A 72,089-nucleotide genomic window follows, 5' to 3' on the forward strand; every position below is an offset into this window, starting at 1 on the left:
GTCGCGGTTGCGCAACCGCGACTAATGGCAGTTGCGAACCGCGACCAAAGGCCCTTTTTCCACCAGTGAGTAACAATTTCAGCACCAGCGAATTACACATTACTAAGCAAGCTTCGGATATAGTAATAATTACTTTCTCCGTGTTAGCGTTGTGGATTTTCTTTTTAAGAAGATCCATATTACTTTCTCTATTCTAAAATTAAGGTTCCTCATGATAAGTTAAAAGTTAACGTTAAATATTTACAATACCAACTCAATATCAATAGATTCATAATAAAGTATATTTCTTAATGTGTTCATTTAATATTGCAGATGTAAATATAATTTTCCTAAATTAAAACAGCCTTTAAGAAAATGGAGGAAGTATTTATCGGTGGATCCTCCGAAAAGTGTATTTGGCACATGAGCACCAGTGCTCCTGATTTTTAAAAATCATATTTTTTGGATTTAAAAACAAATATGAAATTAAATACCCACATACATATAAACATTCTGAAGGTACGTTAGAAATTTTGAAGAAAAATATGTTATATTTTAAGCTATACAAAAAAGACAAATTTCTGAAAATATATACCTCTATACGTAGCCACAAATTTGTTTTTTTTTTCCTGGAGCTCAAAATACAATACAATTTCTACTAAAATTTTGCATGAATATTCAGAATATGTGTATGTATTCATAAAATAAATGTGTTGATTTTTTGAAATGCAAAAATTCAGTTTTTAAATATTTTAAAAACTGAGAGATTTGCTTTACATTGTGTTCTTGGATCGGTATGTGCCGCGCGAATTACGGGTGTGGTGACGAGCGAGTCGTACGTGGAAGTTAGCAAACGGCATCTGGCGTGCATGTTACCATAACATCACACACCCCAAGATAAAATGAGTCTACAAACTAATAAATGAGGCTTTGCATGATACCATCTCTAAGTCACTTTCCACTATGAAGGTAGTAACATCAACTAGTAACTTATGCATGACACCACCTTATGTTACTCCCCACTATGATCAGCCTAAGACTGCTCATAGTGGGAGTAACATAGCTAGTAACATCACACATCTCAATGCATTTTGGTGACATGGCATGCGAATAAATGAAGAAAGAGAGTGAGGTGGTAACTAGCTATGTTACCATAACATCACACATTCTAAGGCAAAATGAGTCTACAACATAATAAATGAGATAATGCATGACATCACATATAAGTTACTACCCACTATGAAGGTAGTAACCTAGACTAGTAACATGACATATGTTACTAGTCTAACTTACTCCCCACTATGAGCAGCCTAAACGGCATCAAGCGTACGTGTAACATGTGGGAAAGCAAAGCAAGCGTGTCGTCCCTCCGAACCGTCTCACGCGCTCCAACAAACACTTTGATTCCTGCTAGCAGCAGCAGCGTCAGTTCCAAGTTCCAACAACATCCATGGCCTGCCACATGATTCCTGCTCTAGAAAAAGACACGGCAACGAGCCACTGTCACACTCGCACGCCCAGATATTCTTATACTTCATTAATCAGCAGCAGTGGAAACAGCCTAAACTACACGACGAGACGCTGCCTGAATTAACAAGGAAACACGGTTGATGATCGCCGGTCTCGTTTTCCTTTTCTTTACTCTCTAGTACGTTTCCCCTCCGCGGTCGGGTCCAAGGTTCAGTCCGCACCGCGCTCGAGCTCGAGCTCAGAAACTCACTCGGTGGTCTGGTCTACTGGTCTCGCTCGTCCTCGTCAAGGTCTTGCCGGTCCGCAGCTCGGTTCACATGACCAGCTCTTCCCAATATTTCTCCGTCGTTTTCGCCGTGTGTACCGAGTAATAGACAAGTATTTTCTTTCGCCGTTCGTCTTTCTTTCTACTAGGTTTCAAGGAATAAAGCGCACGTGTATTTCGAGATGAACTTTGATCATAAAAATTAAACAACAAAATCTTGATTATATTATATGTAATTAGTATCGTTGGATTCGTATTGAAAAGCACTTTTTAATGATACTAATTTAATGCAAATAATACTTATCTATTTAAAGTAATTCTTGATCAAATAAAAAGCTCGTAAAATGAGGATGCCTTATTCCTTAAAATGGAGGTAGTAGCGAACAGCAGGAGCAATAGCTTCTTCGGATTCGATATATGGAAGGTTTCCATACTAATTGCCCTGCCCCAAGATTTGTTTGTGCACGAGCTTATTAGTACAGTTCCGTAATTTTACTACTGTGGCCCAACAGTTTATAACCATTTCAGAAAATATAGATGGTTCCAGCTACAACCTATCGTGTCTCTACTCTGATTTCTTTTGCCCAAAAAATACTTCAATACTTTTAAATATGTTTTCGCGATGTCAAGTTTTTATTTGACCTTTCTAAATGTGCAGAAAAGCATCAGACCGTATGTATCTTTCCAAGGTTTTTTTTTGAAAGGTATATATCTTTCCAAGGTTACCAGTATTCGTAAGTATCATGTAGTAGTATCATGTATATGATACTTGTGTATGATACTATCTCTATAGTGGTTAGTATCATGAAGTACTCCCTCCATACCTGTTTACTGGGCTTCTAGTGAAATTAGAAAAATACTAGGAAATTAGGCCAGTTTTGCTAATTAATAGGAGATTCAATTGCTTTGATTTCCTGGGAACCAGCAATCTCCACTCTCCTCTTAAATGTTTCAGCGTGGTAGAAACTGATTAATGCATGCAAACCGACTGAACATCGCCTGCATGCCGTGTGAACAGCTTTTGCATGACAAACGGATTAGCTATCCCCGGGCCTCTCCTTGATCTTTCGCCTTCGTACTTAATTAGCGCCGGAAACATGAGACAATCAATGAAATAAATAACGTCGATGAAGATTACCCTGACTCAATTGATGGCCACCTTGGTCGCAGCGCATCTCAAAATGGGACTAATAAACCGGTATAGAGGGAGTAGTATCATGGCCATGCTATATTTATTGCTTTTTAAAATCTCAATGCAAATTTGTGCACAAGATTTGTTTGCCATTAACTTTTCTCGTGACATGCGCTATGATACAGTATCTACCTATTCTGCATACAGTCCTCCTCTGGTTCGCAACAGCTTCACTTGCGCCATCATAATTGTTTCAGAGACGGTATATTCCATCTCCTTATTAATTCAATAGTAATATACCTGTTTTTCTACGAAAAGTGATTTTGGCTCCCGAGGATCTGGTCTTGCTGCTAAGGGAGAATGAGACCTTTGCCGGAGCAAGCTAAAGATCCCACTTTATATCGTCGATTTCAGGTAAGTCACTCGATCAAGCCTATACATCCGGGAATGTCGCTCCAAACCAAAGACGACTTGCTTTGCTGCATTTCTTGGGCCGGGGCTTTACTTGATTTTGGCGAAAGAAAAGCCATATGATCTACATTCTAGTGCCAGTCCCTTCACAAAGATAGCCCCTCTCATTATTTCAATAAAATTAAAATGTACTTTTACAAGTTATCAAAAATATGAAAATAATTTTGGAGATTGTCAGTGATACATCCCACAATCATGCAAAATCTCAACCTGAAACTCTTTTTATTTTGTACTAGACAAAAATGACAAAATCTGATATATTTTGAAGATTTAAAAATAACTACTCAGATTTACACTTTTGTCATTTTTGTATAGCTCAGAATATAAAGTATTTGAAATTAACTTTTTACACGTTTGAGAGATACATCATTGACTATATACGGTTTTTTCAGAATTTTTTGAAACTCAACAATATGATTTTTCATTTTTTTAAACGAGATCACTTGTGCCCACCGTGAGTCCTAGGGAAGTTTCTCCATGTGAAAACGGGGTTCTTAATGTTGTGTGGCCCTAGGGCCCCAAAATCTATGGACCGACCCTAGCTGCACCAAAACTTCCCTTTAGCTACCATTTGTTCCAGTTTAGCTTTTCAAAATTCCGTCTACATATTTGAGTATTTCTATTTTTTGTTCACATTATTTAATCATTTGTTTGGATCTAAATCAGCATATTTTTTCGTCTTTCTAATTGTTTTTCTTATAAGCTTTTTGCCATTTTTCATTTTTTTCCTGATTTTTTTCATCGATCATTAATGTGCACCACTCCATGTCTCTTTTCCTTCTTTGTTCCTTCATATCCATTACATGATATTGCGGCCTAAATCACCTGCCTTCATTGCATAAGAGTTTGTATATTGTAAGTATCAAACCTAGATAATATATCTAAAATTGTTGTTGAGGTGAATTGGTTCTGGTTGGCACTACATCAATTATGTCAAATTTGAGAGTATATCTTTTCTAGAGACAAAGATTTAACATAAAATTATTATTCACCAAATTAGGAATTTCAATCTTAAATTTGAATACAAACATATTTAAAATTTATGAAAATTTGAAATTATTGTACTTATGGATAAATAATTAAATTATGAACGTAAGCAAGAAAAATTAATTCGTCTAGAGCTGTAGATCTAGATATATATTCTTGCATAGTTTTAGGGTTTTAGGGACAAAAGATCTTATGTGGACAATTCCGGTGCACGTGAGATAGATGTAACGATACAACACACAGGCAGAAAATTCAGGAAATGACACATGTCACGTCCTAAGTGGTCAGACCGCTCGGGTTGTCCCCCTCCAAGGCGACTCGGGGCGGAACCCTAGCCCCCACATCCGCCGCCTTCCCCTCCCCCTCCCCCTCCTCGTCGTCCCTGGAGGCCGCCGCCGGCGAAGCCTGGCGTGGCCGGTGATGGGGGCGGCGGGGATCCTCGCGTGGTCCTCTGGTGCGGCGGTAGGAGGCACGCCTCCGCGCCGGGGGATGGTCCCTGTTCTGTTCGATGGCGGCGCGGGCGGGTGGTGTTGGGGGCAGCGGCGCGGCCCTGGCCATGGCGACGCCGCCCTCTCCTCCGTTCCTCGCCGTGGCCTCGCCGGGAGGGCGGTGATGGAGGTGGCGGCGCGGCCCCGGATCCTGGCGGTGCGGTCCTCTCCTCCTTCCTCGCCTTGGCATTGCCAGGCGGGTGGGCATGGGGGCGGATCTCGTGATGCTCCTCCCCAAGATCTGGGACCATGGCACCAAGGGCGGTGGCCCTGGATGGCGATGGCGGTGACAGCGTCGACCTGGTGGCAGGTGGCGGGCGTCAGGTGCCGCTGACCGTGGCACCGCGGTGGTGGTATTCTCTCTCGCCGGAGGAGATCGGCTAGTGGTGTGGCTAGCCGTGGCGGATCTTGCGATCCGTCGCCTAGCTCCCGATGGCGAGGCGCAGCTGCCGGTGAAAGCCGGCCCGGACTTCGGTCATGGCGGATGATGGCGGCGCGTTTCGTCGTTACCTTGTTGAAGGCATTGTCTCTGCAGTATGCGTTCTTCGCCTGGGCTGCTCCAGGGGAAACCCTAGACCCGGGTCTCCCGGATCAGACGATGGCGGCGCGCAACGCCGTTCTCCCTGTTGGGGTATCGTTTTTGGAGCAGACAACAGATGGCGGTGGTGCTGAGGTGGAGCGGTGTGCTTTTGCTGTGTCGGTGTCGTCGAGTCGCCGCAGCATGGTGCAGTGGTGTCTTGGGACGGATGCAGTGTGATGGACATGCGCAGGATGGTGGAGTCGTCTGGCGCTGTGGCGGCATCGATGTCAGGCCTGACATGGTCAATGTGATGATCTCTCTTGAAGATGGAGTCGAGGAAGACGGTGGTAGCAACTTCTATGGCGTGTGCGTTGGCGTATGCTGAGAGTCTGCTTGACTGGATGTGCTTCTCATCTGCTATTGGACGGCCTGGGAAGGCATTTGGTTTTTGGATGATAAGTTGGTGAATTGTCACCCCCTTCATCCCTCTGTATGTTTAGCGAGGTGGTTTCGAGTTTGATCTTTTGTATTGGTTAAGGTGTTGTGAATAATCTAATAAAAAAAAGCCGTGTGCATCCTTTGGATGCAGAAGCTGAGGCGATATTTCCTCTCTTTCAAAAAAAAAATATGTCAAAACCATTAAGTGATCTGCAAGGATATTTTAACAATTATACTTTTGTGAAAAGAAATATTTCCCAACATGCTACAAACTACCAAAACTACTCGGGGGTACGAAACTGCTCCGGTCGTGCCACTAGATGTCGTTGCTTTTAGAGTGTTTGGTTAGCGTTCTCAAATGCATGAGTCTCATGTTCTCTGGCAGACAAGCCGTCAACTAGTAGAATCCACCGAGTCGGGCACATTAATAGGGCAACCAAATAACAAGAGAAGGAAAGAATGTTTACATGGATCAGTGGAAATGCATGGGCGGGTGTTTATTCCTGTTGCGCACGCGCATGCATCTCTATCTCTATCTCTACTACTTATAAAGGCACGAAGTGCCGTTGGAAAATTGAATCTCCACCGTTCATTCACGTGCATCACACGGTCCACGTTTCGCTGTTCTCCCACATCCCCCAACCATCAACCACGCCCACAATTAGATCCTAAAATCACGTTGCAAATTAACTGCCACATATGCATGTCAACCACTCCAAAAATCCCGCAGCATAATTTGCTCCCCAAAACTACCTCTTGCTAATTTATCTTTTAGACGACAACAACAGATAATCAGATGACGGGAGCTGGAGATTAATTGCCGGCTCGCCCGACTCGCCCTGCCGTCGGCTTGGACGCGGAGTTCTCTATGGAGTGCGCGACGCCTAAGGCTTCTAGGGTGAAACCATCCATGGCTTGCGTGACGGCGCCTTCAACAACGTTTGTGGCGGCGCCCTGGATGCCGTGTGTGGCCTCGAACCTTCGATCGCATGCGCGGCAAGGTATTCCCTGCCGGTAGTGTACGAGGACGCCCTGTATGGCGCTTCAATGCCCTCGACGACGTGCGTGGAGATCGAGGTCTTCCCGGTATTCTGAGCGTGCACAACACCGTCCTCCAAGGTAAGTATATCCTTTTTCTGATTCACATTTTTCTTCTAGGGCGTCCTGGGAGTGCACAACGGTGCCCTCTGATTCCTTATCCCAAGGAATTGCCAGCATATAACTAATTAATGGTGAGTGTTTTTGGGTCAAGTTTCTCACATCTCGATGCAATGGTCTCAGAAAAAAAACGCACGAGCTTGAACTTCTACAGTTATGTTTGCAATGTAAAGTTTGTTTGTATGAGTTTGAGTTCCCATGTTTAGTTCTACAAAGAATAGAAAAACTATGCCCACATTTTCTTGCGGTGCTGAATTGGTTTTTTTTCCTATCCATTTTCCATAAGTTTATCAATGAATATATATAGTTTTTGAGCGTTTGATTGAGAAGATACTCGAACATCAACTTCATAATTGTTGCTATAAAAATAGCAGCAATCAGCTAATATAAGCCATATGTCTGCCCTACAGGCCCGTGAAATTTCAATTAGTCAAGCAAGATGCATTTGATGCGATTCGTAGAAATTGGAACTTTTCGAGGTATGCACGTCACGTAACGATCCTATGAATTATGGTTGCCTGCAGTTTGTCTGGTTGTCTCATATCTTGAATATTACAATTGTGCTACAATGCCATGTTGCTCGTGTGTCTGGTGGGGAACACAACACCGTTCTTGAAAGTGGAGGCCAATGCACATTATATTGCAGTGTAATCAAGGTATGTCCGCAACCACCAATACACATCGTTATACCATTCATTTTGAGAAGCAAGGTCTCGGACTATAAAATTGCAACATGACCAGTTGTCAAGTGAATAGGCCACATTCCATCTTCATGCACATTTTAGGTGGAGGTATGTATTCACTGCCAAAGCTACGACATTGGGTAAGTCGTCTTAATGAAAAACATGACAACGGGGAAGGAAACTAGAGCCATATTTTCATAGGTAGAAGAGTGAGGCACCAAGAACATGACTGCAAGTTTCGAACCTCGGAGAGTTGCTTGCACAACCACGCTGCTTACCGCTCGAGCTAGCATTTGAGGCATGCAGATTGCTTCTTCACTGTTAGCTTGATCAGAGCATTTGAAGTATCATGTTTTCTTTGATTCAGCAACCATATATATAGTGCATGCAATTTAAGTATAATGATAGTTCATGCACATAAAATCATATGTGCCATTAGCTGATTACCGGAATGCAGAGAGCTATTGTTTTAGTAAGAGAATGGGGCATAGTCTGCTAGCTGCGTATGTTGTTCCCATATATTTAGCAGAATGATGGTGTGCTTGATGTATATTTAAGAGGTAATGAAGCTTCAATTTGTACGAGAAGTAATTGTGCTATCTTGTTCGGATCATGTACACATATGAGATGGAATTGTTTAGTAATCTACTTGATTCTATTCGCGAGGACTTTGTTTGACGTGATAGGATAGATTTAGAGATCTTAATTGAACGCATATGCCAATTCGTGCAGGTTAAGAGGATTTGAACGAATTATATGCCAATAGAATATAGAAGAAGCTTCACTATTAGAGCAACAAGGAGGTGTCACATTCTTATCATCCTTGGCTAGAAGAGATTTGGGCAAAAGTAATTTATTTTTAGTACTATTTGTGAGTGAGATGAGCAACACTAGCGAGGTAGATAACAATGTGAAGAGTATCTTTTGTTTAGTTTATTTCTTTTTCTTTGTGTGGTAGATACGGCACTCTATTTTGGTACTTCTGGTTTCCATCAAGTTTAAGAGCTCAATCGATCATCCAGGTCAGGTGGATCGACTCATCTTTTTTAGCTTAGTGATTATATTTGTTTTGGAAATTATATCTTAATTAAGCATTGAACATTTTGTGGCAGAACATTGTAAACATAGATGGTGAAATGACTAATATAATTTTGAGCTCTTTTATTTGGCTTCATTCGTATTTGTTGAGAACTTCCTTGCATGTATAGTGGTGTTGGGACTTCCAGAGATGTGAACCATCTACGGAAGTGTTGTGGGAATTTTCATGAGTTAGAAACTCAAGATTGGAGGTGACGTTGTATTGTTGTTAGGACAAACGCGACAATCACTACCTAAAAAAAACATTGTGAAGTGATTGTTAAGAAATTTTATTAATGATAATCAAGACGTGCATTGCACGTGCCCGCTTACTAGTCAGTGGAAATGGCCGATTCGACCATTCTAGGGCATGGTTGAGCACTACTACTTTAAGGAGAGGGCAAGCCTGAAGGGGATGTAACCAAACAACTGAAAAGTGAAAGGTCCTATCTACCAATTTCCATGCAAGTATACCAATTATCATCCCTACAAAACATGTACATAATGTCGTCAAAGGTTAATTAACACATCCAACTCAATTTTTAAGTGAAATAAGTGTAAAAAAGAGTCAACGGTTTCCCTCCTTCCTCACGTTCCACAAGGCGTAACAACCTGCCCTCAAAAAAGATGCAACAACTTCTTTGGTTATGTCTCAAGTCATCTGAAACCGGTCCGACCAAAGTATGCCACAAATCATTGAGCCCTTGAAAAGAATTTAGCATTAATCTTCCTCAAGAGGGATGGAGGATGCCAATATATATGGGCACATCAACAAAGCTAGCAGATCATGTTGGAAATATGCCAAAGGTATTCATGTGATGATGATATTTCCTAGTCTATTTGTAAATTATTTGTACTAGTGCTCCTTAGATTCATAGGAATGGAAATGTACAGGAATAGGAAAATCATAGGATAGAGATGTCATTGCTAATTAATCCTATCGAAAGATGAAGTGTATTTGATTGTAGCAAATGATTTTTTTTATGAGTTATCACCAAATCGACGTCAAGTTTCAAGAATGTGATCTTCTCGAGATGCTCATCTTGAACTTTCCCTTCTCAACCTTGATGACATCCAAATTTGATGCCATCCTCTCATGGCCTATATGAGATCATACTTTTGATGCATACCCACGGAAAGATAACTAACTCATATAAACAACACAAATGCACATATATAATGGGTTAGCTCATGAAGCATAATTGATAAGGATTACCGTCCACAAGATCACATGATTCAAAGTGGCATAATCTTTATGCTTCATGTGTTGATCAACTTGAATTCAATCTTCACTCTTAATCCTGGTCAACTTTGCATCTCTTCTTGCTCTATCATAATATGTTGATCATTCATCACATAAGGTAGAGCATGGCTAAATTTAGTTCCACACAAGAACTCCATCTTTATTTTTTTCTTGATCATATCATATTTTTCTCTTGAAATCGATGACCTTGATGCCAATACCCAAGGTACATATTTATCTTCATGGCATCCATACTTGAATCCAACACATGGAATACAAGAAATATATATGGAATATTATTTTAAATAAAAGTCAACGAATACATTAGTCCATAAGAATTATCATTAATTACCAAAAACACACTTAGGGACAATGCATCCTTACAAAGTCCTTCGAGGCTTCTCCATTCGTTCAAATTACTTGTCGTAGATTCAATAAACTTAGATTTTAGGCAATAATTTTGCCAAATCCACGACAAGTAATTTGGATCACGAGGGTAATATCAAAATTGTATTGCTTGTGTGCTTCCCGGTGTAGCTGACGATCTCAACTTTTTGCAGTTGTTTTTTAGGTAAGTCAACTAATCATTTCACTTGCATTCATTTGATTATATATTTTCAATGTTTATATATTTTTACATTAGTGATATTTGCTGATGGTCGGGAATTGCATTTCACTTCAGGAATTCCACAACGGTGCCTCACATATAAGGAAGTCGATAACTGATTCTAAAGGGGGCAAAGACGCAACCAAGAAAATTATGAATTACTTTTTTATATTTGTTATATAGATAGCAATGATTCCATGTCCAAATGCAGGTATCTGTGGTGGATGAACTATGCAATCAAATATAATTGATATCTTACTACTATGTGTTAATGGTGCATTTGGGTATAAATCTGCTTGCATCATGGTTCTACGGGTAAAAACACATGCTATATAAGCAATCATCATACTGCCATTTTAAACAAAAAAAAATGTGCGCAAAGAAATGAACACATACAACGAAACAATACAACTTGTTTGCGATCAGAAAAAACACAGGCACTAGGCTATGAAATAAATTTTGTGATGAGTCTTCATATCGCAAACAATTCCAACCAAAACATGTGCGACAGAAAATCCCATGGCATCTTTGCATTCACGGTACGGTTTGCCGTCTATGGTAGACCATTTCAGTCATGCGTAAAAGTTTATTCTATACTAGCAAGAAAATAACTGAATTTTTACTCGAAAGAGCCTAATAACAACTGTATGGATCTACCCGTTCCATTGATTATTAGAATACAAAGAAGTCATACCGTGCCCCATGTGTCTATTTCAATTTTCATGTGTACTTTGCATGTGTTGCCCATCCAAATATAAGCAATATTCGTACAAGCCTTTTCGACAAGTTGACAATCCTTGGTGTTTTGTTTGTCTGAGCGACCTCGCCGCGGGTGCAGGTACAGTGAACTAGGAGTATGAGCCAGTGACGAGCGAGTTCTTTTTAGAACTAGCCACGATCAAGTCATGTACGCGGAAGTTTTTTTTTCCTTTGAACTGATGTACGCGGAAGTTAGCAAAACGGCATCTCACCTGTAGGCTAAACGGTATCAGGGTGTAGGCTAGCTATTTTTTTTTCTGCGAAACATAGTACAAATATAGACGTTTACATATACACACATACACTCATCCCAATAAACGCACGCTGACCCTACTCTTATGAGCATCTTCGAGATACCGCGTCTAAGAAATTTCATCTGACAGGCCTTGAGATTGACGAAGTCACCACAAACGCCTCGCTGTCAACGGAAACATCGCCTCCCACTGAAATATATTCCGCCTTTTATGAAACACCAAAGTGTCAAACCTAAGACTTAAATTCTGGTAGGCTGAAGGTGCCACTGCCTACCCAAGCCAACTCGGTATCGTACGTCTGCGTTGGAACGCAGAAGCATACTAGACTTGGAAACCAATATTCCTCTTTTTTGATTCAATTTGATTTTTGTTGATTGTGTAAACCATGTTTAAATTTATTTAATTGTGAATTACGATGTTTAATTATTGTATGAACCAACTTGTATAATTGTTTGATATTGTAAAGAAATCTGATTATGACGAGTTCCACTTCCACGTGAACCAAATGGATCTTAGCGTCGGGTGCACGAACAGGGAAGGAGGGCAGCATGATGTACATCTCAAACATGTGGTGGCGTTTGAGAGGTCATGTATCAGAATCAAAGCGGGGGAGTTCACGGTAACATGCACAAACCCAGACAAAAACATGGATACCCTAAAAAAGAACAACGATAACAGCCTAAACGCCATGAGAAGTTGCTGAAATTAGCAAAGTAAAGGAAAGAGAACTAACGTGTGATCGGCTGTTAGGAGGATAGTAGCATCTCGAGCTCAGCAGGATCCAACCCTAAGTATGAAATTTTAGTGTCTCATGAGAAAGATAGAATATTTTTTAGTTGGATGCGACGTTTTCGTTGATAGCAAGACGTACGTGGTGATTTCATCATATCGTGACTTCATGGATCTTAAAATCCAGGAGATCGGTATTTTAAGGCCACTATCTCGAAGGTATTAATAAGGTATGCCTGCATTGGTAGTCGATCTGAGAAGAAACCAGGAAGGTTACAGGAAAAAACCCTAGCGCTCTCGAGCCGCTCCCGTGAGCGGCCGGGAGCCCGTGGCGGCGCCCCTCCCCGACCCCCCATCCCCTCCCCCTCCATCTCGCCGCCGCCTGAGGGCGTCGCCGGGCAAAGCCCGCGCGGCGCCGACGTCGCGGCGGGCCCCCTCTCCCTCGCGCGGTGGTGGCGGCGCTAGCCGTCCGCTGCCCGGTGAGGGCGCCACGCTCGGGCGTCGGGCGTGGCGGCGCGGAGCTCCGGCGTCGGCGTGGAGACGGCGCACCCCTTGGCGTGCTCGCGGTGTTGGTCCCTCTTCGGAGCGACCTCGACGGCGGGCAGCGCGGCCTCGCCTGTCGGTGCGGAGTGGAGGCGACGGCGGCGCGGATGGCGACCGGCGCGGCGTGACGCACGGCAGGCGGCGGTAGCGCTTGCTCGGACTCGACGTGGAGGCCGCCTGGTGCGGTGGTGGCGGCTCCTTGGGCCTCCGCGGGTGCGGACCAAGGCAGGGGCCTGATCCCCTTCGAGCCGTCTCCGTCCCCGATCTGCTGGCGCCGACAACCATGGGGGTTGAAGGTGGCCGCTTTTGCAGGTTCGGGTCGGGTCTCCTCGCGTCTTGCTTCGGTGGTGCTGGTTGCGGTGGCCGGCCTGCGCCTTGGTTGGCGGTCTGTGGCCACTCGAGGTTGTCCTTTGCTCTCTCCTAGGTTGTCAGTTTGCAGAGGTGGGACGCCGGGGCGGCGGCCCCGGACGGTGGGAGTTCTGCTGGTTGGCGGGTGAGCCAGAGACTCGGGTGCTGGTTGGGATCCTCGGCCGTGTGGACGGCGTGGTTCCGGCGAGCCACATGTTGTGTCAGCGGGGCAGATGTTGCTACGGCGGCGACCGCTTCCTTGTGTGGATGGGCAGACTGCTATTGCCGGGGGAAACCCTTGCCCGTTTGGGCCACGGCGGTGATGTCCGTAGACGTCGCTCCCTTGTTGAAGGCGTCGGTGTGGCGGCGCTCGGTTCATCCACGACCTCCGGGTGAAAACCCAAGATCTCTGGATCAGGCGGTAGCGACGCTTTGGCATCGTGCTCTTCTTGAAGATACCGCCTTGGAGTTCATGGCGTGTGGCTCTCCGTTGGTTGTGCGGCGGAGGTGCGGTGCCTCTTGGTGTTGGCTCTTCGTCTGGCGATCCTCGGCAAAGCTTGCTTCTGCCTTTTCCTTGTCGAGCTTCCTTGACGTTGCTGTTCGGTTTGTGAGCAACGAGGGTTGGCCCCCGGTGGTGGTCGGCTTCCGGTGGCGTTTCTGCGTCGGAGGAGTTTTGTTGAGGCGTGCGTGAAAATGGCTCGCTATCGAGTGAGCTCCGGCCCGACACTGTACACTCCAGCTCTTCTCGGAGTTTCGTAGGCGCTTTGGTTGTTCGGTGTTCACGCTTCCGTTTGTAGCTTCTTCGATAGTTCGTGTGCGTGATTGCTTTGTTAAATTAAAGTTGGCCACTTAAATGCCTTTTATTAAAAAAAGTATGCCTGCATTAGGAAAGGGTGTCGAGAAACACGTTGATCTCCTTCCCTTCCATCTGTCCTTTTCGTTTTCTTTTGAACTTTCCCCAGCGGCCACCGCGGCCTGGTCTGCAGTCCGCAGTTCGCGCGAGCTCAGACTCAGAGATTCACGCGGACGCGGTGGTCTCGTCTTGGTCGTTTTCATTTCGGGTCTTTCCGCCCCGCGCCGCGGTTCACATGACCTGCCAGCAACGCCACCGGCGCATATAGTTCCCGGGAATTGCCGCTCGGTTTCTCCACCGTTTCAGCGAGTGTGCCAAGTAACGCGCCACCTAATAAATCCTCTCCTCGTTTTGGAATCCTCTGCCCCAGGGATCTGCTGCTAGCAGCTCCTGGATTAATTACGCCTCCTGCTTCCTCCCCCACCCCACCTACAACATTCTTGGATTCGGCCGGGACCTGTCATCGCCGTGGCCATGGCCGTCCTCGTCTGCGTCACCGGCGCCGGCGGCTTCATCGGATCCTGGATCGTCAAGCTCCTCCTCGCCCGCGGCTACGCCGTCCGCGGCACCTCCCGCCGCGCCGGTACGATTCCCCTCTCTCTCTCCCAAATGTGTTTCTTGGCTGGAATGGATTCGATCGGTTGGGCTGACGAGCTGCCTGTTTGTCGTCCGCAGATGACCCCAAGAACGCGCACCTGTGGGCGCTCGACGGCGCGGCGGAGCGCCTCACCATGGTGCGGGTGGACCTGCTCGACCGGGACACCCTCCGCGCCGCCTTCCACGGCTGCGACGGCGTCATCCACACCGCCTCCCCGATGCACGACACCCCCGTAAGTACACCACCAGCCCCGCTCCCCACCTGAGACCTCCCCGATGAATGGATCGAGCTCACGCTCTTTTGCCCCCCATGCATTGCGTTCTTCGCAGGAGGAGATCATCGAGCCCGTCATCACCGGCACGCGCAACGTCGTGGAGGTGGCCGCCGACGCCGGCGTCCGCCGCGTGGTGCTATCCTCCAGCATCGGCACCATGTACATGAACCCCCACCGCGACACCGACGCGCCCCTCGACGACTCCAGCTGGAGCGACCTCGAATACTGCAAGAGAACCAAGGTTGGTATCCTCTGATCTCCGCCTTTGACGCCCAAATCCCTCATGCGCATGAACGGGACAATAATCTATATGGCAGAACTGGTACTGCTACGCCAAGACGATCGCGGAGCAGGGCGCGTGGGAGCTGGCGCGGGCGCGGGGGCTGGACCTGGCGGTGGTCATCCCGGTCGTGACGCTCGGCGAGCTGCTGCAGCCCAGCATGAACACCAGCACCTTGCACATACTCAAGTACCTCACCGGCGGGGCCAGGATGTACGTCAACCAGTCGCAGGCCTACGTGCACGTCAGGGACGCCGCAGAGGCGCACATCAGGGTGCTCCTCGCGCCCAACGCCGGCGGAAGGAGATATGTCTGCGCCGAGAGGACTCTGCACCGCGGCGAGCTCTGCCGGATCCTCGCCGGCCTCTTCCCAGAGTACCCGATTCCCACAAGGTACGCTAGCGTTCTCCCTCATCATTCAACTCAAATTTTCCCCATAGTTTATACTCCTAAGATAGTACTCAAAACGTGCTAGTAGGATGCATTGGATCTTTCTTCCAAATTACAACATCAAGTGTACATGTTTTTACAGTATCCTCTAACACTAAATTAAGAAGAATTCTTTCCACAAATGCGTGTATGTTATCTATGCATGATTAAATTGCCATTGCATCTGTTCGGTTGATAGAGCAGAAGTGGTTTCCCGCTGTCTGAAACTTGAAAGCAATAGCTTCGCTTCCATTTGCCTTGAAGACAAAGCAAATTGCTCTGATGAGAGTTAATCATCAACCACCAACTTTGCTTTCAACTTTTCAGCACATGACATAAGTGCTTCCCCAGCTTTTGAAACCTCTCAAGGCAAAGCAGCGACATAATTAGGCGGCATCTTTGGATAGTGACCAATCTAATCCTTCACTAACTTGTGCAGATGCAAAGATGAGGTGAATCCACCAAAGAAGGGTTACAAGTTCACAAACCAGCCTCTCAAGGACCTAGGCATGAAGTTCACACCTGTACATGAATACCTCCATGAAGCAGTGAGATCCCTTCAAGATAAGGGATTCATTCGGAAGCCTTCTGACACCAAGGTACAATTACAGCCCACGGCACTATATATAAACCATCTGGACATACAGAGTCTTCATATGAGAGATCTTTGCAGTTCGAATATCTCAAAGTTTCAGATAAGTGGGGCAAAGAAACACAGAAACTACAATCCGCACAAAAGAAACACATGAACATTAATTGATACTGACAACATAAATTGTATATTTCTGTTGAGATATCACACATCTATGGCCAGCCTTTCTGTTTCATTCTGATTTGCACTTCTGACTAGATATCACACAAGCAGTGGTCCTAATTCTACCATCAATTTGCTGTTGCAGGTGCTTCCTAGTAGGAGTGCGCCGCCTCAAAACTCAATAGTGCCCATGTTCATGTCAAAACTTTGACATGTTTCTGGACAAAGTAACAGTGATGTTCGCCGTCTCCAGCATGGCAGTTCAATTCATTCAGTTGTATTTTAGTAGCCTGTTCTTGTGTGTGTGGGGCGAACTCCCAACTGTGTAGCAGTACAGGATAGAGGGCAACATGTTTCAGTGAGATATGATGCCAAATATTTTCCCTGGTCGATCCCTCCACATCTGATTGTTGTTCTTGTCTGACCCAGTGGGGGCAAATGAAATCCAACTGCTTGGCAGCAATGCATGGAGGAGTGCACTCCTTTGATCTTGTGTGTTTCCGTCTGGATTCAGTATCGTTTAATACACTAATCATTATGTTTGTCCAGCTGGGCTTGATCTTCGTGTTGCTGTGTCGATGCAGTACATGGATTAATATCATTCTGTGAACGAAGTGCTTCCAAATGAATGAAAAGTCAAGTAATCGCTTGTACACCGTAAGGTGGCGCCTACATCGTTCAGTAAGTTGTTTTGCATGTGAGTTGACTAGCACCTAATTGGATGAGTCTGATATGCTACCTTTTGTTGCATCATTCCATCATCTTGATACGTACTGCATACCGAGCAATCCTTCCATCATTTTATCTTCATCTTACACTGAAAAAAACGTTCAAATCTGTTGAGATACATATCCTTGTATATCCGGATGTGTATCTGTCGTTGCCTAATAGACGGTACCCCGGAGGAGGGATCCTCACGAGGGGGAGAAGAGGTAGGGGCCATAGGGCGGAGTGCTCTCGGGACGGTGGTACGCGAGTTACCCAGCTTCGGAACACCTGCACGATGACAGGGCCTACTGCTGCTTGTCTGGAATTATCTGGGCGCTTTCGCGTTATTACAATGAGTTGTGGTTGTGAACGTGCCTCTAGGGCTCCCAGGATCCGGCTTATATAGGCGCCCGGATCTAGGGTTTACACGGAGAGTCCTAGCCGGAATACAAGTTGCCTAACTACGGTACAAAGTCTTGCCGTGTACGTCAAGGATCCGCCTTCCTTCTAAGTCATGCTGGATCCGGATACTTCATGGGCCTTCACGGATCCGGCCTCCTTTGTAGGTCGGTTAAGATCCGGCTCCTCGTTCCTGGGCTGGACTTCATCCTTCATGATCTACAGCAACTGGGCCGCCCGATGGGCCACATGCCTCACCACCAACTATGGGCCACCCGGGCTTGCCGGATCTAGGCCATGCCGTTGATATACCCATAAAGTATACCCACAACAGTATCTTCTGTAGTTATGTATAGCGATACATATCTTTGTATTGATTATTGGGCCCGCCTCCTTCCTTGTATAGTCGAGGACGTGGCCTATATGTGTAACGCCATATGCACCCAATCAATACATTGTGAGTTGCATCCCTCTCTTCATGGTATCAGACACCTACCGTTCCTAACCTAGCCGTCGCGCCCCTCTCTCCCCGCGCGCGCCGCCCCACCCTCCAACCCTAGCGCCGCCGCCCTTGTGCCGCCGCCGCGTGTGCCCCTACTCACGCCGCGCCGCCGCACCTGCAGCCGCCGTCGCGCCTCCCTCCCCAACCCCGCGCCGTCGCCATCCCCCGCGCGCGCGTCATCATGTCATCGGTCTCCAACGACAGCCACCCCTTCGCCTACAACCCACGGACGGGGCTCATCCACGCCTACAACATGCCGGTGCCGCGCCCGCCGACTCACCAGATGCACTTCACCGCGACACCGCCCTACGCCCCGGCCTTCACCGCCACGCCGCCATCCTACGCCCCGGCCTACCACGCCGCGCCCGCACCTGGCTCTTACGCCGGTGGCGGCAACTGGTTTATGGACACGGGCGCCTCGTCTCACATGGCCGCTCACCCGGGTAACCTTTCCCATTCCTTTCCCACTTCCACCGAGTCTCGCATCATTGTCGGTAACAGCGCCGGTCTTCCTATTTCTCACATTGGTTCTGCTAATTTTCCATCTACTTCTAAACCACTGTCTCTCAATAATGTTCTTGTGTCTCCCCAGCTTATTCAGAATTTAGTCTCTGTTAAAACTTTTTCTCGTGACAACTCTGTGACTGTTGAATTTGATGCTTTTGGTTTTTCTGTTAAGGACGCCCGCACCCGAATGGTCCTCCATCGATGTGAGAGCCCCGGCGATTTGTATACGGTGATGTCGCCTTCCACCCCCGGTGCCGCACCTCGTGCTCTCTCCGCAGGCGTTGATCTTTGGCATGCTCGTCTTGGACATCCCAGTGCCAACACGCTTCACCAAATAATGAGGGGTTTTTCATTTTCATCTACTAAACAGTCTTCACATAGTTGTGAAGCGTGTCATCTTGGTAAACACGTTCGTCTTCCTTTTACTCAGTCTTCCACTGTTGCGTCTTTTCCTTTTGAGTTAATTCATAGTGATGTATGGACCTCTCCAATCTCGAGTAATTCTGGTCTTCTTTATTACCTAGTTATTCTTGATGATTTTTCTCATTTTGTGTGGACGATTTCCCCTCCGTAAAAAGTCCGATGTCGCCACCACTCTCACAGCCTTCTACGCCTACGTTTCTACCCAGTTCGGTCGCCCCATCCACGCCCTACAAACTGACAACGGAAAAGAGTTTGACAATGTCGCCGTACGCACCCTACTCTCCTCTCATGGCACTATTTTCCATCTAACCTGTCCATACACGTCCCAACAAAAAGGCCGCGCCGAGCGTATCCTCCGCACCCTCAACGACTGTGTCCGCACACTCCTATTCCACAGCCATGTTCCCCCCACCTTTTGGCCTGACGCCTTAGCCACCGCCACCCTCCTTGTCAACCTTCGTCCGTGTCGTCCCTGTTGGAACTATGCACCTCATCACCTCCTTTACGGTTCCCCTCCATCCTACGACGATCTTCGGATTTTCGGTTGTCGTTGTTATCCTAGTATCGCCGCCACCACTCCTCATAAACTCGCCCCTCGTTCCGTTCCGTGTGTTTTCCTCGGTTACCCGGCTAACACCAAAGGCTACCGCTGCTATGATCCGGTTTCTCACCGCGTCATCACTTCCCGGCACGTGTACTTTGATGAGCATTGCTTTCCTTTTGCACAGAGATAGGTGGTCGCCACTCCTCCTTCGACTACTGATGGTCCCCGGCGTCGACCCCCTGCAGGTCCGCCGGCTGCAGTGCCCTCGAGCTCGGACTCGGGCACTGCCTCGTCGTTCTCCGCCGCGCCCTTGAGCTCTGTCTCGGGCGCTGCCTCGCCACCCTCTAGGTCACCCTCGAGCCATGTCTCGGGTGACCCCACGCCGACACCCGCGCCGACACCTGCGCCGACGCCCGCCTCGACGCCGCCTGCGTCGCCCTCGAGCCTCAGCTCGGGCGCCGCGCCGTCTTCGCCGGGCGACGCCCCTTCGCCGGGTTCATCCGCCTCGACGCCGCTTGCGTCACCCTCGAGCCTCAGCTCAGGCGCCGCACCGTCCTCGTCGGGCGACGCCTCGCCTCCGGCTCCGTCGCCGCCTCCTCCGCCGCCGGCCACGGGGGCCCTCAAGCGCGCCCGTGCAGGGATTCGCGTCCCTAGCACGCGGTACCCCTCGGACGAGTACGTCTGCACCGCGTCGACTTCCGCGCCTTCAGCATCCACGCCATCGCCCCTGTCCGCCTATGCCCGGACTGCTCTCCGCGACCCGCAGTGGCTTGCGGCCATGCAGGACGAGTTCGACACCCTGCAGCGGAACCAGACATGGGCGCTTGTTCCCCGACCCCCTCACGCCAACATCATCACCGGGAAGTGGGTCTTCAAGCACAAGTTCCATCCGGACGGTACTCTCGACCGTCACAAGGCGCGGTGGGTGGTTCGTGGCTTTCGCCAGCGTGCCGGCGTCGACTTCACTGACACCTTCGCCCCGGTTGTCAAGCCCGGGACGATCCGCACTGTCCTTCAGCTCGCGGTCTCCCGTGCGTGGCCCGTGCACCAGATGGACGTCTCCAACGCCTTTCTTCACGGCCATCTCGAGGAGCAGGTCTTCTGCCAGCAGCCCACGGGTTTCATCGACAGCGCCCACCCCGACCATGTGTGCCTGCTCTCGCGCTCGTTATACGGGCTCAAGCAGGCCCCACGCGCCTGGTACCAGCGCATCACAGCGTTTCTTCACCAACTCGGCTTCCGCTCCACCCGCTCTGATGCCTCGTTGTTTGTGTACAACAATGGTGCCACCACCGCGTACCTGCTGCTCTACGTCGACGACATCATCTTGACGGCCAGCTCCACGGACCTCCTGCGACAAATCACCGAGCGTTTTCGCGCTGAGTTTGCCCTCAAGGACATGGGGCCCCTGCACTACTTCCTCGGCATCGAGGTTGTACGTCGCACCGACGGCTTCTTACTTCATCAGCGCAAGTACGCCCACGAGCTCCTGGACCGCGCCGGTATGCTTAATTGCAAACCCGCGGCCACGCCTGTCGACACGAAGTCCAAGCTCTCCTCCACGGATGGTTCGTTGGCCACGGATGCGTCATTTTATCGCTCCATCGTCGGTGCCCTGCAGTACCTCACCTTGACCCGCCCCGAGCTGCAGTATGCTGTCCAGCAGGTGTGCCTTCACATGCATGCTCCGCAGGATCCTCATTGGGCTGCGGTCAAGCGGATCCTCCGCTACATTCGTGGCACCATGGACTTCGGCCTCTCCCTCCACGCCTCCACCGCCACGGACATCGTCGCCTACTCGGACGCCGATTGGGCAGGCTGCCCCGACACGCGTCGCTCCACGTCTGGCTACTGCGTCTACTTCGGACCTTCGCTCATCTCCTGGTCGTCTAAGCGACAACCCACGGTCTCTCGCTCCAGCGCCGAAGCGGAGTATCGGGCTGTTGCTAACGCGGTTGCCGAGGTCTCTTGGCTGCGGCAACTCATCGTTGAGCTCTCATGTCCTGTTGCCAAAGCCACCGTGGTCTATTGCGACAATGTCTCCGCCGTCTACCTCTCCACCAACCCGGTCCACCATCGCCGCACCAAGCATATTGAGCTGGACATCCACTTTGTTCGGGAACAGGTGGCCCTTGGACACATTCGAGTACTTCATGTGCCCACCTCCCAACAATTTGCGGATATCATGACCAAGGGTCTCCCTACGGCATCATTTGAGGAGTTCCGGTCCATTCTATGCGTTCGGCCAGGCGACGCTTCGACTGCGGGGGGGTGTTGAGATACATATCCTTGTATATCCGGATGTATATCTTCTGTAGTTATGTATAGCGATACATATCTTTGTATTGATTATTGGGCCCGCCTCCTTCCTTGTATAGTCGAGGACGTGGCCTATATATGTAACGTCATATGCACCCAATCAATACATTGTGAGTTGCATCCCTCTCTACAAAATCTTAGGCGTGACAAGCAATGCTAACTGTAGAAAAAGTACTTTAAATCTACGATTTGTGGCACAGAGTAGCATACACCCACGCAGACAAAAGAAGCAACAATTGGAGCATCTTAAAATATACATGAGTGTCTGTCTATTCTTCCGTGCAATACTGAGATCGTGTGTGAAGAATTTTCTTGCTGATGCATAAGATCAAGCATCAACACGTTTAAACAAGTACGAATTCCTGAATCCGAATATTCAACACTCTACTTTTTCTTACTCCACAACGAAATACATGCCAACTAGCTATTACTTCGTTCATTTATATAAGAAGAGGGAAGTTGAAACTCAACGACAAGCTTTCCAACAGTTCTTCTTTTTAGAACACTTCACAACACAATAGCTTCATACGCAGCCGTGAGCTGAATTGGATTTCCTACTTCACCTTCGTTACTATGACAGTCCATACAACAATTCATACCTACTTGATGGTAATTGGGCTTTATCTTTTTTAAGGAAACAACTAAAGCCCAACAAGAATTTTCATTGTGTTTCTAGCAAACATGTTCTTAAATTAAGAAATGACTTGGTCTAAAAAAAATCTACTCTTTTCCAGATAATAATAAATATACTCTCTACATCTCTCTCTCTCCTTATTCTCTCTCCCCAACATAAAAATGCCGACGTGCCAACCTATAAAGATATGGCTAAAACAGATAAGTATACTCCCTGGATATGTGAGTCTCCGTCATTAACAACAAGCTATACGTGTGCATATATGTATTCTTTGACAATCTAACCTAGCCCTTGGTAAAACTATTTCGAAACCTTTGTACTTTGTACTTGGGACCAGATCCTTGATTTATATATAAAAGAAAATCTATACCGCATGGGATTACCCTATGATCATGCGTCACAAAAAATAACTATTTGGAAATCTGACCCATGGGTTGCGCCAATGAAAACGGCCTAAAGTTGTGCAGGTCGACGCCAAGGCTGCCTGGCACCAAAAGAGGGTTGGCGCTAAGACTCGTGCCACCTGGATGTTTTCGACATATTAGTTGACATATGTGGCGTCCATGCGAACGGCGCCACACATCCTGCCACGTCGGCTGGTCAACGGCGCGCACCGTCGATCACGCCACGTCGGCATGGATGTGTAGCGCCGATCGCATGAGCGCCACACAGTGAGGTGTGACGCCGATGGGAAGAGCGCCGCACAAAAGGGTTAGATGAGTGAAATAGTTCGACCAGAGGGTAGGATCAGTCTGTGTTTTTATTTTAAAAAAAAGGTTATTTTTGTGTAAATCGCCGTGGTACTATGCATGCAAATGCATGGTAGGATCGACAGCGCATGCCTAGAGGCAGGACAACCTGCAGGGCTACGTGTGATGGATGCCTCATGAAGCATGACAGGTAGGCAACTGTTCTCACGTCGCCTTCTTTCCACCAACACTGGAACACGATAACCGAATAATGATCAAGAAAAAATCGAGCATAGCTCGACAGTCACAGGTCACCTTTCCAAAAAAGTCTCTGGATGGATTGATATAATCAAAACAAAACAAAATAATTGGGGCTGCATATTGCTTCACTGAACAATGAAAACATCAGAGAGTAACGTGTGCCGCCCGTGTACGTAATTTGTTGCTATTGATGCTCCTAAGCTCGGCAAATGACGAAGTTGATTCAAAACAACTCAAGAAAATGGCACGCTAACAAATATCCATTTATGATCAGTAACATTTTGACCTAGAATCGATCTGCAGTATGCACTGAAATAAAATCTAAAAATGAAAGGAAAATAGTACCCCCTTACTAGTATTACTTCTTTTCCAGTTGATATGCATTTCAGTTCGGTTTTTTTCTTTTCTTTTTTTGCTGGATGCTTGATTAAACGATAGATTATTGAACTAAAAATGCCATTGGAAATATCCATACCAATATATTAACAAATAATGCATAAATTCGTGGTTCTTAAATTATATACAGATCAAGAATATTTGAATTTAATTACTTACACAGAAACCATATGCAAACCGAACTGAAGAAATCATTTGGCAATTTAATAAAAATGAGGAACTATCCTCTTTCAAAAAGAGAGAGGAACTGTTCTAACAACAATTAAGATATATCAAAAAAATATCTGATGATTAGATTCATGATCTCACTCCGCATAATGCAAATTCACAAACAGCTGTTGGCACATAGCATATCTACATGACTTAGAGCATCCCCAGCCGTGTCCCCGACGAGGCCCCCAGGACGCCTTTTTTGCATCCGGATGGACGAAAACGGCCCAGTCGCGCTCCCGGTTCCTCATTTCATCCGGATTTGGGCCTAAATCCGTCCGGAAAGCCCAGGCCATCCCCGGCCCCCCGGGGAGCACTCGGGGACTCCGGACGAAACGAAAGCGCGCGAAACGTCAAGGAAACTTCCCGCGCGTCTGGTGGCCCCAACTTGTCGGCGAGATACACCGATCGTCGTCCTCATCGCATCGTCTTCCGCGCGCTGCAAAAGCCTGCCGCCGGTCACTATTCGTTCGCCGACGCGTAGCTTCTACGCGGCGAGTTAATGCCGTCGCCTCGGTAGCACGCGCAGCTACCTCTATTTATCGCCGATCAACCGCGACTGCCCCGCATTCACCTCCTCGCTCACCTTCCCCAAATCTTCCCCGATCTCGCACGAACCAGTGGCGACCAAAGCAATGGCGAACGACGGCGCGGCCAACAATGGTTTCGGCCACCGCTCTCTCCACCAATGGGAGGGGCGGCTCCACCACATGGCGGGCTACCCGGCGCCGCCGGACTTCCGCGCGCCGGGAGGATGGAGGCTGAGCGCAGGCAGCGTGCCGATCCCGCCGCCGCCAATGGGTTGGGGCGCACTCGAAGCGGCGATCGACGAGGTGCTCGTAGCGCGCGGATCCACGCTTCTTCCCCGATAACTACGAAGCATGGACCGCGTTCTTCCGGCGCAGGTACAAACGCGAACTCGCCGCGTACGACGGCCCTCCTCCTCCTTCGGCAAGGAACAACGCCGCCGGCCGCCGATGGTGGAGCGCGCCTGGCCGCACCCTCGAGAATGTGCTCGCGCACATCAAGGACGGGAACTTCCCCGTCCTGGGGATGCAGCCGCCGGTGGCGGCTACCGTGTCGCGCCGGCACGGTAGTTCCTGGATGCCGAGGAGGATGGCGTCATCCTCGTCCTCGTCTGGCTCGAGGTCGGCGTCCAGGTTCGGCGGGTCGACGCCGGCCACCATCAAGAAGGAGTGGGCGTCTCCTTCGACCGTCAAGAAGGAACCGGCGTCGCCACCGCCGAACAGAGGGCGCAGCAGTGGCGCCCTCGTCATCCGCGACCAGCCTTCCTCTCTGCAGCGCGGGCGGAAGAGGAAGTCGTCGAAGAAGGAGGCCGCTGCGGCCGCCATCAAAAACGCCGCCAACAAGCTTGCCGAGGAGGAGGCGAAGCGCGCGGAGGACGCCGCCGTGGCGGAGGCGATCGCCAGGTCGCTCACGGACCTGGTGCCCGCCGACAACAACCTTCCCATGGACGCCGCACTGGAGTGGTCTAGGCGGGACTGGGAGCGCCAGGAGGCGGAGCAGCAGCGGCGGCTGCTAGACCTGGCTGCCGCGCGGCAACGCGCCGTCCACGCCGCCGCACCGTCCGCGCCAACGAACGTCGCGCCCATGCCCCTCGAGCTGATCAAGCTCGAGGAGAGCAGCGACGACGACATTTACCGGCCGACGCCGCCACGCGCCGGTGACCCTGGCCAGGGTTCGAGCCGCTGGTACGAGGCGGCGCCGTCCCAGGACGCCGCCAGCTCGAGCGACGACGACGACGGCGCGGACTACAAGGCCTTCTACCGCCATTTCGACATGTAGAAGGCCGCTTTTAGTTTAAGTTAATGTTTCCCTGTCGCCGAATTCAAATATATGTACGAATTCGGCGTATATATGTACGAAATCGCCTATATAAGTTAAATATCACTAAATTTTGCTTATGTTTGCATGAGTTTCGCCTACTTCTGTTCGAATTCGTCGTAATTTGTCAAATACTTTACATCCGTCCTGGGCTCGCCACTGGGAAAAATGGGCTCCCCGGGCCAAAATTTCCTCCAATCCGGACGAAACTTTCGCCAGATTTAGGCGTGGGGAGCGCCAACGAGTGGAGATGCTCTTATGACTTGCTACTTTAATCAGAGAATTCTGACAGCGTAAACATGCATGTTCCCTATGTACTTAACTAGAATCACAGGAATAATAAGCGAATAAACTTCCGACAAAATTTGCTAAAAACTATCACCTATTTCTTGCAGACAGAATTAAATTCCGCCAGAATGCCTTAGAGGAGATACTGCATATATTGCCGCACTAGGAGTGCCTAGGATCTTGGATCTTGGAGTGCATGCTCTTGCCGATGCATGGTTCAATTTGGAATTTCGTCAACTGATGCAAGGCCACTGGTGCAAGTGTGCAGCCCACTTTTTCTTCGGCCCCCACCCCCTCCTTCCGGATGTGACTTAGCTTGTCACATTTGTTCATATTTATATATTCTCCATTTCTCTTAATTGGGGTTAATTTAGTCTTGAGTGAGTTTGGTCTTCCTTTTTTATCGTATTCATGTGGTTGTGATTACTAGGGGTGTGTTCAAATGAAAGTTTTCACCAACCTATGAAAACAGCCTTATTATATATATTTTAACTTGCTGCATGGGTTTGCTCTGATCAGTAGCAAAGAATAGAATTGAACTAACCCATGCGGTTTCGGGCACGTTTATACAAACCCCTAATCAAAAGATGACCACATGATAGACCATACTAAAACCTGGCGGGTTCTCAAAAAAAAGATGACCATACTAAAACTATTTTCGTTAACACCAAAGATATCTAAGTTTTCCATAGTTATTCTCATTTATCTAACCATTTGAATATTCCTCCAAGACACAAATAAAATGAATATTCCTCAGACTAATTAGTACATATATAATTGGTCCATTGAGCATTACTCTATACCACAAACCCATGTTTTACAGAGAAGTATGCACAGGTCAACACAACGGAATAGAACACGCATGCAACGACATGCATTTCCCATGTTTCATGTCTTAGGTAAGGTTAGTTAGGATAGTTGAACACGCATATGTCCCCTGTCTCTGTGTAGATCACTACACACCTTACTATATGTACGTCATTTTTATAAGGCAGTGTTTAGTGGAATTGGAGGCCAAGCTACATCCAGCCTTTTTATTTTAAAAAACCAAAAAATCATATTCGAAGTTTCAGAAAGATTCAAAAAAATCCTGGATATATCCAATGATGTATTCTACAATAATGTAAATTCTTTATATTCTAAGATACATAAAAATATTCGCTGTCGTAAAATGTGGACTGTGCTCATATCCACACATTTGTCATTTTTGTGTAGCCTATAATACAAAGAATTTCACATTGTGATTTAACACACGTGTAGTATACATCATTGGATACATTCAGAATCCTTTTTCAATTATTTTGAGACTTTAAAATACGAATTTTGAATTTTGAAAATAAAGGGATACATGTAGCTTGGCCTCCATTTGTAGTTTCCGGTGTTTTGAACATACATATAGGTTATCTAAGATTGGAAATAATACCAAGGATAATGACTACATTTAATTCACTGTTAATTATGTGCTCTCTCCATTCCAATTAGTTATTGCAGATTACATCTAAATCAGCGACAACTAATATGGAATGGAGGGAGTACCTTTTAGAGGTGAGCGATGATATTATTTTCTAGATAGCCATATATATGTATTCAGCAATGTTCTAAAAAGAAATCGAACTAAATAACAGCATAATGGAGGAATGTCACTATCTATATATGAATGGGCTCACCATAAAATTAAGATCAAAAAACAAACAAGCTTTATGACTAAGATTTGCTAAGTTGTATACAAGGACCATCAATCGATATCAGATTTTGATAGATCCCTGATTTTGGGCAACAATTGTTATTTTGTAGGCTTTTAAACGATAATTAGTGAACATTATTCCCTGAACTAACTATATAACACAGAAACATTGCATTAGAGCAATTATTGAGTGTTTCTATAAGACAATATTTACAAGCATGGAAAATTCAAATAATTTCTTCAAATATGCAGGCAAAATAATTGAACATTTGCTGAAGTACAATGATGCTTATCTTACTTTACGTACATCAGATTTCCAAGCAATAAAAAACTAGGAGTCAGCTCAATGTGAAATAATATGTAGTTTTCCGTAATTTAAAACCAAAGATAAACAGAAAACACATTTTATAGTTCTATTTCATGCAAATCTATCTACATATTGAGTTATCAACACAATTTCAATGCAAATACTCCCAAGAATGATCAATGATTAATTTATAAAATGTATATTTTCTCATCTCTTTCCTCCTAGAAGCATTAAAAAAAGCTAAATAATAAGAATAAATTATATACCGCAGTTTAGGAAAAAAGGAAATTCAAATGAAGTAAATGCTACTTCCTCCGATCCATGATAAGTGTCGGAAATTTAATACTAAGTACACTTTAAGATACTAAAATGACTTAATCCTACCATTGCTAGCTGCCTCTTTGTTAAATCTGTGCAAATCTTAATTATTTGGACACATCACACATGTGCTTTGCACATATGTATTGCTATCATATGCTTTTACGTCTAGAAAAAATAGATGGTGAATCATCAATGAGAACACGCTGGTTGAAATTTGTGAAGAACAAGGTGCACATCTAAAAAAATGTGGACATGCTAAAAACCGATCAGACACTTAACTTAATATACGGACTTAATGTGTTGACACAATATATGAACTCAAAGCAGGCAACCGATAAAAACTTCCATAGTGCAAATGAAGGACTGAGAAACTATACATCACATCAACACAAAGGATCCAACAAATTAACTAAAATTTTACTGAATCATTAAAAAATCTAACACATGCAGCTAGCTAGAAAATCAAGCACCACAAACTAACCTAGTAAGAGGATGTTGACTATTTAATGAGATAAAAATAATACGTATCTATTTATATATGGTGGCTACTATTTTTTCTAAATCATCCATCACCTTGAGATCACATCAACCAGATCATCCAAGAGACTAGCTTTTACTACGTGTCACTCATTTATCCACATGAATTGATCTAGTTTTGCTTAGGTAGGTTACTACTCGGCTCGATTCATATCCTTTTCAGCTTGCCTCTTCAACAGAAACAGATTTCTGAGTGTTAACCTACCAACATATATCAGTCACTTGGAGACACTGATATCTAACCAATTGTTCACTCAATAGACCAAACCATGCATGTCAAAGTAAGGAAAACTAAATGGTATACAATTGCAACCAATTGGAAATCTCAAAGTAGGAGAAAGTGGATGAAATTCACACCTCAGAAGGAAGCATGGGAGGAGTAGTTCCTTCTGCGAATTTATTGTGTAGCTCTGTTGGCTATTAAATCATGACGATGCCCTTATCCTGAAAAAAAGAATAATAGCAAAAAGGGTCAGCCGTGAGTAACAGTTAAGACCACAAACGAGGCACAAACCAAAGTATAACCAAGCAGCCCTCATCACCACAATGGAAGCGGATCCCTGAACAAATGGAAAGCAAAGCAAACAGACATAAGCAAACCCTCGTCAGTAAAACTGCAACAGCAGGAGTCACAGTGCACCCTTTTACAGTGTGCGTGAGGAACAGGAAGGGGGGAGAGAGAGGTAGATAGATAGAACCAAATGCCAAAGTGAGAGAAAGACAAAGGGGCCTAACCTAAGATGCAAACTAGATCTGGCAAAAGCAAAGTGAGGCCAGCTTCCTTGCCAAATATGGGTCATCTCTTAGCTTAGTCCATGCTCCTTTTTTACCCCAACAAGAACTTGATCAAACCCCACCACCATGGCCAAAACCTGCCGCCATGGAAACAAGCAAGGAAAGAAGGAGGGGCTTGTTAGGAGAGGAAGAGAGAGGATGCATGCTATTAAATCACCACAGGGTTGCAGTGTACCGGCAGCATCTCCATGATCCAGCTCCCAAGGCGAGTACACTGCAAAAGGAGAAGAAAAACATTTTGGGGATGAGAAAAACAAGTAACAAATCCAATCATTTATTCCAGTACTTCAAGCCTACAGCTGCTGCTCCTTACAATTACTACTAGCATCCGTATCCTCACCTCGGTAGTAGCTCCCAAAGCCAACTTGATTGGAAAGATCAAAACAACAGAGCAAAAAAACAAAGAGTGCGCACACATCTAAGAGATAAGGAAGTAGCATGGTAAAAAGTGGGAGAAAAGCCTGAGTACTTGCCGCATGCGTGTTCTGTCTTTTGTGGCTGAGTTTCTCTCTTACAAGCAGGGCTTAACCTTCTTTGTTGTGAGGAAAAATATGAACAGTTGAATTGAAATTGAATCAAATTGGTTCTAAAAACCCACCTGTGGATCTGAATGTAAGGTGAACTCCCAAGAGAAAGAGGCTGACAGAAAGAGGAGTGAGCACGCGGCGAAGACTGCATACATGTTATGCCGGACATCACGCCGTGTGCTCACTCTCTTCTGTCAATCTCTCGAGGGCATCTACACTGAGAAGCTGACCTTACTTCACAGATTGCACAAATGAAGAACAACTTCCGAAAAACAGCACACAAATTGCAAAAAACCCAATAATCCAAATAAAAACCCAAAAAAAACCGCAGAACACAATAAGGAAACGGGAGAGGTTTTTTCTTCTTGGGATCCGGTGAGCGGCCGCCGTACTGGAATTGAAAGGAGAGGTGGTGAGAGAAAGAGCTCTCTCTCTTTCTTGGTGTTTGGTTTTCGGAGCAGAGGAGATGGATGGGATGGGTGTCGTACCCCCAAGTGTGCTGAGACCTCGCAAGGTTTTAAGTACTACTCTGAGTAGTAGTACCCCTGCCGCTGCTGCGAAGTAGTAGTTCCAATCAGCAACAGTTGACACTACATAGTGTGCATCTCTACTTAATTATTAGTTATATTATATTCTATTGTAGTAGTACACATAGTACAAATATCCCACCCAAAATGAGTTAAACCTAGCACTGTTCATAGTACGACAATACTCCGGCTAGCATCTCCATTGAGGCTCTATAATTTTATGGCTCTAGTCCATTTTTAGGCCTTTTATGACCATTATTTCTTTATTTTTCTCTTGGGAATTCTGGAAATCAAGCCTCTTTTCGCCAGCCAACGTACACATCCAACTGGCAGCCAGATATGAGGTTCCGACAGTCCGTTTTGAATCTCATGGTCACCTGGCTAGGTATCGTTTTATAGCTTAGGGCATCTCCAGCGGCGCGACGCATTTTAATGTCCGCGAGCGTCCGTTTGCGTCACGCTGCGTACGCAAAAATGACCGTTTTTGTCCGCGCGTCTGTTTGCGTCTGGGTCTGCTCCAGCGGGGCGACGCATTTTGTTTTTTTCCTTTTTTCCCTCTTTTCCATTTAAACATAGTTTCAAATATAACATTTTGAAACATGATTTTACACAAACTAACACATAGTTTGGAACATGGTTTACACAAACTAACACATAGTTTGAACCATGGTTGACACAAATATAAAATTTTAAAAATAGAAGCCAGTTGTTTTGATTTCCGTATGTTCGCTGCCAAGAAAGAACATTCAAGGGCACCCAATCACCGAAACTAGAAAATCCAGCGGGAGGAGATGGTGCCCTTGTTGGTTCTACCGATGAAGCGAACATCCAGAAACCTCGACTACTGGCTTCGTCTGGCCCGTAGCCAGATTCGCTGCAAAGAAAGAACACTCAACGTTCTAACTATTGGTGTCGGAGCCGGAGTCATCGGTGTGGTAGTGCCTGCGGCAAGCTGTGTCGTCGAACACCTTGACGATCATCTCGCCGCCCCCCTCGTAGAGGAAGGTGAGCTGGCAGCCGGGCTCGAGGTCGAGGTCACGGGCGAACTTGTCCCACCCCGTGTGCAGGTACATCTTGCCCTGCCCGTCGAACAGGACCTCCACGGTCCAGCGGCAGAAGTTGCAGCTGGCCTCCCGTAGCCGCAAGCTGCGCCGGCTCGACGCCGTCGACGAACTCGGCGAACTTGTCCTGTGAGCCGCTTGATGGCGAGTGGGTCGTCGTCGATGCGGAGGAGGAACTCGGCGTTGCTCCTCTGCGAGGACGAGGAGGGCGCAGCGACGGTGAGCGTGGGGCCGTAGCTGCTCCACCACGGCGGCCCTGCCCGGCCACGGGGCGCCTGTGGCCGCGGCCTCGACCGCCTCGCCGGCCATCAGGACCGGCCATGGACTTCCTCGCGGGCTTGACTGCGTCGCAGGAACACCTAGGCGACGCTACGCTCGAGCTTTGTGGCGGATAGGGTTTCTTTGGAGGAGTGGATGAGGAAGAAGAACGCGCGCCCCCTTTATATAGGCCGGCGGCATGTGGTGGCCGCGGGACGCGTGGCGTCGCGATTAACGTGCTTGGCGGAGGTGGGCGGCCGCTCGGCAGGCATCGTCGCCATTAACGTGGCGCAGAGCGCCGAAGCGACGCAGCTTTGCAATCGCTGGCGCGTTTGAGAAGACGCATCGACGCAGGATCGCTGCCAGGCGGGCCCGCCCAAACGTCCGTCAGACGCGAGCGGACGTTTCCGGACGTCCGCAGAGACGGATCCGAGGCGCATATTTGGGCCAGGTTTGCGTCTCCGCGGACGGCCCGGTCACTTTGCGTCACCCCGCTGGAACAGGCCCCAGACGTATTTCCGGTCACGGCGACCGTTTGCGTCGCCCCGCAGGAGATGCCCTTAGAATAAAAGTATTCTCACCTCAATTGTCCAGCTCCAGCACCCATGCAATGCAACCATCCATGCTGGTCCCTCCACTGTTTATGGCTTTTGCTGTTCCCTCGTTGTTTCGTGCGCAGAAGAAAATGCCGGCCTTAGCCGTCCTACATCGATGCAATAACCTAATCCAATAAGACTAAACAGCTAAGTATCAACAAAATGGTATAATAAAATTCCTACAGTCTCTTGGTAAAAATATTTCTATAAAACCGAGAGGGAGATAATTCAGATCGGACTGAGCACAAATACAAATGTTAGCTCGCCACATGCACAGCTGAAAGGTGATGCTGAAACTATAATTTTCAGTTATGCCCCAAAGATCAAATAAATCAGCCATAGATTCTCTTTGCATGCCTTGATCTTCTTTGATCAAGTGTACAAACTAGTACAACTTGTTTTAGAGTGGTCGGATATTCAATATTCCACATACACTTGTCACTAATGCAGGAGTCACCTTGACTTAGCTAGGATATGCGCCGCCCATGCCATCACATAAATTCCCAATTTGGCCTGAGACACTTCCTCTTATTTGTACTACCAGTATGTTACCATGCCACACATAGAAGAAAATATTTGAAAAATTTCTGAGAAGGTGAATCAAAAGAAGAGAAATGCCAAATTAATTCTATCATGACGAAAGGCATAGCATTTGCGGTGTAAGCAAAACTAGTGGGCGGTCCTCACGTCATCTAGCTTCAACTAACAAATGCTCCCTCTTTTCTAAATCTCTGGTAACTAGAGACACCAACTTCAGCACCTATCGAACAATCAATAAAAAAAAGAAAAAGGGAAATCATTGCTGCCCTCAACTCAAGCTATAATATGTGCATTTTCCTTTATGTATGATTTATATATGAACAATCCACTAAAATAAATCTTGACTTTCAGTCAATTTTACATGGTTCGTTGATCTAAATTTAGCGTATCAGAACCCTCGCAATACAATTACACCCCGGTTCTATCCCTACCAAACTGGTGCCGGCTTCAAGACCCTCTTTTCTTCTTAGTGTGGTGGCGGCGAGAGGTAGTGCCCCTCATGATTTTCGGGAATAAAAATGAGACACATGTAAGCTCGCCCAAGACGGACAAAGGCACATTGATCTTCAAGGTCACCCAGAGGTTATAAATTACTCTCTCCAATCCATAATACAAGATGTTATTACAACGAATATAAAACTATATTGGATGTAATAACATCTTATAGTGGAAGTAAGTTGGAACAAAAAATAGTTACTGTATTGTACTTGTACATGGCCTCCAATCTGAAGATGTATCTTTTTTTTAAACAAGGCAAAAGCTTTGCCTAATTCATCTATTAAGAAGAGTTTTAGAGAAAGCAAGCCAAGCGGCTTGGAGACTTGTCACTGCTCCTAGTCCATCCCATGTTTAGTCCTAATCGATACTGACCAGTTTGATTAGGATTCAAACAGTTGAACATGGATTAAACAAGGCTTACACGATTGATTTTTTAATGAAAGGGATGCCAATAGTACCTTAATGGGTTTATATTACGTCTTGAAAAGGACAGGCATTTGCTTTCATCATTTGTACAAAAGATAAACATGAGAGAGAGAGACAGAGAGAGAGATGTTACCCTAATTCACTGCTTAGTGGTTAGCAGGAGGCAGAGACATGAGAGTGGTGGTACCGAAGACCTGGGCCGATGGGATGTGGTCGCCGGGTGTACGTAGGCCCCTAGACGTTATCTTGTGCGGTGCCTTTCTCCATCATCCAATAGGAGCAGCCATTTTCATCACCCCACGGCCGTGAAAGGTGGCATATGCGTCCTCCTCGTCTTTCCCCCTTTCCAGTAAAGAATCCGGACGGCTGAGGAAAAGTAAAAAAGAAGAACCAAGCAGGCAGTGTGAGAGCCAGAAAAATCACCCAAAAAATATATAAAATTCTCCTTTTCCTCCTCCTATTATCCCTACGTCTCGTTCTCGAGGTGACCCTCAGGCAATGATAATCGTAAACAGCGGGCCGTGTCGGAGAGATTAGGAACGGCGTTGTCGACTCTTGATTGGCCGTGCTAACGGTGGGCCCACGGCCGTGGGTGTGACCGTAAGGCTTTACGTGGCTACCTCTCAGTGGTCACAGGTGGGGTGGGGCCCTGCTGGCCGGTGTCCCTGAGGGCTTGGAGCCTCGTCCTGGCATCGATCCTGGGCGGGTAGACTAGGCGCAGTACAGCCATGTCTTTTGGCTATGTTTTTTTTTTAGACCGAAGGCACATAGTGCCCGACTTTAAATTAATAAAGCCCTGAGGTGAATACGGATACAAGAGTTTAGGGTGCACCCCACACACACAAGACAACAGTTTAAGACCACACTGGCCAGGGTAGCAACAAATTACAACTCAGGAACGAAACAAGCAAGTAGCTGGAGCTTAAGTAGATGAGCGGCGGGGCTGGGGTGGAGTATAAGTCAGGTCGAAGATATCTTTAAGCATCGCCTCCAGCTGGACCAGCAACGATTCGTCCTTGCTCCTTTGAAGAGGTCGCCATAACTGCAAGTTAAGTCTGATTAGGAAAAAACAGTTTGCAGGTTGGCTAGGGAACTTTGCTTCGATGGTGAATTTATTTCGAGTTTTCCAAAGTGCCCAGCAAATCGCTGCAAAGAGAACACGTAAAGATCGTTGGGACTTGGCATTCAGATTATGGATATAGCCTTCCCAAGAGTTGAAAGAGGAGGGATTCCATGTCACTCCGAGCATGTCTCTGACCCCTGCCCAGACGAACTGTGCAAGATCACAGCGGAAGAAAATATGATCAACGTTTTCAGGGAGTCCACATAGGACACACAGCCCATCTGATGGACCCCTGCGCTTGAGAATCTGATCATTCGAGGGTAAGCGGCCTCTAGCCAATTGCCACAGGAAGATTTTGATTTTCGTGGGGAACCTACCCTTCCAAATCGCGGGGCTTAAGGGAAAGGTTGGGCCCTGTGACAAATTGTTGTAAAGGGATTTGACCGAGAAACGGCCAGAGGCTTCCAAATTCCAGGTTACTGTGTCCCTCCCTTCCGCCGGAACCACCTCCTCTAATTCATGAACCAGTTGCACCCAAAGGGCGGATTCCTCGACACCAAAGGATCGCCTAAAGAAGATGCGCCACCCGTCACCCTCGTAGGCACGCTGAATTGTGATCTCCGGGTCAGCACAGATTTGGAATAATCTCGCGTACCTCACGCTGAGAGCCGTGTCACCTGTCCAATGGTCCGTCCAGAATAGGATATCCGAATTGCTGCCAGGGAAGAATTTCGCACCCTGTTTGAAGACAGCCTTAAGCTTGTGTAAACTGTGCCAGAAAGGCGATCCTCCCACCGGAGAGGAAGAAAAAAATTGATCCACGGAGTATTTTGCCTTGAGCAGCTGAAGCCAAAGCAGTTTGCTGTCATCTTCTGTTAACATTCTCCAAATCCATTTTGTCATAAGGGCGAGGTTCATGAGCTTTGTGTTCATAACACCAAGCCCGCCCTGGGCCTTGGGTTTACAGATATCCTCCCAGGCCACCATATGGTATTTTCTCTTATGTCCTTGTCCCTCCCAGAAGAATCTGCACCTGTGCCTGTCAAAACCATCGTGTGTACCATCCGATAAAAGGAACAGGCCCATTGAGTAAATTGGCAGGTTTGACAGACAGGCGTTGATCAACGTTAAGCGAGCAGCAGATGACATGAATCTGCCTTGCCATGGCTCCATCTTGAGGGCAACTGCGTTCACCAGTGGCTCCATCTCCGCCAAAGTAATTCTACGACCACACATCGGGAATCCTAGGTAATTGAAGGGGAGGGTGTCCTGCCTACAGTTCAGAAGGTTGGCCACTCTGGCCTGTTCAGTCCCTGACGCCCCCAGTACTAGGACTTCACTCTTGTGGAAGTTGATCTTCATACCAGAAAGCAGTTCAAAGCAGATGAGCAAGAACTTCAGGTTTGTAATGCCCTGTTGCGTGTTTTGAATGAGGATTACAGTGTCGTCCGCGTATTGGAGGTGGGACACTCCCCCCTCAATCAGATGAGGGACCACCCCTGCAATATGACCAGCGTTCCTGGCCCTGGACAGCATCTCATCCAAGGCATCCGCAACCAGGTCAAAGAGCAGTGGGGAGATCGGATCCCCTTGTCTAACTCCACGTTTATTCCGAAAAAAAGGACCAATCTCTCCATTAATCGAAATGGCAGTCTGGCCACCACTAACCAACTGCAGGATTCTATGCATATAGGCTCCAGTAAAGCCTTTCCTGAGAAGCACTTCCTTCAGGAACTCCCAATTCACCCTGTCATAAGCCTTCTCAAAGTCAAGTTTGAGCACTATTGCCTGCAGGTTTTTACTGGAGATCTCATGCAGGATTTCGTGGAGAGCAAGAGCTCCATCATGTATGAATCTACCCTTGATAAAGGCCGTCTGGGTGTGGGAAACAATCCTGTGCGCCACAGGAGATAATCTGGTGGCATACGCCTTTGCCACCAGTTTGAAGATCACATTGATCAGCGCAATTGGGCGGTACTGCTTAATTGAGTCTGCTCCCACTATCTTTGGTATGAGAGACAGAACTCCGTAGTTCAACCTGGCCACATCTACCGTTCCCAGGGCAAACCCGTTCACAATCTGGAGGACCAACCCTCTGAGTCCTGGCCAGAAGTGCTTGAAAAAGCTCACAGAGAAGCCATCCGGGCCTGGAGCTGTATCTATCTTGGTGTCCTTGAGCACCTCCTCAAGTTCCTCCATGGTGAAGGCACGCAACAGCGCCTCATTTTCCTGGTCCGTAACCCTGACCCCTGCAGCCCAGAAATCTTGTTGTAGACAAAGCAGCTTTGGTTCCTCTGTACCCATCAGGGCTCGATAAAACTCGTACACATGTTGCGTGATTGCCTGCTGATCAGTGATTACCCCTTCCTCCGTCTTCAGGTTCGAAATATGGCAACGGCGCCTTCTGCCATTTGCCACTGCATGAAAGTACTTGGTGTTTGCATCACCTTGAAGGGTCCATCGCAGTCTCCCCCTTTGTCTCCAGTACTCCTCCTCATCACTGAAGATCTGAATCAGCTGATCCTCCAGGTGATATCTCAAGCCCCAGCCCTCTGTATCCAAGCCCTGCTCATCTGCGATCCTGTCCAGATTCTGGATTTGGGCTAAAATATCCGCCTTGATTACCCTGCGTTCCTTTCCCAGGTTTGCGCTCCAGCCCTTCAAGCATTGTCTTAGACCACTGGCCTGCCCATGCCAAACATCGATCGGATCCCTGGGGTTCACCATGGTGACGAGCAATTCCGCCCACCACGACTTCAACCGCTCCGCGAACCCAGGGACTGCAAGCCAACTATTCTCGAAAGTGAACCTAGCAATCCTGCGAGGTGCATTCTCCCCTGAGTCTAGAATCAGCGGCGTATGATCCGAACCAATCCGTGTTTCCGCTGTCAAACGCGCCAATGGGAAGCGCAGTTCCCACTCAGGGGAGACAAACGCACGGTCAAGGACGCTCCTGACCGGGTTTGATTGCTTGTTGGTCCAAGTATAGGCCGCGCCAGTTCTAACAACTTCCAACAGTGCCCACCTAGCAATAGCCTCATTGAAGAGATTCACCAACGTCCAGTTGATATTGTTGTTGTTCTTGTCTTGAGCTCCACGAATCAGGTTGAAGTCCCCCATCAACATGATCGGGAACTCACTGTTATCCACCCTTCCTTCCAACTCTTGGAGGAAAGCAGGAGAGCGCGCGTGGTCCGCCGGCCCGTAGACCCCAATAAATTCACACTTGAACTTGGTTGGTATGTGGTATAACTTGGCGCTAAGGAAGAACTCGCCCTGAGCTAGCGCACCCACCTCGAACAGGCTGTCTCTGACCCCCATCAGCATGCCCCCGGAACGACCCGAAGCAGGAGTCCAATGCCAGACAAACTGTTCACCCTCAACCAGATTCCTCAATTCCTGATCAGTAAAGTCCTGTCTCATAGTTTCCTGCAAGAAGATGATGTCGATTTTTTCTTTCTTAATGTATTCTTTAAGTTGGGTTTTTCGACCACTCCGGCCAAAACCCCGAAAGTTCCAACCAAGAGCTTTCATTTGGACACCCCAACCGAAGCCCGTGCTTGGCGAGCTGGTGTATCCCTCAAATTGGGTCGAGGGCCCATGAAGATCTCCCCTTTCTTCCTCCTCGTGGTTCTTGAGGACTTGGCAATATCAGCGAGGGTGATCCGCTCCGGGTTAGTCCCTGCCTCGCTAGGTGCGCCCTTCGTGGACAAATCCTGAGCAGCACTTGCTGGATTGGCCACGTTTTCCGCTTGATTTTGTTCCAGTTTCTGCGCTTCTTCCTCTTTCGATTTGGCCTTCAGAGCAGCTTCAGTGAGCCGGGCCTGGGCTAGCTCCTTTGCACGGATCAGAGATAAAAGAGAGGAAGGCGAACTAGCAGAGACGTCCAACCCCAGACCCGCATCCCGCGCAACCCCCCAAAGATGTGTATCTGAGACCGAGGGAAGAACCAAGAAAGGGTCGATAGACGCTGGAGCTATAGGCGTACCTTGATCTTTTTCAGCCGCACGCTTGGAGGCCGAAAGCAGCACGTGCTCTGGATTCGCGCCCTTGCCCCTGGTACTGCGGCGTGTCGCAGTGACTGGCGAGGAAGTCACCACGGCACGCTTGGGCTTGACGCCCGGTTTCTTCTTGATGCGTGACGGCGGGTTGTCCACTTCACCATCTTGTTTGCGCTTGAGCTTGGCGATCTTCTCCGCGAGAGTTTCCTGATCATTCTCCCAATCCTCTGGGCTCTCCCACCCCACCTCCAGCCTGTCTTCCTCTGACAACCTCTGACGCTTGAGGATGTTAGGAGAGATGGGTTCCTCTGACCTTGACTCACTGGAAGTTTGCGCCTTCTCGGATGCTTGAGGGACCGGGGAAAGGCACGCCTTCGCAGATGGGAACAGCTCCGATTCAGTCAAGTTAGAGCCATATTGGTTGAACGGGATCGGCTTCAGGTTGGACTTGGGCGGGGCAGATGCCGGTTTCGTGGCGGAGTAGTCCTTGAGCGAGGGGAGAGGGACGCTGCTGCTGCCCACCGAGGACTGGAAGGGCAGGGGCTTCTGTAGTTGTTCTTTCAGGGGCGGGCTCCTGTCCGCGGGCCCATCCTTGCCTGCATCAGCTTCGCCAGCTTTTGTGCTTGTAACATCACACATTGGCCCCTTGTCCTTGCTCTTCATGTTGCTCCTCTTCCAGTGGGGAGCAGAGCGGCTCTGATCCTCAGTCTCCTCTTCCTCATCATCCTCTCCATTGCTCGGGCCTGGAGGCGGAGGTTTGGGGTCACTGGCGCTGGCCTTAGTACACTCCACAGACACTCCCAGCCGGAAGCCTTGCATGTTGACGAACAGCAGGATCGAAGAAGGGATCTTGTCCGGGGCATGGGAGTGGAAGAGCATCCTCACCGGGCCATCCAGGACCGCCAGAGAGTCCTCGTCCACCACACGCGGGCGACCCAGCATCTTGGTGCCCTCCAGCAGAAGATCCACAGAGCGAAGCACCTCGGGGACTCTGGAGAGGTGGACCCAGATCTTGGTGAGGGCCAGAGAGGCTTGAGGGGTCGCTGTGGCGTCCGCAAACAACACCGAGATCTTGCTTACTGGTAGGGCGATGCCCCCAGCATTCTTGCAGAGGTTCTTGCAGAGGTTGAGGCTCGCCTTGGTTGGGAAGACCACCGCAAAGTCAGTGTCACTGATACGTCTGACCCTCCAATCCCAGTTGTCTTCGACCAGCGCCTTTAGGTCTTGAGTTAGGAGCTCACAGGTCATGGTGTTCTCCACTGCAATGACCAGAGCCGTATGGTCAGTGCCGCCGCCCTGTCCCATCGGCAGCGCCTCCTCATCCACCTCCAGGCAGTGGAAGCCAACGCCATCGATCGCATACCCGTACCACTGCAGAGAGGCCTTCTTGGAGTTCTTGGGGCACATGCCCGTGGTGTGCCCATCCAGATCACAGACGCCGCAATGCGCTGGGAAGTGGCAGCCCGACTGGTAGTGGCCGTCCCTGCTGCAATTGTAACACTTGATGTTTCCTTCTTGCCGGCTGGCACCACCTCCGCCGCATCCGAGGGGGTGACCGGCGGCGGGGTCGGAGCCGAAGGGGCCTGGGGCGTCGAGTGCGACACCGATTTGGCCTTAGGCGGTTGAGCCCCTTGCCGGTTGTTCCCCCACTTCTTCTTGTGCTGATCTCGAGCGCCGGACGATCCCGCGGCAGGTCGATCTTCTTCCTCGCGCCACCGTCCACCGTCCCTTAGCCACTCTGGCTCACGGGCACGGTCACGGAACCAGTCGCGGTCGCGGCGGTGGCCCTCGTCCGCAAAGCTTCTCCTTTCGCGCACCTCCCGCTCATAGTCGCGCCCCTCCTCGGAATTGAACTCGTCGAAGCTTCGCTTGTTGCTCCCCACCCTCGAATCACCACGACCGCGCTCCATACCCACCGGCGGCGACCCTAGAGTCGAGGCGGAGAGGCGGCGAGGGATTTGGCCGGCGGATCTGGTGGATCTGAGCCAGGAGCGCACGTCCGAGAGAGTGGCGGCGTGACTGAGTGTGAGATCTAGGGTTCCCACAGGAACCCAACGCCACTTAAGTAGTGAAGCTGGTCCGCCGTCCCCACTTGGGCTGGGCTGGGAAACTGGATTGGGCCTTTGGGGGGCCAAAGGCACAGCCGGTCCACGGCCCACTTCCAGGGGAGCGGCCTCCACAGGCCCACGCATGGGCCCTACGCCAGCGGCACTGGGGAAGGGGACACTGGGGTCCGCCGGTCTCGGGCCCACCACGCTGGCGACCAACGGAACTGTCGCCTCCGCAACGTTGACTGGCGGTGAGGGCGGCGCCGCCCGCTCCTCACCGCCGCACGACGACGGCCGATCAGCCACACCTGGCGCCACGCCGGAGCTCGCCACGCCACAGGACGCGACCGGATCTGGGATGCCTTGGCCACCACCGTGCCTCCAAGCGCCCCAAGGGGTCGAGCATTAGCAGCTCCGGCCGCCGCCCGAAACCGCGAGCCGCGCCCACCCGGCGCCCAAGCTCTGCGGCGTCCTCCCCTCGACCTCGCGTTCCCCACCCTGGACCACGCGGAGTCCAGAAAATCACCAAGGCACACCGGAGAGGGTCCAGATCTGGAGGGCACGGGCGACTCCGGCACCTCCAGCTGCGCCAGATCGTCCTCCTCCTCGTCAGAGCTCTCCCCTGCCAGTGCCCAAAACCGCGACCCACCCTGGTGCACCGCCGCCGCCGTCGAGGAACGCCCAGAGGGAGCTCGTCGGCGCTCGGCGAGGGGGGAGGCCGCGGAATCGCCCGTCTTGTCGCCCTTCCGGCCGCAGGAGCTCGTTCCAACGGTCATTTTTCAGTCCGGTCTCTTTTGGCTATGTTACAACCATTACCCTTAAGAATGGATTATTCCCAAAGTCCTCCCTGGCAATGTAAGAGCAATGTCTGTCTAACTGTTCTAGAACACAAAAAGTTTATGTAAACACTTTACTTGCGCACAGAATATTCAGGTTCTCAACACCACCTAGCTAGTTGAAAACCCATGTAATTCGTGCACCTTATGGCAAGTCCAATATACTATTATCCTAAGCCATATCATATGAATTAATGAATGTTAAACTAAAACTTTTTATTGACATGTATCTAACTAGATGGATTGTTATTTAATTTAAGTTTTGTGTGAGAGAAAACGTATAATTTGACTCGAGTTCCATCATACAAAAGCCATATCTAAATTAAATCTCTCTCATTTAATAATTAATTAAAAGCACACATTTGCCTAGTCAGCATGATTTAGATAGAACCGGTGTCATTGCACTGGGACTTCCCTCACATGCATCAAATTTGGTTGAAGATATCTTACATCTGTGAACTCTTAAAGCTAAATTTTAATTCTACTACATCTAAATAGTCAAGTATTCCCTCGTCTGGAGTACAAATGCAAATAATTGACTTTAATTGAAAGAGCAGAAGGGATCTGAGAATATACTCCAAAGTATAGAGATTCTCTCTTGTTATTACAGTACTTTTGAGGAATCTTCTCTCATATGTATCGAAAAGAACACGCAGCCCGTGTACATTAGACGGCAGAGCAAGCTTCAATGAGGTCATATCAGATTCAGCGTGACTTAGATCGGATGCCAAGTACGTGTCTATTTTTCTGTGGCTTAAGCTGTGGATGTACTAGGACGTTTTCGTTTAAACAGTGGTACCTATAAAATGACACTGACAAATCCCATGTAGTACTAGGATCATATATCTTATCTATAGTTAAGCAAATAAGTACTAGGATGGCATCTACATACTATAGATCGATCAGTTTAGTCGTCTGAGTTCAATCTCATTTATACTACACCTTGATTGTAAATTTTAGATTGTACACCATATTGATTACTTTCGTTGTATCGACTATGCGAGCTTGCAGTGTTCACTTAGCCTCAATTACACTTAAGTTTTCGATAGACACTGGGATGCATGGCAGTTCTAGAAAGAAGAGGAAAACTAGCCTCACCTGACTGCTTAAAATAATCATAATCTGGCTTTCTGAAACTCACATCGAGCTAAACATCTAAGCATCTAAGACAATAATTTCCGTGAAATATACATTTTGATCTACCGTTTACACAGAATTTCCAAAAAAAAATGCATTTCTTTACATTAATTTATGCTAATTACGAGGAGATAAAAAAGTAAATGTAAAATCATTTTACATACCTGGGAGATGCAGATTTTACTCGGAAAATATCCCGACTAAACAATGAAAATATATGGGTGGCCGATGGGAGGTGACGACGTCTAGGAATGCCCTTGCCGCATAACATCTCGTTCGAATACTACATATAAAATATATCAAAACAAAAACAAGAATTATTAAATAAATTTAATTAAAAAAATTAAGTACATGTTACGAAGCAAATAATATAGATGAAGTATTAAATACTTTGAAATTTTAGAGTCTACCAGCTTTGATTGGTTTTGTTCCATATTACCTATGAGAGAAAAACAGGTTGGCTAACTGTCCAGCTCTTTTACTACTCCCTCCGTTCATACACTAAAGAGTGTCTAGATACATCTAGATTTAGACAAACTTGCGACATCCTTTTATGGACAGAGGTGGTATTATTTTCTTACTAGAGAATCATTTATCACATTGATTATTCACTCTTGCAGGCTATATTACCAATTCAAAATGGCAAACAATAACCATTTCGAATTCCTGCTATTTCAGTTGGGCAAAATTTCTGCAAGTTCCCATTAGAAAAGAAGATTCAAAAGCCTTGCTTGCACGGCCAGGGTCTCCATAATAACTCATTTCCTCATTAAACAAGCCAGAAATTAGATCAAAAACACGGTATGATTTTCATTACTCTAAGTTGTATGAAATCAACAGTTCCGAGTCTGAATTAAAGTTTGACTTGAGAATGGAACTAACACTTGATGCAAAAAAAAAAAATAGTATAGAAAAGTGAAAAATAAAAGCACTATAACAGTTTTGGTTAATTTACACATATAGTTACGTTCTGCTCAAATTACACATAAAGTGTAAGATTAAATCTTTTTAATTTCCTTTTGCCACCAGAAAATTAATTAACTTGTGTTTCCACTTATGACAGGTACCAACAGCTTGCACCCGCCAACAACTTCTACTGTGTGCTCGAAAATAATTGTGAAAGAAATTCTGCAACTAAGAACCTCACATGGTTCGGTGAAGAAATTCTGTAACCATCCAATAAGTCTGCTATAACACCAAATAGAGCCTATTCGTTAGAACTCAATTTGCAACAGTGTGATATGGACCGACCCATAGAAAACACCGACAGTAGCAAGAGCTGAACAATTCGGAAAGCCGGAAGGATGTGAAAAGTCAAGCTTATAACATAAGAGATGGCATGTCTTGATGCAGCTACCCTAGCAAAACAAATCACGGTCCCCATTAATTAGAGTATATGGAGGAAGCACTATTGTGAAACAGTGATGCATGCATCTGGTGTTCAGTCCCAGCAACATCTTTAATCACATGTGAGGCTGTGCAGCAGAGGCAGCTAGTTGCTTAGGTCTATGGCAGAACGTTCAGTATCACCATCCACAGACCACTAAAGTTTTATCCCCAACAATTTATTTTGTGTCTGGAATAGCTTTATGGAAAAATCTAGGTGACCACAGCACTCAAGAGTAGTGTGATTAAGTTCCAACTGTCCTGAAATAGATACTATATAGCTTCCTCGCATTGGTGGATTCGATCACTTGCGTGTCGTATAACATGTGATTGTAAAGGTGTTGCAGATGTGACTGAGATGGCACTTACAGGCCAACTAGCATTTAGATGAAGGCGATGCGGGACCAATCTATTTTACAAGAGGCATTAGATGAATTTAGAGCAAGAAGATGGACTCGCTCATCATGCTGATCACCTGGTCAGTTTGGAGAGAAAGAAATAGTAGAGTGTTTGAGAAGGTTTTTAAACAGATAAACACCCTCACGGATCACATCAAGCCTGAAGCAAAGCAATGGGCGATAGCTAGTGCGGGTCGTTTACTCGTTTCATCCCGGATGAGGCATAAATTCTGCTGCTTTGCCTGTACTGTTTTTCTGGTTTCTGGGTCGTTGTAACCTCTCCCCTACTCACTGGCCTTACCAGTTTTCTGTAAACTTCAGCCATTTTGTGCCTTTCTTTCCTATCTAATATAACACATGCAGCACTCTTGCATGGTTCAAAAAAAATCCATGTATGCTGTTTGTGCTAAACAAATAACCACGCCAGCCTTGACACCTATGGAATCTCTTTTCAGAAGAGAATAGATGCAATGTGAACATTTTGCGTGTGGTGGTAACTCTTTTCTCTATCATAGTCAATAAAGCGAACAGATGAGAGAACAAAGCATTATGCTGCATCTAATAGCTTGTAAGATCAGAGTGGCCGACTGACCAGTCAGGTCTCAAAAAGCAAGCGGGATAAGTGATGTAACTGACATTGAAATATGAGACACTATTAACCAAAGGAAACCAGCATTACCTTACCCTACCAAGGCCACAGCTTTAGTCTGATCCCTCTTCTCCACAGGGACACAATTTGTTGACGCTTGAAACTTTTACAATCCTTCCCCCCTACATTCAGAAGGCAACCGTTTTGACAATAAACTGAACAGCGATCTACAATAAGCTAGGACCACCGGCAAGAGGAGCATGGGAAGGACACTGACCAGCGATCCATCATAAAAGGTCGGCCAAAATGTCACGTGAAGATTGCATCTCGCTGAGTGCCCGATGGAACCTACATGCCCCAATTGCTACTGCTGCACAGACAAGTGGTCAAAGTCAAGTATGGTGTGGCACACCATAATTTCTCGCAGGACCTACACATACACCCGGTCCATCCCCTCCATGATTATATTTATTTATATGAAATGGATTAACTGCAGTCTGGGATTGGACCAGATCAGCAGTAATTCACAAGAGCAACTCTTACCCCAATCGGCTAGTTAACTTACTGGGGAGCGACCAAACTGAACTGGCAAAGGCCATGCACTGTTCTAGAATCAAAGAAACATCTACTTGGAGGACATGATGCCACAAATAAACTTGAAAACTGACACTGACATTGCATGGAACCATGGGGCCAGCTTTAGTATTGCCAAAAAGCGATTGACTGTTCCCTTGAAGTTTACTGAAGAATGCAAATGCTACAGTCAGGATGACATGCACAAAGCAAACTTATGTGTGGCATCAGCTCTAATGAAAATCAAGTTCTTGTATGATTTAAAATTGATTCAAGCAAAATCAACTTCGATTAATATCCCGAGCGCGGAAGAGGCACAAACCCCACACCCACACAGTAAGATGAGGTTGCCAACGCTCATTTGCGGTCCATCGTTTGAAGTTTTTCAACAACATTACTTTCTTTGGGTGCATCAATACAAGCTGTAGTAAATAATTACAAATTAAAATTCATAATTTTCAGACAGGTGTTTCCATGTGATTTATTCATTCAGAAAAACACAACATATGCAACCTTTTGGTCAAAATCGCTGGTTTTCATCCTTTTCACACAAACCTACCATGGCATAATCTATTCCAACATTGCGGGCTTCTTTCTCCAAATATAGGCTGGTACACTCATGACAACAAGACAGCTTCTGAATTCTGATCAACACACTGTATGGCTTCATATTTACTAGTCGACCTGATAACCTTCATATATTAGAATGTGCAACTGCCAAATAGCCAAACTAAATGGATGGTAAAGGTTCAAGGTTTAGAACGAAAATACCTAGACAAGCACCAATAACTAGAAATAAGATCCTGTAAAACCTATGCGCCGTAGATAATAATAATAACATAACATATAGAAGATCAGTGCAGCGTAAAATCCAACATCAAACAATCAAGTTTCAAAAATACACATAGGGATCCACAGAATTAGTAACCGTATGGCAAACCAGAACAAGTCACCAAATCACGTACCTTGATCAAGTGTTCTCATCTTCCCTCACATAGTGGCCGAAACTGTACCTCCCCAGCTTTTACTTCATAACAGCCTGTAGCTTAAACTGTAAGAGGTGGGTGGGCCAGCCGTACTGGAAACTGGGACGGACAGCCCGTGTCTCTCTTTCTGCGGCTCTAGTCAAGCTACAATTCTCCTCTTCGATCCCCATTTCCATATCTCCTTCATCCCCTACCTTTGGATCCCCTAACGAACCTTATCTCATCATCTTGGTCCCTTTTACGACATGTGAAACACTGGTGAAAGGTTAACATTTCTCAATGAAACAGAATGAAAAATTCATGATTGTAACATACTAGGTAAAGATAAATTGAATTGTTTGTTTGCTTTCGCAAAAAGAAAATGTTTATTTTCTAGAAAATTTAAATGTTCCTACAGGGTTAATATGTCAGTCAATAGTTGTAACTCTCAACTTCATAAATTGAACACACAAGGGAAACATTTCTTACTATGCATTTTAACAGATATTACCATATTGGATTAATTCGCCAGAACCATGAATCGATCCCGCGATCAATCTAATGGAATGGAAGAGGAAGGACCAGACCAGTGGCGCTGCCGTTCGTACCTTGTTTATCCCTAAGCTGTGATATCTATATCTGCACCTTGTTTCATTCTTCTATATAAAACGAATGCAGCGCTGACTGCGGTTCGTAAAAAAAAATATTACTATATTATTCACATTCCCTAGATTCTTAATTAGAAATCATAGAATTTGGGTAGTAATAATATCTACGTCATTATAGATGTATAGGAACTATTGATGACCACTATCTATCAGCACTCTGAACTCTAGAAAGATACATGATTGGGCATTTGGGTCCAACACATTCATGGATTCAAGGAAAAATATGTACGATTGGTTGACGCAATTCAGTAACACAACAAACAGGCACAACTCAGTGACGTAATTAAACACAGTGAGCTACGCAATCAGGACTCCTCGGAGGCAGCTCCTCAGATTAATGTCGTTAACTCCTGATGTCCCTCATATATGGTAAATCCACAAAACAAACATTTGAGTGTTCCGCTTATCACTTCCAACAAGTACGATCAAAAGCAGGTACTAGTATAACCTAGGAACTGATACTATGAAATAAATGGAAGGACATATAAACCATCAGACATTGTAGAAACAGACTCCAAAGTAACACAGAAAAAGGAAAGAGCTCCCGCGAATGAATGCCTACCAGTTTGACTTAAAGCTCACATCGTATCAAACGATGATGAAGAAACTCCACTCGGGAGGTTGAAATCAAAACCTATCAGATGATCATAACGAGGCCTACAGGTCAAAATTAAGACGGCCAAACGAAGCCTGAATTCGCTGACATTCGCATACAACGCGCGAAAAATCTCTCCAGGAATCCGCCAAATTAGGCATTGGCTCTCATGATCCCAGACTGAACAACAAATCGCCACCAAACAATATCGAACCGTGCCCAAATTTGCCGGTGCCATCGCACGGTGTAATAGGAACGAATCAACTAGAGTGCTGGGGCTAGAACGGAGCCAAGGGGGTGGGCGGTGCCCGGAACACGAACCTGCGAGGGATAGCACGATGTCGGCGAAGGACGGTGTGGCCGTGCTCGCGTCATCTCCTCCGCGGAGACGGGGGGTGGAATTGGCGGTGCTCTCTACTTCTCCTCCTCCTCCTCCATCGCCGCCGCGCGGGAGACCAATCAAATTTGCTAGGGTTTTTGGCGTGGAATGATGCGTCGGTGGGACGGCGGTGTGCGTAGAGGCGTCGTCCTCTCAAGCGCGGTGGCCGGTTTGCTTTGGCGGCAGCGACGGCTGCCAGGAAGGGAAATGCGGGGAGAAGCGGCGGTGATCTTGCCGGTCAGTTGATGGGCCTAAAAGTCAGGTCCTCCTAAGGCCTTCAACTCTTCGACTGCCAATTCATGGGGGTGTTGTACGCCCGTGTTGGTTCGGCCCAGTGTTTATTTTTTGCCGTTTTTTTTTTGAGTTTTTTAAAAGCGGAACTTTTTTTAAATCAGGAACATAAATTTCAAAATATCAAGATTTTTATAATTTGAATACCTTTCAAAAATGAATGTTTTTAGATTTGAATATTTTTAAAATCTAAAACATTTTAAAATTTGAATATCTTCCGAATTTGAACAATTTTAAAAGATGAATACTATTGCATCAGAACGTTTCCAATTTGAACACTTTTTGATTTTGAACAAATTTGACATCCCAACACTTTTAGGTATTAGTGACTTTCAGATTTAAATATTTTTAATTTAAACATTCTCCATATTTAAACATTTTTCAAATCTGAAAAAGGGAAAAAACATAAAGAAAAGAAAATAAAAGAAACTAAAAAGGAACGAAAATAGAAAAAATGAAGTAAACATAAAATGAAAAAAAAACCCCGAAATGGGCCAGGACCATCACCAGGAGTGTGCAGCGGCTAGCAACCGCTGACCTGAACAACGTGTTGATACGGGCATGAAGGCCGAGGTGAAGCTCAATTTCAGGACTCCACCAAGTTAGGCGATACGCCATCGAGGATGTAGAATTGACACGCTAGGACGACCTACGCTATGTAATAATTAAGTCTAAGGTTGTGTCACTCATTATATGTTAGGAAATAATGTAGCTAGGTCACTGATACGTCTCAAACGTATCTATAATTTTCGATGCTCCATGCTTATTTTACATCAATTCATATGTGTTTTGTTTATACTTTGTTGCACTTTTACATGATTTTCGGCACTAACCTATTAACAGGATGTCACAGTATCAGTTCCCTGTTTTTTGTTGTTTTTGTATTTCAAAAAAGTTGTACATGAAATATTCACGAAATTGGACGAAACAAAAGCTGAAATCAATATTTTACCGAAACGACGAAGTCCGAAGGATGGTCGAAGATGGTAGCAGGTCGGCCAGACCTACCCTAGGTGCAGCCTAGGTGACAAGGTATTAACTTGTCAATGCCTACAAGTTGTAGACTAAAGTTTCGCGGAAAGTAGAGGGCAAGTAGATCTCGAAGGTTTCAGCCGAAAAGGTGTTCGACTCCTAAAAACTAGGGTTGGTGTTAACAATGATTCAATCCTCTCTTTTCCCTCGGCTCCCCTTTATATAGGAGGTGGAGACGAGGATTTCATATCGTACAAGTTTACAATGTTCTGAAGGTTTACACGAGTCCTCCTCGTATTACATCAAGACTTCCTAATACATCTATTTTCCATATCAATCCTTATTGGGCTTCGGAGCTTCAAAGACTTCGGGTCGTGGGCCTTCAGTTATTCCCGGGTATGTTATTCGGCAGGCCCATCAGGGATGCCTATGTCACTAGCCCCCGAGATTTTGCTTGAATTGTAGAGTCGAGTAAAATCTCCACTATAAAAACAATCCATAAGTTCTATGAATCTTTGTAATATTTTTGCTCGAAGTATTTATATCTTGTACAAGGATAATTGTAAATGGGACTGATTCATCTGACGGATCAGGTACCAGTTAACTGCTCTTGTGGCAATCCCGCAAAAACCTACTTCAAGGTCAAGTCCCTGGACTTGACCTCGGGATACTGGTTTAATTCGACATGTGCCGCTTAAGGTCTTACCATATGCCGAATTCCTGTTGAATTTTATCGAGTACCTAACGCGTCCGTTAGGATTTTTCTTCGTGTCTGTTGACACGGATAAAGTAATAGAGCGCATTCTGGTGCGATACCACGCCGCAAAGGACGGATCCTGGGTACTTGCCTTCGTAAAAGATTACGGCATTCAGAGATTTAACCACGACGGACGCGTTCTGAGAATATATTGTCGAGTGTCTTTTCCGGCTGTTGGAATGGCGCATTTATTGGAGTCATGATGACATAATATCTTGTGCTCCGGATGGGAGTATATTTCGAGTTATATATAACTCAAAAATTTGATGATCTCATATTTCGTCGGGTGCGCGACCAGCGCTCCCGATGGGAGTAGCCCCCGAGGCTACGGCCAAGTGCTTGAACTTGGCCGTAGGCCCAACTTGTATTTCCTTTTCGCTATTTTTAGCTCTCTCTCTCTCTCTCTCTCTCTTTTTTACTTTCTGCTGCTCCATCGTTTTTCTTCAATTTCATCGGGTGCGCGACCAGCGCTCCCGATGTGAGTAGCCCCCGAGGCTACAACCAAGTGATTGTACTTGGTTGTAGGCTCAGTCTTTGCTATTTTTTTCATCAACTTTATCTTGTCTTTGATCATATGAACAATACTTCAGATAAGAGTAGCCTCCGAGCATATGAGCAAATGCTTGTATTTGATCATGGGCTCTCGAAGTTTTTCTGCTAAAGCACTCGAAATTTTCCTGTCGCTATATTTGATAGAAGCACTCGAGGTTTTATTTGGAGTGACATCAGTGTTGACGATACACTACAAGAAAAGTTGCCATGGCCGACGAAGTTGAAGTCGCGCCGTGGTTGCTGGTGTACCATGGCCGACGATTTTGGGTCTGTCCGTTGTGCATGTCAAAACGTTTTTTTTCTCGTTTTTGAGGCCACCTAGCCCGACGAAACTGGCCAAAACGTTGCGTATGGTGGCCCGGGACGTGGTGCATCTCGAATTCTCGGGTTCGCCGGCCGAGTCAACGCAAATCCGCACCGCCGAGAGATGTAGGGCCCAGATGGCAGCCTCTCTGGCATTGTTTTTTTTTCTCGATCGCGCCATCTCGTTCAACGCTCTCCGATCGAGCCGTTTACGATGCAGGATCATGGGTCCCGCATGTCATCCTCTATGAACCAAAATTCTTTCTATTCTTGGATTTTTTTTGACCCCCTGATTTCTGGCTACTTCCTTTTTCTTTTGATCCCTTGCCGCCTTGGAAACGTTGACACCGCTGCTGCTAATTGGGACCCGCATGTCATCCTCTATGAGCAATCAACTTTCTTTTCTTGGAGTTTTTTTTGGCACCTCAAATTTGGTCACTTGCCTTTTTCTTTCGATCCCCTGCCGCCTCTCAAACGGTGATACCGCTGCTGCTAAATGGGACCCGCATGTCATCCTCTATGTACTATAAAACTTTCTTTTCTTGGATTTTTTTTGGCACCTCATATTTGGTCACTTGCCTTTTTCTTTCGATCCCCTGCCGCCTCTCAAACGGTGATACCGCTGCTGCTAAATGGGACCCGCATGTCATCCTCTATGTACTATAAAACTTTCTTTTCTTGGATTTTTTTGGCACCTCATATTTGGTCACTTACCTTTTTCTTTCGATCCCCCGCCTCTCAAACGGTGAGACCGCTGCTGCTAAATGGGACCCGCATGTCATCCTCTATGTACTATAAAACTTTTTTTCTTGGATTTTTTTGGAACCTCATATTTGGTCACTTGCCTTTTTCTTTCGATCCCGTGCAGCCTCTCAAACGGTGATACCGCTGCTGCTAAATGGGACCCGCATGTCATCCTCTATGTACAATCAAGTTTCTTTTCTTGAATTATTTTTGGCTCCTGATATTTGGTCACTTGCATTTTTATTTCGATCTCATGCCTCGTTGAGGACCCCGCAGCTCATGGGACCCGCATGTCATCCTCTATGTACAATAAAATTTCTTTTCTTGGATTATTTTTGGCTCCCTGATATTTGGTCACTTGCCTTTTTCTTTCGATCCCGTGTAGCCTCTCAAACGGTGATATCATTCTTGCTAAATGGGACCCGCATGTCATCCTCTATGTACACTCAAGTTTCTTTTCTTGAATTATTTTTGGCTCGATATTTGGTCACTTGCCTTTTTCTTTCGATCTCATGCCACGTTTGAAACGTTGAGGAACCTGCTGGCTCATGGGACCCGCATGTCATCCTCTATGTTCTATAAAAGATTATTTTCTTGGGTTTTTTTTCACCCTCTGATTTTTGGCTATTTCCTTTTTCTTTTGATCCCCCGCCGCCTTGGAAACGTTGAGTAAGCTGTGACTCATGGGACCCGCATGTCATCCTCTATGTACAATCAACTTTCTTTTTCTTTTGATCTCAAGCCGCATTTGAAACGTTGAGACCGCTGCTGCTAATTGGGACCCGCATGTCATCCTCTATGTACAATAAAGTTTTTTTCTTGGATTATCTTTGGCTCCTGATATTTTGTCACTTGCCTTTTTCTTTCGATCTCATGCCGCCTTTGAAACGTTGAGTAAGCTGCTGGCTCATGGGTCCCCGATGTCAGCCTCCCCGAACAATAAAAATTTGCTTTCTTGGAGTTATTTTTGACCCTAATTTACGGCTATTTGCCTTTTTCTTTTGATCTCCTGCCCCTTTGAAACGATGACGACGCAGTGGCAGGTCGGTCCCACATGTCATCCTCTCGTGAACAATAAAAGTTTCCTTTGATGGATTTATTTTGAACCCCTAATTAATTTCGGGATATTTCCTTTTTCCTTTGATCCCCTGCCGCCTTGGAATCGTTGAGGATCTGCTGCCTCATGGGTCCCGCATGTCATCCTCTCGTAACGGTAAATGTTTCTTTTCTTGGATTTTGTTGACCAAACGATTTTTTGCTTATTTTTTCTTTCGATCTCTGCAGCCTTTAAAACGTTCGTGGCGCCGCTGGCTCACGGGTCCCACATGTCAACCTCTATGAACAATAAACGCCGAGGATGCTGCCTCATGGGTCCCGCATGTCATCCTCTCGTAACGAAAATGTTTCTTTTCTTGTATTTTTTACCAACAGATTTTTGGTTTATTTTTTCTTTCCATCCCCCGCCTTTAAAACGTTGACGACGCTTTGGCTCATGGGTCCCCGATGTCGACCTCCCGTACAAGAAACATGTGATATCTTGATTATTTGCAGACAATAAACATTGTATTTCGCTCTGAGCTATTGCAAACGGATAAATTAAATCTTATTTTTACATAAACAAACTTATATGTTGAATCTCCTTGTTTTGTGTTTTTGCGAAGCATAGGACTTTCATGTTTTTTTTAGAAAAATCCAAACTTTCCTGTTTTGGAGTGGGCTGAAATTGTACGAGTCAAAAGGCCCAGCAGGATAGTTCGAAGGCCCAGATGTCCAGATGCAGCCAAATTGAAATCTTTCTTTTCTTGGATTTTTTTCACCCCCTGATTTCTGGCTACTTCATTTTTCTTTTGGTCCTATGCCGCCTTGGAAATGTTGAGACCGCCGCAAAATGGGACCCGCATGTCATCCTCTATGTACAATAAAATTTCTTTTCTTGGATTATTTTTGGCTCCTGATATTTGGTCACTTGCCTTTTTCTTTCAATCTCATGCCGACTTTGAAACGTTGAGGAAGCTGCTGGCTCATGGGTCCCGCATGTCATCCTCTATGAACAATAAAAGTTTCCTTTGTTGGATTTATTTTTTACCCCTAATTTCTAGTTATTTGCCTTTTTCTTTTGATCCCCTGCCCCCTTTGAAACCATGACGACGCAGCTGGCAGGTCGGTCCCACATGTCATCCTCTATGAACAATAAAGGTTTCCTTTGATAGATTTATTTTTTACCCTAATTAATTTCTGGCTATTTCCTATTTTTATTTTGATCCCCCGCCGCCTTGGAATAGTTGAGGATCTTGTTGCCTCATGGGTCCCGCATGTCATCCTCTACGTAAAGGTAAAAGTTTCATTTCTTGGATTTTGTTTACCAACTGATTTTTGGCTTTTTTTTTGTTTCGATCTCCCGCCGCCTTTAAAACGTTGACGACGCTGCTGGCTCATGGGTCCCCAATGTCAGCCTCCCCGTACTGCAAATCCTCTTTCTGCAAAGGTTGTATTTCTAGCTAGATAGCTAAGGTGGATTCGAATCTGCCGTGGTTCAGGCAGCTCAGGTAAGCCTTCTTGCACTGATTAATGGAACTAGTGTATAGCAAGGTCAAGACATGTGGCTTGGTGTAATGAATCTATTTGAATCATGTTGTGGATTCAATCTGATAGTTCTCTAACAGGTCAGCCAAAATAGAAATTAAGTTTTTTTCTAAAACGGAAATGCAAATTAAGATGAACACAAACATTAGTTATCATAATAGCTGATCATACATACATACTTGCTAAGAGCAAAAGCTTGCCAGAGTTTTACCACCCATACAATTAATTAGCAGTTCAGATAAGATAACCTTATATAAGTATAACTACAAATGCATTTGCTAAGGGCTCATGGGACAATAGAACTAGACAACCGCAAACTTGATGACCAGCATGTCACAGCAGCATCGAAAGATCTTGACCTTCAACTTTGATCCAATGCGAAGTTTGGCACCGTCAATGAACTTTTTCCACCTGGAAGTAACAGCCAAGCGGCCATCTGTGGGACTGACGGAGTACCGTCCCTCCACGGTGAGACCTTCACTCTCCATGACGAGGGAAATCTTGCCCCTTCGGCCAGCATTGAGATCCTTGGCGATACTTTTAGGCAATTTCTGATTCAAAGCAAGAGATACCAACAAAAATTAGTCAATGGCACCAATGCACCAAAGACTGAACCATGTGAGACTTTGAGCAGAGAAGACATCAAGATAAGAGCAGTTATGCTGTCATATACTCACGAACATAGCCTTCAGATGCGTCCTGGTCACCACACGGGTGGCCACAGCAATGAGCTGAGACCTCGGTGATCCGGTGGGGCAGGTGTAGGAGCACGGGCTGGTACACGAGCCGGTGCCGATGCAGAGGACTGCTGGGCAGGTGCAGTAAACGGTGCCTCTAGAGGAACCGGTGCTGATACGAGAGGCTGTTGGGCAGGTGCGGAAACGGTGCAGCTAGAGGAACCGGTCTTGATGCAGAGGCTGTGGGCAGGTGTAGTATATGGGGCCTCTACATGAACCAATGCTGATGTAGGGGCCTGCTGGGTAGATGCAATAAACGGTGCTAGTACAGGAACCGGTGCTGATGCAGGAGAGTGGGAAGCCGGTGCCGGTGCTGGTGTGGGTGCCCTTTGTGACATCCGCTCATGTTCCATCAGGGGATCTGCAGTTTTGATCATGTTAAACCCAGCAAGCTAGAACAGAGGAAATGGTTTAGAACAACTGCTCAGAATGCAGTAATCAAAGGATATGAGTACAAAAAAGTTACATATTATATATTTGGAAGTGTCTCCAACTACGTAAGCGATTACGTATATCTGCCCGTTTGAGTTTCGATCCTCAGCTCGTCGCCCTTCTTCAGACCGTAGTCAAAAGCAAACTTTCTCCAATCATGTCCATACAAATATGTGATGGCCTGCGTCTTGTAGACATACACCTCATAGACCGTGTAGGTGTTCATCAATTTGCCATTGCCATGCATAGTGAAAGACCCTTCATGCGGACACATCTGGTTAATCATTGGACGAAGTTCACAAGGTACAGTCTGCAGGTGAAAATTGATACTAATGTAAGAAGCAGGAAGACTAAAAACAAGACTTTACTATATGCCAATTCATGTTAAACCACTGAGAATACATACATGTAACTCTGTGAAGGAGTTATTAGAAAGGTAGATAGAGCCATAGGAGGTGTTATATGCGGGGTATGTACATGGGCCCGCCATATTCCCACAAGCTCGGCATCGGGATGGTGAAGGAAACATGGGAGGTACTACTGGTGCGTAGCGCTGAATGTAAGTGGAAGAATTAGGTTGTGTAAAGTGCATAGTTCAGAGCAATGCAAATGTTGACAAGCGAGTGCATAACACTATGTTACAAACTGAACAGTCAAAATTTAGTGTATGATGAATATAAGCATGCTAATTTGGCGTTTCCGAATTCCAAGAAGCAGTAGACAGAGCCGGTGATAATATCAGAAATAAATCATGGCATGTATATGTGGCTTAAGAAAATATACCCGAACCCTTGGATGGTTACGGCCCGGCTGGTCCTTGGACTTGAGCTTATATAAGCATCCGAGAAGGTGCCGACAAGTGATAACTTGGTGGCAGCCTCTGCAGATGCCTCATCAGCAGCAGTTGCAATCCTTTTGACCAATGAAGGCTTAGCAGTTTCAGTCTGCATATGAAAATTGATGAGCAACAGACATCAGCAGTGATATATAAAATGAATCTATGAGACACTGATGCATATAGTGCTGGATGTAAGTGGAAGAATAGGGTTGTGTGTGTTTCTGAACTATTAGTAAGCATAATTAGACAAAGACGGCAATAAACAGACAAATCAAATCATGTATGAGGATTAAGAAAATATACCTGCTTAAAAAGGATACCACCCAGCTGGCCCGTGGCCTTGTGCTTGAGGAGGTTTTCAGAAGATGGTGGCGGCACCATCATCTTCACAGCAGCCTCATCAGGATCATTTTTTATCCATTTGAGTAGAGGCACAGAAGCTTCATCCTGCATATGAATAGCAACAGAACTCATCATTGATATTTAATAAATCTATGAGATGGACTGATGCAAAAAGTGCGGGATGTAAGTGGAAGAATAGGGTTGTGCATAGACAACAGTTGACAACAATGCAAATGATTACAAAAGAAGCCAACGGAACTCAACGGTTTATATCTTGGATGAGACACTGAAAAGTGAAAAATTAGTGTATGATGATTGTAAGCAAACGCAGTGTTTCTGAACTTTTGGTAAGCATTAGGCAAAGCCAATAGTAATTAAACAGATAATAATAAAATCATGTATGTGGATTAAGAAAATATACCAGATTCATTAAAAGGTCACCACCGGTGGCCCATGGCCTCGTGCTTGTAGAGGTTTTCGGATGATGGTGCCGGCACCATCGTCCTCACAAAGCAGCCTCATCAGCCTCATTTTGCATCCACTTGAGTAAAGGCGCAGTGATTTCAGCCGGCATAAGAATGGGAACAGATCTCAGCGGTGATATTGAATGACTACGAGATGACCGATGCATATAGTGCTGGATGTAAGTGGAAGGGTATGGCTGTGTATGGACAACAGTTCACAACAATGCAAGGGTGTGTTCGGTTCTGAAACAACGTGGAATGGAATGGAATGGTTCCATTTCAGAGGAATGGAATGGTTACATTTTTTTCGGTTGGGAAAAATGGAGAGCGGAACAGATCAAGGTTAAACTAATCATTTGCCTCAAAATTGTAATTAGCAATTGCAAATGACATTTAATCTCAAAATCGTAATTAACAGCGCCTAATGGTGCTCTTTTAATCTAAAAATCGTAATTAACATCATTTTTGTTGGGTTAGGGAACTGGAGAGTAGATGAACATTACTGTATGATGATTGTAAGCAAACGAATTTGGTGTTTCTAAACTTTTGGCTTCGAGATCTTATGGGCTTCAACTATAGCCTACCCCAACTTGTTTGGGACTGAAAGGCTTGGTTGTTGTTGTTGTTGTAAACTTTTGGCAAGCATTAGAAAAAACCGACAATAAACAGACAAATATCAAGGCATGTTTTGTGGATTAAGAAAATATACCATATTCATTAAAAGATCACCACCAATGGGCGCGTGGCCTTGTGCTTGTAGAGGCATTTAGAAGATGGGGGCAGCATCAACATACTGGCAGCCTGATCAGCCGCAGTTTTGATCTTCCTTTTGAGTAAAGGCCCTAAAGTTTCAGTCTGCATATGAATAGCAAAACAAAAGGCAGACCTCAGCAGTGATATTGAATTACTGTATGAGATAGACTGATGCATATAGTGGATGCTCTTAGCCTTTTGCACCATGAACACTAGCTATGGACAGACAAAAAAAACTACTCCAGTTGACTCAGCTTTGTCTAGATACCTCCATCCCAAAGCTTAAGGCTTATTTATTTTTGAGAAATCAAAACAAGTAAAGTTTGACCAAACTTTTAGAACATTCTATCAACAAATATAATATTGTGTAGATACCGTAGGAAAATATATTTCGCAACCTATTTAATGATATTAATTTTGTAGTTTGCATGTTAATGATTTTTGGTAAAAGCTTAGTCAAACATGGTATAGTTTGACTTTCTAAAAATAATATAATCCCTAAGCTTTGGGATGGAGGTAGTAGTATCTAGAGCTAAAAACACATCTAGATACATCCGTATCTACAGATAGTTGAGTCAATTAATTTGGATCTGAGGGAGTATCAGATTCAGACTACATCATGGTAAGTTGGTTAAAAAAAATTACCCCTCGGCGGTCCCTGCCCAGCTCGGCAGTGGCATTTCGCTTCTTGTGCTGCAGATCGGGCCATGCTCCTGCAGCAGGTGGGGCGCTATTCTCGTTCCCCATAGCCTCAGCACGGAACCTGGAGGTACCAACCTGATATAGAGAATATAGAGCATGGTGTCACAGAGGCTTTATGCACAAACAGCTGAAGACATGTGCTACTTTAAGCATCTTCCAGAACATGAACAGATTGAGGATGCAGACAGACAGAGTGGATAAGCAAACGGAGTACCTGCTTTGCGGGGCTGGGGACGCAGCTCAGGCTCAGCCAACTGCCCACATGCGTGGTGGCCTTACACTCCATTGCCCCCCACCACCACCGAGGTATTTCCTTTCCTGTACAAGCTGACAAAAGATACATTGAGGATCTGCAGAAACTACAAAGGTTGCAAATGTCGACAAATAAAGGAAGAACACCCCAATCCAAGCAAAGGTAGCCCCCGCCCCCACCCCCATCAATCACTCCCAGCGCGAGCGTGACCAGAAAGACACCCCTTCGCCCAGAATAGGAAATAGTAGATGCGCAAGATATCGAGGTGAGGAAAAAAGAACCGATCTCGAGAAAGGAAAGAGCATTACTAGTACTACCTAATTCGCTTGGTCTCGATGCAGCTTGCCCCTCCAAGCTGGATGCCTGGACGGTGGAGGCGAAAGGAGGGGATCGAGCTAGCAGCTTGCATCCGTCGGCTGTCGGCACTCGATCGGGAGAGACAAAGGGGGCTACATAAAGGGGAGGGGTAACATATTTTATTACACAGTGAACTTACTGATGTGACTATTCATTACATGTCTCACTGAAACTGGGGCCCATAGTGTGGCACCCCAAATTCACTTGAACCTGCACGGCGGGACGCATTGGCGCGTCAAGAAAACCCCCGAATTGTAGCGGGGAAATGAAACATTTCACAAAAATTCGAAATTCAAGCACACTGCCACGCGCCAAGCACGCGGGCTGTTCCTTCCTCTTCCTCGGTTCCTCCTCCCCTATCCGAAAAAACCCCAAATCCCAAGCTCAAACAACAACAAAAAAAAAACCAAATCCCCTGGCCGCCATGCATGTCCTCGTTAACCCGCTGGAGATCGTTCCCGGACGAGGCGGACCCCCCGCCCTGAGATCCCGAGTTTGTCCGTTCCGTCCACCTCGAGGCACTGCGTGCTGTCTCGCAGCGGCGGCTTGAGGGCGCTGCAGAGGAAGTTCCGCCGGAAAGTGCTCATTGCAACCGTGCAAGCTCACCGGCGTGCTGTATCCCGAGAGGAACTGGTCAAAGCTTTGCTATTCGCAAAAAAAAAGCGGGCCAAGATCTGGTCAAAGCTTCGGCGATGGCTTGCCGCGAGAGGCTTGGAGTCCAGAGTCAATAAACTAGCTGCTAGAGGACTTGGGCGGTTTACACCGATTCACATTAACTGACTCAAGTTTGTTAGTCTAGTTAACAAATGCATCTAGATACATCCATATCTAGACAAAATTGAGTCAATTAATATGAATCAGAGGGGAGTACCTGAAAGTGTTTCATGCTACCAATTAATGCGCTGGCAGGACTGACTGTAGAAGTAATTGTGCTACTACTCATACGATGAACTGATTGTGTGGGTGTCAAATTTTGCAACGCGATCATCCACTGAATGCTTAATTATAGTTCTAGCGCCAAAGGCGTACAAATCATAACAAAGATAGTACATACTACAGCACCAGAACATAAGAGTACGAATCATAAAGTAGCTCAACATTTTGCATCAGGGCTAGGTGGTCCTGAGACTACCGGGACGCCCCTGATGATCTCCGGGCGTGCATCCGCTTCAACGCAAAGCTGTGTACTCGGTCCATGGCCTCCTTCTGTAGGCTGGATAATCTCAGGTGCAGGACCTTCGTCTATGAAAGGCTCGTCATCAGTACCATCCACAGGTGCATCAGGGCTGGGTGGTCTTGAGACTACCCGGACGCCATCGATGATCTCTCGGGCGTGCATCCACTTCAACGCAAAGCTGTGTACTCGGTCCACGGCCTCCTTCTGTAGGCTGGATAATCTCAGGTGCAGGACCTTCGTCTATGAAAGGCCCGTCATCAGTACCATCCACAGGTGCATCAAACTGAGATTCATCTTCAAATCTCCCATCAAACTGAGAGACCTCTTCAACTCTATGCTTCTGCAATTAGTACATCAATAGATTAGACAAACATCTAAGGGATGCAACCTGAACAAATGCCGTTTTACATATTTACCTTCTCATCTGGCACAGCACATGTTCCAGAGCTGAAACCCGGTTCCTGAAGCAAGCGCTTTTTCTCTCCTTCCCGTCCATCCATCTGCAACAAGTTAAATTTGAGTACAGAACTTGCACAGCAATGCAAACTATTGATCGAAACAGCGGCAGCATCAATATAAATAATTAACTACATATGCCAGCACACATACAGTGTGAGCAAGATCTGCTTCTCCCGCTGAAGGATCATTATGTGGTTCACCATGATAAACCCACCTAACATATGTGCGGTCCATCCCAAAAATGTGTAAATGATCTTCCACTACATGGTGAGGCCTCTTCTCACCATTCATACATGTGCAGCGCGGGCAATACACGTCCAGGTCGTGACCTTCATGAGCTCTAATAAACCCCATAAAGGGATGAACACCATTTATATATGAAGGGCAACATAAGTGTCCATGCAGTATCCAAGTTCTGTCCATCTGTTTAATTATGAGATACAATGGTTGCTGATTAATTTAAGGCGAAGTAGGAAATGTATATCCATCGAGTACAAAACTATACTAGTACATGATTATGCATTTCAGCAATCATGTCGAGTACAAAACAAAAAATGCCCATCGACATTTTAGCAAACAGATCGTGTACAAATCTCTGCCATGGCATTTCAGCAAATTAACGGATCGAGTGTAGAACTGACTCTATATGCCCACGCAAATGAACAAATTGATCGAGAATAAATCGAGCGGAAAACTATAAAGTGCCAATTAGTTCGAGCATACTGACGATTTTTTTAGCAGCATCAAGAAAATATAAATCGTTAGGCCGTCTTGCCCGATGCATGATTGAGCTAGAGATAGCAACCCTACCGTGGATCAACTTGACCGCCGGTGCGTCTCGAGAAGAACGACGGGGAGGGGAAGCTTCTTCTTCGCACGGACGGGACGGGGAGGGGAAGCTCTTCGCACGGACGGGGATAAGTTGTGTAGCGGTGGGTGGGGGTCATGCGGCCGGGCCGCCCGGTAGGTGGTGTTTAATGGAGTTGCGTGTGTAATTTGCTGTGCACAAGGTTGAGGATTAGGCGGTTCCCTTTGCCGCGCGCACAATTCAAACTATCCCGCCCATGTAGTTTAAATTCGCCCTATTTTCGTTAAATCGACATAAAGTCATGTGAGTGGGTGAAAATTAGCAAAGTTGCTTGAAAAATAGTAAAACTCTGGAATTATCCTTTAAATATGCTCTACTTCCTGTGAAAATCGGGGTGTGGAGGCATGTTGAGCTGTTTTATTTGTACCTTCTTCATTAAAACTCCCATTTTATGCACTTTGGATGGAAAGAAATCATTTGTACATAAATTTTGATGACGCCATTTGCAAACATTAATTGTTTTACATGCCAAGATGCACCCATCCACCAAATATGGGGCAAACGTTTATCACAATCTAGATATGTATGTATAATTAGTGAGGGACCCCTTTTGATTTTGTGCAATTTCCACTAATTAGCTAGAGAGAAGGGGTCAGTTAATTAGGCCATGTTAGGGGCTATGTGTTTTAGATTAGGGTTGTGTGGATTCAAATACAACTTCTATATTTGTGTGCTATGATTAATCAAAACTAGACCGATCGACTGCGCACACATTATTAGAGGCACATGCCTTTGCGCACAAAGTGCATGTGTGTGTTGTTGGCCACCAACGAGAGAGCGGCGAGAGAGCGATTGAAATCTCCAAATTAAACACATATATAAGCATACATGGTTAGGCCATGCATGCATATTTATTATATATATTGTGAGGCAAATAAATTAAAGTACATGTGTATATATATAAGTGTGTTTCTTGGCCACCAACGATATATAGATCGAGAGAGAGAGATTGAAATATATATATCCCCAAGAATATCTTCAAACATTTATTGAAATATATGCACGAATGATATGCAAGGTATGCCATGCGCACATGCACACTAATTATATATATTATGAGACAACTTAATCAAATGTGTTTTCATTGGAGATAGAGAACTTGTCAAAAATCAAGTTAATTAATTTATCAGCGCTAATTAGTTAATTGGTCGCCTACTTGATGAGCAATTAAGTGTCGTTGGCCTATATATATATATGTAAGGTTTAATTAGGGTTTAGGGTTTAGGGTTAGCTAGCTAGGGTTTTAGGGTTAGGGTTTACGGTCTAGGGTTTAGGGTCTAGGGTTTAGGGTTTAGTGTTTAGGGTGTACATTTAGGGTTTATGGTCTAGGGTTTAGGGTCTAGTGTTTAGGGTGTTTAGGGTGTACGTTTAGGGTATAATTAGGGATTAGGGATTAGGGTTTTAGGGTTTAAGGTTTAGGGATCAACGATCGAGTGCACACACACATTATTAGAGGCACCCGCGCCTTTGCGCATAAAGTGCATGCGTATATATATAAGTGTGTTTCTTGGCCACCAACGATATATAGATCGAGATAACAGAGAGATTTAAATATATATATATCCCCAAGAATATGTTCAAAAATATATTGAAATATATGCACGAATCAAGTTAATTAATTTATCAGCGCTAATTAGTTGGTCGCCTGCTTGATGCGCAATTAAGTGTCGTTGGCCTATATATGTAGGGTTTAGGGTTTAGGGTTAGCTAGGGGTTAGTGTTAGGGTTAGGGTTTAGGGTTTAGTGTTTAGGGTTTAGGGTTTAGGGCTTTAGGGTTTAGGGTTTAGTGTTTAGGGTGTTTAGGGGGTGTATGTTTAGGGTATAATTAGGGATTAGGGATTAGGGTTTTAGGGTTTAAGATTTAGGGATCATCGATCGAGTGCACACACACATTATTAGAGAGGCACCCGCGCCTTTGCGCATAAAGTGCATGCGTATATATAAGTGTGTTTTTTGGCCACCAATGATATATATATAGATTGAGAGAGAAAGAGATTGAACTATATATATTTATCCCCAAGAATATGTTCAGATATATATTGAAATATATGCACGAATGATATGTGCAAGGTATGCCATGCGCTCATGCACACTAATTATATATATATTATGAGGCAACTTAATCAAATGTGTTTTCATTCGAGAGAACTTATCAAGATTCAAGTTAATTAATTTATCAGCGCTAATTAGTTGGTCGCTTGCTTGATGCGCAATTAAGTGTCGTTGGCCTATATATATGTAGGGTTTAATTAGGGTTTAGGGTTTAGGATTAGCTAGCTAGGGTTTTAGGGTTAGGGTTAGGGTTAAGGTTAATTATTAGGGTTTAGGGTCTAGGGTTTAGGGTTTAGGGTTTGGGGTTTGGGGTTTAGTGTTTAGGGTTTAGGGTCTAGGGTTAGGGTTTAGGGTTTAGGGTTTAGGGTGTAGGGTTTAGGGTTTAGTGTTTAGGGTGTTAATTTAGGGTGTACGTTTAGGGTATAATTAGGGATTAGGGATTAGGGTTTTAGGGTTTAAGGTTTAGGGATCATCGATCGAGTGCACACACACATTATTAGAGGCACCCGCGCCTTTGCGCATAAAGTGCATGCATATATATATAATTGTGTTTTTTGGCCACCAACGATATATATATAGATCGAGAGAGAAAGATTGAAATATATATATTTATCCCAAAGAAATATGTTCAGATATATATTGAAATATATGCACAAATGATATGTGCAAGGTACGTATGCCATGCGCGCATACACACTAATTGTATATATATTATGAGGCAACTTAATCAAATGTGTTTTCATTCAAGAGAACTTGTCAAGATTCAAGTTAATTAATTTATCAGCGCGCTAGCTAATTAGTTGGTCGCTTGCTTGAGGCGCAATTAATTAAGTGTCGTTGGCCTATATATATATATATGTAGGGTTTAATTAGGGTTTAGGGTTTAGGGTTAGCTAGCTAGGGTTTTAGGGTTAGGATTAAGGTTAATTAATTAGGGTTTAGGGCCTAGGGTTTAGGGTTTAGCAGGGTTTGGGGTTGGGGTTTAGGGTTAGGGTTTAGGGTTTAGGGTGTAGTGTTTAGGGTTTAGGGTCTAGGGGTTTAGGGTTTAGTGTTTAGGGTGTTAATTTAAGGTGTACGTTTAGGGTATAATTAGGGATTAGGGATTAGGGTTTTAGGGTTTAAGGTTTAGGGATCATCGATCGAATGCACACACACATTATTAGAGGCACCCGCGCCTTTGAGCATAAAGTGCATGCGTATATATAAGTGTGTTTTTTGGCCACCTACGATATATATATAGATCGAGAGAGAAAGATTGAAATATATATATTTATCCCCAAGAATATGTTCAGATATATATTGAAATATATGCACGAATGATCATATGTGCAAGGTATGCCATGCGCGCATGCACACCAATTGTATATATATTATGAGGCAACTTAATCAAATGTATTTTCATTCGAGAGAACTTGTCAAGATTCAACAAGTTAATTAATTTATTAGCGCTAATTAGTTGGTCGCCTGGTTGATGCGCAATTTAGTGTCGTTGGCCTATATATATATGTAGGGTTTAATTAGGGTTTAGGGTTTAGGATTAGCTAGCTAGGGTTTTAGGGTTAGGGTTAGGGTTAAGGTTAATTAATTAGGGTTTAGGGTCTAGGGTTTAGGGTTTGGGGTTTGGGGTTTAGTGTTTAATTAGGGTTTAGGGTCTAGGGTTAGGGTTTAGGGTTTAGGGTGTAGTGTTTAGGGTTTAGGGTCTAGTGTTTAGGGTGTTTAGGGTGTACGTTTAGGGTATAATTAGGGATTAGGGTTTTAGGGTTTAAGGTTTAGGGATCATCGATCGAGTGCACACACACATTATTAGAGGCACCCGCGCCTTTGCGCATAAAGTGCATGCGTATATATATGTGTGTTTTTTGGCCACCAACGATATATATATAGATCGAGAGAGAAAGATTGAAATATATATATTTATCCCCAAGAATATGTTCAGATATATATTGAAATATATGCACGAATGATATGTGCAAGGTATGCCATGCGCGCATGCACACTAATTGTATATATATTATGAGGCAACTTAATCAAATGTGTTTTCATTCGAGAGAATTTGTCAAGATTCAACAAGTTAATTAATTTATTAGCGCTAATTAGTTGGTCGCCTGCTTGATGCGCAATTTAGTGTCGTTGGCCTATATATATATATATAGGGTTTAATTAGGGTTTAGGGTTTAGGATTAGCTAGCTAGGGTTTTAGGGTTAGGGTTAGGGTTAAGGTTAATTAATTAGGGTTTAGGGTCTAGGGTTTAGGGTTTAGGGTTTAGGGTTTGGGGTTTGGGGTTTAGTGTTTAATTAGGGTTTAGGGTCTAGGGTTAGGGTTTAGGGTGTAGTGTTTAGGGTTTAGGGTCTAGGGTTTAGGGTTTAGTGTTTAGGGTGTTTAGGGTGTACGTTTAGGGTATAATTAGGGATTAGGGATTAGGGTTTTAGGGTTTAAGATTTAGGGATCATCGATCGAGTGCACACACACATTATTAGAGAGGCACCCGCGCCTTTGCGCATAAAGTGCATGCGTATATATAAGTGTGTTTTTTGGCCACCAACGATATATATATAGATTGAGAGAGAAAGAGATTGAACTATATATATTTATCCCCAAGAATATGTTCAGATATATATTGAAATATATGCACGAATGATATGTGCAAGGTATGCCATGCGCGCATGCACACTAATTGTATATATATTACGAGGCAACTTAATCAAATGTGTATTCATTCGAGAGAACTTGTCAAGATTCAACAAAGTTAATTAATTTATTATCGCTAATTAGTTGGTCGCCTGCTTGATGCGCAATTTAATGTCGTTGGCCTATATATATATGTAGGGTTTAATTAGGGTTTAGGGTTTAGGATTAGCTAGCTAGGGTTTTAGGGTTAGGGTTAGGGTTAAGGTTAATTAATTAGGGTTTAGGGTTTAGGGTTTAGGGTTTGGGGTTTGGGGTTTAGTGTTTAATTAGGGTTTAGGGTCTAGGGTTAGGGTTTAGGGTTTAGGGTGTAGTGTTTAGGGTTTAGGGTCTAGGGTTTAGGGTTTAGTGTTTAGGGTGTTTAGGGTGTACGTTTAGGGTATAATTAGGGATTAGGGTTTTAGGGTTTAAGGTTTAGGGATCATCGATTGAGTGCACACACACATTATTAGAGGCACCCGCGCCTTTGCGCATAAAGTGCATGCGTATATATAAGTGTGTTTTTTGGCCACCAACGATATATATATAGATCGAGAGAGAAAGATTGAAATATATATATTTATCCCCAAGAATATGTTCAGATATATATTGAAATATATGCACAAATGATATGTGCAAGGTATGCCATGCGCGCATGCACACTAATTGTATATATATTATGAGGCAACTTAATCAAATGTGTTTTCATTCGAGAGAACTTGTCAAGATTCAAGTTAATTAATTTAGCAGCGCTAATTAGTTGGTCGCCTGCTTGATGCGCAATTTAGTGTCGCTGGCCTATATATATGTAGGGTTCAATTAGGGTTTAGGATTTAGGATTAGCTAGCTAGGGTTTTAGGGGTAGGGTTAGGGTTAAGGTTAATTAATTAGGGTTTAGGGTTTAGGGTTTGGAGTTTGGGGTTTGGGGTTTAGGGTTTAGGGTCTAGGGTTTAGGGTTTAGTGTTTAGGGTGTTTAGGGTGTACGTTTAAGGTATAATTAGGGATCATGGATTAGGGTTTTAGGGTTTAAGGTTTAGGGATCATCGATCGAGCTAGTGCACAGACACATTATTAGAGGCACCCGCGCCTTTGCGCATAAAGTGCATGCGTATATATATAATAAGTGTGTTTCTTGGCCACCAACGATATATATAGATCGAGAGAGAGATTGAAATATATATATTAATATCCCCAAGAATATGTTCAGATATATATTGAGATATATATATATGCACGAATGATATGTCCATGGTATGCCATGCGCGCATGCACACTAATTTTATATATATTATGAGGCAACTTAATCAAATGTGTTTTCATTCGAGAGAACTTGTCAAGATTCAAGTTAATTAATTTATCAGCGCTAATTATTTGGTCGCCTGCTTGATGCGCAATTAAGTGTCGTTGGCCTATATATATATGTAGTGTTTAATTAGGGTTTAGGTTTTAGGGTTAGCTAGCTAGGGTTTTAGGGTTAGGGTTAGGGTTAATTAGGGTTTAGGGTCTAGGGTTTAGGGTTTAGGGTTTAGTACGTGTTTAGGGTTTAGGGTCTAGGGTTAGGGTTTAGGGTTTAGTGTTTAGGGTTTAGGGTTTAAGGTCTAGGGTTTAGGGTTTAGTGTTTAGGGTGTTTAGGGTGTACGGTTAGGGTATAATTAGGGATTAGGGTTTTAGGGTTTAAGGTTTAGGGATCATCGATCGAGTGCACACACACATTAATTATTAGAGGCACCCACACCTTTGCGCATAAAGTGCATGCGTATATATATATATAAGTAAGTTTCTTGGCCACCAAAGATATATAGATCTAGAGAGAGATTGAAATATATTTAGGGTTTATGGTTTAGGGTTTAGGGTTCAGGGTCAAGGGTTGGGGTTTAGGGTTTAGGGTCTAGTGTTTAGGGTTTAGGGTATATGGAGTAGTGTTTAGGGTTTAGGGTCTAGGGTTTAGTGTTTAGGGTGTTTAGGGTGTATGTTTAGGGTATAATTAGGGATTAGGGTTTTAGGGTTTAAGGTTTAGGGATCATCGATCGAGTGCACACACACATTATTAGAGGCACCCGCGCCTTTGCGCATAAAGTGCATGCGTATATATATATAAGTGTGTTTCTTGTCCACCAACGATATATAGATCGAGAGATAGAGATTGAAATCCCCAAGAATATGTTCAAATATACGCACACACATGAATTATTAGAGGCACCCGCGCCTTTGCGCATAAAGTGCATGCATATGTGTGTTGTTCTGGCCACCAACGATAGATCGAGAGAGATAGATAGATTGAAATCCCCAAGAATTAGAGGACCCCTTGCACAAGTGTTGGCCATCTATATATAATATGAATCCCAATAATGTTCATACATGATAGGGCATATGTGTGAAGCAATTTTTTTCGAGAACTTGTAAAGATTCAAATTTATCAGTGCTAATGGAAACTAGTGCACATTAGAGGACCCCCTCTTACACGTGTTGGCCATCTATGTATAGTTTGAATCCAAATAATGTTCATACATGATAGGCTATATGTGAATCAATTTTTTCTTCCAAGAACTTGTCAAGATTCAAATTTATCGGTGCTAATGGAAACTAGTGCGCACTAGACGAGCCCCTTGCGCAAGTGCTGGCCATTACATATAGTTTAAAACTCAAGAATGTTCATACATGATAGGCCATATGTGCAAAGGAATTTTTTTTCCCGTGAACTTGTCAAAATTCAAGTTTATCGGTGCAAATGGAAACTAGTCCAAAAAATTACATAGAGGTCCAAGAGAACTAGACAATAACTAATAGGACCTGCAACTTTACAAAAAGGACCCCAAAACATATAGAAGAAAATCAATCGAGTCCTTCTGGACCGCACATCAGATCTCTGCTCCGCATCCTTTCCAGCAACTCCGTCGCTGGGGCCTTTCCACTTGGGACGGTGTCGCCGGTAGTCGCCAGGAGGAAGGAGAAGAAGGGCCTCAGCAACGGCACATTGGCTCTGAGAAGGGCCGCTGAAAGGCCAAGATGTTCACGGGCAAGACGGATGACGCCGTCGTATGCCCCGAGCTTGTGAACGTTAGCAGCTTGACTTCCCCATTGACCAGATCTGAAGCACTGACCAAAGCAAGCCTCACCGTTAGCGCCATCACCTTGATGGCACCAGATCGGGGTTTGGCCGGCAAGATCCGCCAGATTCACCGTAGGCCAGATCTGAAGCCGATGACGAGATCCCCGACTCCATTGCGCCATTCTGCTCATGGGAAACACTGGATCTAAGCTTACAACAACATGAACTCCCTCGGATCCAAATTAACTGACTCAACTTTGCTTATCTAAATATGGATGTATCCACACATGTTTTTACTCGAGATACATACACGTCTAAGGAAAGTTGAATCAATTAATTTAGTTCGGAGGGTGTACGATATACAGAGAGAAGTCGGCCTCGTCTCCGGCCGGCGAGGCTGCCGGAGAGAAGGGGGAGAGGAGCCAGGGGAGTGGGAGAGACTCGAGAGAGAAAGAGAAGAGGAAGAAATGAGAGCTCCCTGGGGAAGAACATTATTTTTGTCGTTCTGCTCGTAGCTTGAAACTGAAAATTTCGGCCGCGCGCCAAATCATCCCGCCGCATCCATTCGAAAATCCCGTGACCAGTTTTACCCTTTTAACCCTGGTCCGGAAGCTACAACCCACCGACCATGGAGGGCTCATTCGGTAACAATGAAATATCTTGCCTAGATCCCGAACCCTCCCCACAGGCCCACACCCACCCACCAACCATTCGCCCCATTAGCTCAAAAATACTCTCACACGCCAAAGCTCTGACTCTCTACAGTACTAGATCTGCTTCGCCGCCGGCATACTCCTCCACAGCGTAGCCTTGATCGTGTTGGCTGTCCACCCACCTGATCCGCTCCCCCGCCGCCCTCGCCACCGACGGATCTGCTTCACCGCCGACCTCGCCACCGACGGATCTGCTTCACCGCCGACCTCATCCACAACGTAGCAACCAACGCCTTTCCTGTCGACGCACCGGATCCTCTCCAACGGAACCGTGTCTACTTCACCGCGCCCCCCCTCCACAGAAGCCGATCTATTCCACCGACTACCTCGGTGCAGCGGCTGTATCAACTTCACCGAATCCCTTGCCAGCCAACCAGATCTGCTTCACTAACGCCCGCTTCTACTGAAACAGGGTCGACTCATCGTCTCCCGCGTTCGCCGCCGCTGGAATGCAAGTTGCCGCCCCCGTCCACCCCGCCGCAGCTTGGTTAGTACGCTGGCCCGTTAGATCGCGGTGTTTCTTTAGCCATGTTTTGTGTAGTTATTTGCAGATCTCATATGCCATTAAATTTCTTGATGTGTTACTTCGCATGAAGTTCATTTAAATATTGTACAGTACCAAAGCATTATCCGGTCGCTACCATCCTGTTCATTCTACTGACACCTGTGTGCATCCACATATTTATAGGGGACCCATTCATTTGCTGCCAACTGTTTTTGTACTGCATGCTATTCCTTTTATAGTCATGCTATGGGCATTTCCAATCTGGTTGTTCTTATACCACGTCATTAGCTCACCGCTAGCCGCTAGCTGTTTTCTCGTGTCTGCTATTCTTTTACTGCTTTTATAATCATGCTATGTGCATTTCCAATCTGCTTGCTCTTATACCTCGTCTTTAGCTTATAGCTATTTTTTCCATGAATGCTCCTGTCGCACAGCTTGTATAGTTATTGCTGCGTGCATGTCTGGTCTTTGTATTATCGTAGACTAACTTGTCAATGTTATTTTTCCTAGGGATTGATCATGCGAACCACTTATTAGAATATCCAACATTAACAGCGGGGACGCTAGGGAAGGTTGGAATCTGAGTTCTTGGTTGGTAACTTTGGCAGTTTACTTCCGTTATTATCTATAACCTATATGCATTGTTCCTTATGCAAGAGATAAACACTTGGAACCCTGCCATAGCAATGCCATCCATGCTTTACTATGTTTCTGCCTATTTGATATGCTTGTCTTGGAGCAA

At 45.6% G+C, this 72,089-nt stretch overlaps 1 protein-coding gene and 1 long non-coding RNA gene across 5 annotated transcripts; one reads left to right on the forward strand and one right to left on the reverse strand.

Annotated features, from left to right (window-relative positions):
• Window positions 1-14,212: 14,212 nt before the first annotated feature.
• On the forward strand, window positions 14,213-16,830 carry LOC127308093 (cinnamoyl-CoA reductase 1). Its single transcript, XM_051338865.2, has 6 exons — window positions 14,213-14,587; window positions 14,680-14,834; window positions 14,932-15,117; window positions 15,194-15,549; window positions 16,025-16,184; window positions 16,485-16,830. Exons 1-6 carry the CDS (start codon window positions 14,479-14,481, stop codon window positions 16,548-16,550), a joined length of 1,032 nt encoding a protein of 343 aa, XP_051194825.1. The 5' UTR covers window positions 14,213-14,478; the 3' UTR covers window positions 16,551-16,830.
• LOC127308095 (uncharacterized) lies at window positions 16,259-48,939 on the reverse strand. 4 transcript variants are annotated; one of them, XR_007856262.2, is made up of 12 exons: window positions 48,722-48,939; window positions 47,138-47,413; window positions 45,877-45,969; window positions 45,690-45,781; window positions 43,391-43,509; window positions 34,275-34,507; window positions 32,663-32,784; window positions 29,884-29,922; window positions 29,649-29,785; window positions 29,271-29,473; window positions 17,079-17,156; window positions 16,259-16,909 (listed from the first exon to the last, which is right to left on the reverse strand). It is a non-coding gene; the product is annotated as an uncharacterized lncRNA (long non-coding RNA). The 4 variants fall into 4 exon arrangements; XR_011746835.1 differs by lacking the exons at window positions 32,663-32,784; window positions 34,275-34,507; window positions 43,391-43,509; ... (2 more) ...; window positions 47,138-47,413; window positions 48,722-48,939 and adding an exon at window positions 30,022-31,118; XR_011746834.1 differs by lacking the exons at window positions 32,663-32,784; window positions 34,275-34,507; window positions 43,391-43,509; ... (2 more) ...; window positions 47,138-47,413; window positions 48,722-48,939 and adding an exon at window positions 30,049-31,116 and having other exon boundaries at window positions 16,259-16,942.
• Between the last annotated feature and the right edge of the window lie 23,150 nt (window positions 48,940-72,089).

This window comes from Lolium perenne, chromosome 6 (genome assembly GCF_019359855.2).
Source record: "Lolium perenne isolate Kyuss_39 chromosome 6, Kyuss_2.0, whole genome shotgun sequence".
NCBI lineage: Eukaryota > Viridiplantae > Streptophyta > Magnoliopsida > Poales > Poaceae > Lolium > Lolium perenne.

Excerpts from the sequence above, each read along its gene's own strand:
- LOC127308093 (XM_051338865.2), top strand. The coding sequence starts at position 14,479 with ATGGCCGTCCTCGTCTGCGTCACCGGCGCCGGCGGCTTCATCGGATCC. Across the intron at positions 15,118-15,193 it reads AATACTGCAAGAGAACCAAG|AACTGGTACTGCTACGCCAA; the intron begins GTTGGTATCCTC and ends TCTATATGGCAG. Across the intron at positions 16,185-16,484 it reads GGAAGCCTTCTGACACCAAG|GTGCTTCCTAGTAGGAGTGC; the intron begins GTACAATTACAG and ends TTGCTGTTGCAG.